Source organism: Triticum urartu, chromosome 2A (assembly GCF_056163025.1).
Source record: "Triticum urartu cultivar PI428250 chromosome 2A, HENAU_Tu73, whole genome shotgun sequence".
Lineage (NCBI taxonomy): Eukaryota > Viridiplantae > Streptophyta > Magnoliopsida > Poales > Poaceae > Triticum > Triticum urartu.
Window position 1 is genome coordinate 400488334 of NC_141874.1, and position 72089 is coordinate 400560422.

Below are 72089 nucleotides of genomic sequence, written 5' to 3' on the forward strand. Positions count from 1 at the left end.
ATAACATTGGTCTTTTATGACCCAGTAAGTTGATGTCATTCCTAGCACACTTGACCGAAGGGCCTAGTGTTATAGTTTCCTTTTTAACAAGGTTAACCATTTTTCCATGAGGAAATTGAATGCCTTGTTTAATAAGTTTATCCTGATGGATCCTTTGTGTATCCAAAGTCTGACCTTTGCTTGAAGACCATGTCAATACTATCTCGAAGCTTGTCTATGGTACACCGATTTTCAACAAGAACATTGAATCCCAATGCCAAATGTTTCTTGCTCAATTATCCAAACACTATTGTATGGGTAATGTCATGAAATTTCTTCCCCCTTTTCTAAAGGGTTTTCTACATATATGCTGTCGTGGATATCATGCTCTGTTTGTCCTTGGGAATGATATACCCTTGAAATATGTGTATAATCACATTTTCCTTTCCATTGTTTTGTTTAACCTTCTTGAGGTTTATATGATCTAAGCAGTAATAAGTCACTGCTTTTGTAAGCACCTCGGTGTACAACTCTGTCAGTAAGAACCTGTTACTATTGTTGATGACATTCCGGTATCCACCGATGGACGAGAACTTTGCCTAATGGTCCGCCTCATTCAACGAGCAGGAAAATGGTTCTCTTCGTCCCTCGCCCTTGGTACTGAAGTTGTTGCCGACAGAACTAACATGCTATCCTCTGACATGCCTTGCTTACATGATCGTGCAAGACGTCACCGCCCTTCCTACTTTTAACCCACATGGTGGGTCCATAACCCATAGTTCCACAGGATCGAAACCTGACTCTCCTGTACATCCCTGCTTCAAAGTTATCCCTTATGCTTGGCTTCGTAGGTAATTCGCGAGCCACCTTCCTACTGCTCTATTCTGGTATCAGACGCAATGCTTACTCTCGCCGCTCTGAACCCCTTTCTCACTCTGGTTTAGACTTTGAGCAGCTATCTATCCGCTTGGACCCTTTCATTGTACCTTCGTATCGTACTCTCGATGTATTTTATATGTTCAACTCGAGAGATAATCTTATGCTCATTCATGGTTAACCCCAGATTGTTTCCCTCGTAAGCATGCTGTCGTAGCCGAGCTGCCCCTTACCTATTCATAAGTACGTTGGAGTTCCCGAAGAAAAGGATGATGACTCCCTCATGATGACCTGAAGCAGAGGAATGAAGGCATCGATGTAATGGATCAACCTCTCCGAGAAGAGCAACCAAGACCGAGAAGACTCGATAGAATTTCGTAGCCACATCTTTCCCTTACTCCCCTCTTAAATCTCGGGACGAGATTTCTTATAGTGGAGGAGAATTGTGACGCCCGGGTAATTAAGCTACAGTGATCCTCTGCTAATGATGCCACGTCACCTTGTTTATAGTTGCTAATCTCGAGTTAGTTCGAAACTGATTCAAATTCAAATTCAAAAAAATAGGCAAACAATAAAAGTTTTCAAATATTAAAACTAAAATGTTCGGAGTGAACCAAATATTGCATAGATAATTATGGTGGAAAAACCACACATTTATAAAATGTTTAAATACTATGAGATGAATAAAACAGTAGCAAAAATGATTATTTAAATACCTTTTATAATTAATAAAATGTCAAACTAAGTTATTTGGGGTCTAGACTTTTTGTGACTATGGACTAAGTTGTAATACTAATTTAGATACTAAGTGTATATTTTACTAAAATAGAATGCAACTAAAATAAAGCAGGAAAGAATAAATAAAAGGAAAAGAGATAAAACAAAGCAAAACAAAAAGCCCCCCCCAGCGCTGGGCCTTAGCCTAGCTGGCCATCCAATCGGACCGGCCCACCTAAACCCTCCATAACCCCCCACCGAAGGAAACCCTAGCCTCTCCCCTCCCCGATCCCTTCCCACTTCCCATCGCCCCCTGGATCTGGACGGCGCCCCTCCCGTCGCCTTGCATGATCTCCCCCTCCACTCCTCCCGCACGACCCCCCACTCCTCGCTCTCTTTTCCCCCTCGATCTGGATCGAGACCGGGGGGCTCGCCCTTTGCTCGGTGCTGAAGCCTCTCGCCGGTGCCGCCCAAAGACCACCCGACGACCGCGCCGCCTGTCGTCGTTGGCCGCCGCCACCCAGAGTGCTTCCCCGCCGGCTTGCTTCCCTCAACGCACGCCATCCCCATCCCCCCACCTCGCGCCCCGTTGCCTTGTACCCTGCGGCCCCGATGTGAGCGCCTCCCCAAGCCCCCCTTCTTTCTCCTCCTTCCCCTGTCGCCGCGCACACCGTCCCGACGCCGCGCGCCCCGCTGCTCGCCCGCCGCCCCGCACGACCACCTGCTGCTCGCATGCAGCTTTGCTCCGGCTGCCTCGCGTCCCCGCGCTCGCCCGCGCGCACACCTTTGTGCCCACGGCCGCGCGCCTCGCCAAACGCACTCGCCGGCAACCCCTTCCCGTGTCGCGCCCCGCCTCGAGCCGCACCTTGGTCGTCCCGCTCCGTCGTCGCCGCATAGCCCCGCGACCCTCTTTGCTCTCCCCGTTCCCGGCCGCGCTGCTCGGCTGCGCCCGTTGCCGCTGCTCGTCGGCGCCGCTGAGTTTCCCCACCACGGCTCGCGCCCCCCGCCGGCGCCCTTCGCCTCCACCGCGTCGCGGCCAGCTCCACCCTACCCCCTGCTAGCCGTGGCCACGCACTGCGTGCCGAGGCCGCCATCGCACTTGTCGTTCCGCTCCGGCCGCTGTGGCCTGGGTCTCCCCTGACCAGCGCCGTGGCCGCCGGCGCCCTACTGCGCTGGGTCGTGGCCTCCGCCCGTTAACGGGCGTCCCTGCGCCCGAATCGCCCGCGCCCATTTGGCCCCTGTGCCTATGACAAACGGGGCCCACGCCCTTGAACGTTTGAAAAAAATTAATTAAAAAAATAAAATTACAATAAATAAATGAAAATGTTAACTAACTAACTAACTAATTAATTAATTAAGTAATTAACTAAATTAATCATGTTTAATTAAACTAATTAGATTATTAACCTAATTAACTCTGTTTAATTAAACTGCTAACTGAACAGTCTATGACGTGAGGGACCCACACTTCAGTTTGACCCAGTCAACACTACTGACGTCATACTGACGCCATGATGACGTCAGCAAACACTGTTCTGGATAATGTTGTTTTAAATAATTAAATAAATCCTAAAAATGATTTAAATCTTTTAAAATTAATATAAAATAATCCGTAGCTCGGATGAAAAAACTTTGTACATGAAAGTTGCTCAGAACGACGAGACGAATCCGGATACGCAACACGTTCGTCCGCCACGCATCCCTAGCATAGCAAACACGCAACTTTCCCCCTCCGGTTCATCTGTCCAAAAACGTGAAACACCGGGGATATTTTCCCGGATGTTTCCCCCCTTCACCGGTACCACCTCATACCGCGTTAGGGCACACCTAGCTTTACGCTTTGTCATGTCATGCATCGTCATGCATTTGTTTGCATTCTATTTATTGTTTCTCCCCCCTCTTCTCTCGCTAGACACCGAGACCGACGCCGCTGCTACCTAGTACGACTATGGTGTTGACGACCCCTCTCTCTTGCCAGAGCAACCAGGCAAGCCCCCCCTTGATCACCAGATATCGCCTACTCTCCTCTATACCGCTTGCATTAGAGTAGTGTAGCATGTTACTGCTTTCCGCTAATCCTATCCTGATGCATAGCTTGTCCTTGCTACTACTGTTGTTACCTTTACCTGCAATCCTAATGCTTAGTATAGGATGCTAGTTTATCATCAGTGGCCCTACATTCTTGTCCGTCTGCCATGCTATACTATCGGGCCGTGATCACTCGGGAGGTGATCACGGGTATTTACTTATACTTAAATACATGCTATACCGGTGGTGATTAAAGTCGGGTCGGCTCGTAGGAGTACCTGCGAGTGATTCCGATGTTGGGGGCTGAAGGGGCAGGTGGCTCCATCCCGGTAGAGGTGGGCCTGAGTTCCCGAAGGCCCCTGGCGGTTACTTTGTGGCGGAGCGACAGGGCAGGTTGAGACCAGCTAGGAGAGAGGTGGGCCTGGCCCTGGTCGGCGTCTGTGGTTATTTCAGAATAACACGCTTAACGAGATCTTGGTATTTGATCTGAGTCTGGCTACTGGCCTATACGCACTAACCATCTACGCGGGAACAGTTATGGGCTCTCGACATCGTGGTATCAGCCGAAGCCTTCGTGACGTCAGCGACTGAGCGGCGCGCGCCGGGTTGGACCGCGTAACGCAACTTCCTTTGTAATGGAGGTTTCTAGGTCTGCTCACCGGTCGCGTACGCAACGTGCAGGTGTGCAATGGGCGATGGGCCCAGACCCCTGCGCCATAGGATTTAGACCGACTTGCTGACCTCTCTGTTGTGCCTAGGTAGGGCTGCGACGTGTTGATCTTCCGAGGCCGGGCATGACCCAGGAAAGTGTGTCCGGCCAAATGGGATCGAGCGTGTTGGGTTATGTGGTGCACCCCTGCAGGGAAGTTAATCTATTCGAATAGCCGTGATCTTCGGTAACAGGACGACTTGGAGTTGTACCTTGACCTTATGACAACTAGAACTGGATACTTAATAAAACACACCCTTCCAAGTGCCAGATACAACCGGTGATCGCTCTCTCACAGGGCGACGAGGGGAGGATCATCGGTTAGGATTATGCTACACGATGCTACTTGGTGAACTTACCATCTACTCTCTTCTACATGCTGCAAGATGGAGGTGGCCAGAAGCGTAGACTTCGATAGGACTAGCTATCCCCCTCTTATTTCGGCTTTCTGCAGTTCCGTCCACATATGATACCCTTATTCCATTTGATACCAATGCATACATATGTAGTGTAGCTCCTTGCTTGCGAGTACTTTGGATGAGTACTCATGGTTGCTTTTCTTCCCCTTTTCCCCTTTCCTATATCCGATTGCTGCAACCAGACGTTGGAGTCCAGGAGCCAGACGCCACCGTTGATGATGACTACTACTACTCGGGAGGTGCCTACTACTACGTGCAGCCCGCTGACGGCGACCAGGAGTAGTTTAGGAGGATCCCAGGCAGGAGGCCTACACCTCTTTCGATCTGTATCCCAGTTTGTGCTAGCCTTCTTAAGGCAAACTTGTTTAACTTATGTCTGTACTCAGATATTGTTGCTTCCGCTGACTCGTCTATGATCGAGCTCTTGTATTCGAGCCCTCGAGGCCCCTGGCTTGTAATATGATGCTTGTATGACTTATTTTATTTGTAGAGTTGTGTTGTGATATCTTCCCATGAGTCCCTGATCTTGATCGTACACGTTTGCGTGTATGATTAGTGTACGGTCAAATCGGGGGCGTCACAGCCGCGCGGCTACCGTCCCGCTGCCGCTCGTCTTCCCGTCCATGAGCCGAGCACCCGTCGCCTTGCCACCGGCTGAGCGCTGGACGTCGAAGCCCGTCTTCACGGCCGTGAACCATGCATCCGCCACCCTGCAGCCGATTGAGGAGGAGACGAGGGAGAGGAGAAGGAGCGGCCGACGGTGGGAGGTAGCATCGGGGGAAGGAGGTGAAAGCGCCTCATGAGGGGCCGTTCCATGTGATTCCTCCGATTTGGAGGAACGTGTGCGTTCGGCATATTGACGGTATATTCGATTCGGGAGGACGAATTGGTTCTGGTACAGGCCCAGGGGAGAAATGAACCCGTTCCAGTCCGGCCCGTGATCGAAAGCAAACAAACCCTTAGTGAATTAAAGGATTCAATGGTGTGTTTGTCTAGGTTTCCTAAAACAACTTTCCATGAAAACATGTTCTCGCCTGCTTCGAAGGGGACCAATAGTATTTATTTACTATAATGCAATTTCGGAGCTCTCCCGTAACCTCGCTTCCCTTTCGGTTCCCACGGGTGCCTTGATCAACCCCTCAACGCATGTTTACACTTGCTATCTCACCCACCCAAAATAGTGTCGTGTCGGGCTAAGGCATCATCGACCCTCTTTTCCATCATAGCAGCTTCCCTTCAATAGCCATCTCACACACACTTATGTTTGATTCATAGCCCAAACAAACAAAGCCTTTATTCCCTTTTTGGGTATACCTAAAATTAGGGGAAATAACACACTAAGGACCCATTTGGAACATAGGAAATCAAAATAAAGAAGAAAAATTGAGATGTCATGTATCCTTAGTTCTTAAATGAACCAAAAGAACATAAAAACTACAATTTTGTCTTCTAAATGTTACAAAGGGGAAATCGAGGCATTGTAGGCACAGAGATAAGAAATATATATAAGGTTCATGTAATAGACGATTCCCCTTTGTGCCTACAACCTTATATATCCTTAGTTCCTATGCAATAGACAACTCTATTGGAATCTCATATGAACATATAACGTGATATAGTTTGTTTCTGATGGTGTCAGATAAATGTCCCTATAAGATTTATATTGTTCAATTTCCCCCCTTTGTTCCAATCAAGGCCTGAGAATCCAAAATTATCAACCATTGTTGCCGGTGTTCTTAGACCGACACTACCATCGAGTGATGACAAATTTTGTTCGGAGGGGAGTGAGAGTAGGATGGTAGCACATGAGATAAGTAGTTTACTCAGGTTTGAGCCCTACTTGGAGAGCTAACACCCTAGTCCTACCTATGGTGGTTACATGACTCGAGTGCTCGTTGACGATCAAGAAGATCGTTGGAGAGATGTGTTTCTTGGATTACAAGTTCCTAGTCGCGACGACAACTGTAGAAGAAGGGGCTAGGTGGAAACTCTGGCGTTGGATGGCTACATAATCTATTTGGTACTTAGGTCTCTCCTAAGAGGGCCCTAACTCGCCTTGTATACTCGTTCGAACTAGGGTTACATGGCTCAGATCGTACTAGAGGATGGTGAAGGAAATATGCCCTAGAGGCAATAATAAAGTTATTATTTATTTCCTTATATCATGATAAATGTTTATTATACATGCTAGAATTGTATTAACCGGAAACATAATACATGTGTGAATACATAGACAAACAGAGTGTCACTAGTATGCCTCTACTTGACTAGCTCGTTAATCAAAGATGGTTATGTTTCCTAACCATGGACAAAGAGTTGTTATTTGATTAACGGGATCACATCATTAGATGAATGATCTGATTGACATGACCCATTCCATTAGCTTAGCACCCGATCATTTAGTATGTTGCTATTGCTTTCTTCATGACTTATACATCTTCCTATGACTATGAGATTATGCAACTCCCGTTTGCCAGAGGAACACTTTATGTGCTACCAAACGTCACAACATAAATGGGTGATTATAAAGGTGCTCTACAGGTGTCTCCAAAGGTACATGTTGGGTTGGCGTATTTCGAGATTAGGATTTGTCACTCCGAATGTCGGAGAGGTATCTCTGGGCCCTCTCGGTAATGCACATCACATAAGCCTTGCAAGCATTACAACTAATGAGTTAATTGCAAGATGATGTATTACGAAACGAGTAAAGAGACTTGCCGGTAACGAGATTGAACTAGGTATTGAGATACCGACGATCGAATCTCGGGCAAGTAACATACCGATGACAAAGGGAACAACGTATGTTGTTATGCGGTCTGACCGATAAAGATCCTCGTAGAATATGTGGGAGCCAATATGAGCATCCAGGTTCCGCTATTGGTTATTGACCGGAGACGTGTCTCGGTCATGTCTACATTGTTCTCGAACCCGTAGGGTCCGCATGCTTAAGGTTTCGATGACAATTATATTATGAGTTTATGAGTTTTGATGTACCTAAGTTAGTTCGGAGTCCCGGATATGATCACGAACATAACGAGGAGTCTCAAAATGGTCGAGACATAAAGATTGATATATTGGACGGCTATATTCGGACACCGGAAGTGTTCCGGGGAAGTTTCGGATAAAACCGGAGCACCGGGGGGTTACCGGAACCCCCCGGGGGGTTAATGGGCCTCATGGGCCTAAAGTGGAGAAGAGGAGGGGCTGCCAGGGCAGGCCGCGCGCCCCCTCTCCCCCTAGTCCGAATTGGACAAGGAGGAAGGGGCGGCGCCCCCCCTTTTTCACGTATGTTGTTATGCGGTCTGACCGACAAAGATCTTCGTAGAATATGTGGGAGCCAATATGAGCATCCAGGTTCCGCTATTGGTTATTGACCGGAGACGTGTCTCGGTCATGTCTACATTGTTCTCGAACCCGTAGGGTCCGCACGCTTAAGGTTTCAATGACAGTTATATTATGAGTTTATGAGTTTTGATGTACCGAAGTTAGTTCGGAGTCCCGGATATGATCACGGACATAACGAGGAGTCTCGAAATGGTCGAGACATAAAGATTGATATATTGGACGGCTATATTCGGACACCGGAAGTGTTCCGAGGAAGTTTCGGATAAAATCGGAGCACCGGGGGGTTACCGGAACCCCCCGGGGGGTTAATGGGCCTCATGGGCCTCTAGTGGAGAAGAGGAGGGGCTGCCAGGGCAGGCCGTGCGCCCCCTCTCCCCCTAGTCCGAATTGGACAAGGAGGGAGGGGCGGCGCCCCCCTTTCCTTCCTCTCCTCTCTCCCTTCCTTCCCCCTCTCCTACTTGGACAAGGAAAGGGAGGGGAGTCCTACTCCCGGTAGGAGTAGGACTCCTCCTGCGCGCCTCCTACTAGGGTCGGCCGCACCCCCCCTTGGATCCTTTATATACGGAGGCAAGGGGCACCCCTAGACAGACAAGTTGATCCACGTGATCATATTCTTAGCCGTGTGCGGTGCCCCCTTCCACCATAGTCCTCGATAATATTGTAGTGGTGCTTACGCGAAGCCCTGCGACGACAGTACATCAAGATCGTCACCACGCCGTCGTGCTGACGGAACTCTTCCCCGACACTTTGCTGGATCGGAGTCCGGGGATCGTCATCGAGCTGAACGTGTGCTAGAACTCGGAGGTGCCATAGTTTCGGTGCTTGATCGGTCAGGCCGTGGAGACGTACGACTACATCAACCAAGTTAACGCTTCCGTTGTCGATCTACAAGGGTACGTAGATCACACTCTCCCCCTCTCGTTGCTATGCATCACCATGATCTTGCGTGTGCGTAGGAATTTTTTTGAAATTACTACGAAACCCAACAGTGGCATCCGAGCCTAGGTTTTATATGTTGATGTTATATGCACGAGTAGAACACAAGTGAGTTGTGGGCGATATAAGTCATACTGCTTACCAGCATGTCATACTTTGGTTCGACGGTATTGTTGGACGAAGCAGCCCGGACCGACATTACGCGTACGCTTACGCGAGACCGGTTCTCCCGACGTGCTTTGCACATAGGTGGCTTGCAGGTGACAGTTTCTCCAACTTTAGTTGAACCGAGTGTGGCTACGCCCGGTCCTTGTGAAGGTTAAAACAGCACCAACTTGACAAACTATCGTTGTGGTTTTGATGCGTAGGTAAGATTGGTTCTTGCTTAAGCCCGTAGCAGCCACGTAAAACTTGCAACAACAAAGTAGAGGACGTCTAACTTGTTTTTGCAGGGCATGTTGTGATGTGATATGGTCAAGACATGATGCTAAATTTTATTGTATGAGATGATCATGTTTTGTAACCGAGTTATCGGCAACTGGCAGGAGCCATATGGTTGTCGCTTTATTGTATGCAATGCAATCGCGCTGTAATGCTTTACTTTATCACTAAGCGGTAGCGATAGTCATGGAAGCATAAGATTGGCGAGACGACAACGATGCTACGATGGAGATCAAGGTGTCGCGCCGGTGACGATGGTGATCACGACGGTGCTTCGAAGATGGAGATCACAAGCACAAGATGATGATGGCCATATCATATCACTTATATTGATTGCATGTGATGTTTATCTTTTATGCATCTTATCTTGCTTTTATTGACGGTAGCATTATAAGATGATCTCTCACTAATTATCAAGAAGTGTTCTCCCTGAGTATGCACCGTTGCGAAAGTTCTTCGTGCTGAGACACCACGTGATGATCGGGTGTGATAGGCTCTACGTTCAAATACAACGGGTGCAAAACAGTTGCACACGCGGAATACTCAGGTTATACTTGACGAGCCAAGCATATACAGATATGGCCTCGGAACACGGAGACCGAAAGGTCGAGCGTGAATCATATAGTAGATATGATCAACATAGTGATGTTCACCAATGAAACTACTCCATCTCACGTGATGATCGGACATGGATTAGTTGATTTGGATCACGTAATCACTTAGAGGATTAGAGGGATGTCTATCTAAGTGGGAGTTATTTAAGTAAATTAATTGAACTTAAATTTATCATGAAACTTAGTACCTGATAGTATCTTGCTTGTTTATGCTTGATTGTAGATAGATGGCCCGTGCCGTTGTTCCATTGAATTTTAATGCGTTCCTTGAGAAAGCAAAGTTGAAAGATGATGGTAGCAATTACACGGACTGGGTCCGTAACTTGGGGATTATCCTCATTGCTGCACAGAAGAATTACGTCCTGGAAGCACCGCTGGGTGCTAGGCCTGCTGCTGGAGCAACACCAGATGTTATGAACGTCTGGCAGAGCAAAGCTGATGACTACTCGATAGTTCAGTGTGCCATGCTTTACGGCTTAGAATCGGGACTTCAACGACGTTTTGAATGTCATGGAGCATATGAGATGTTCCAGGAGTTGAAGTTAATATTTCAAGCAAATGCCCGGATTGAGAGATATGAAGTCTCCAATAAGTTCTATAGCTGCAAGATGGAGGAGAACAGTTCTGTCAGTGAGCATATACTCAAAATGTCTGGGTATAATAATCACTTGATTCAATTGGGAGTTAATCTTCCAGATGATTGCGTCATTGACAGAATTCTCCAATCACTGCCACCAAGCTACAAGAGCTTCGTGATGAACTATAATATGCAAGGGATGAATAAGACTATTCCCGAGCTCTTCGCAATGCTGAAAGCTGCGGAGGTAGAAATCAAGAAGGAGCATCAAGTGTTGATGGTCAACAAGACCACTAGTTTCAAGAAAAAGGGCAAAGGGAAGAAGAAGGGGGACTTCAAAAAGAACAGCAAGCAAGTTGCTACTCAAGAGAAGAAACCCAAACCTGGACCTAAGCCTGAAACTGAGTGCTTCTACTGCAAGCAGACTGGTCACTGGAAGCGGAACTGCCCCAAGTATTTGGCGGATAAGAAGGATGGCAAGGTGAACAAAGGTATATGTGATATACATGTTATTGATGTGTACCTTACTAATGCTCGCAGTAGCACCTGGATATTTGATACTGGTTCTGTTGCTAATATTCGCAACTCGAAACAGGGACTACGGATTAAGCGAAGATTGGCTAAGGACGAGGTGACGATGCACGTGGGAAACGGTTCCAAAGTCAATGTGATCGCAGTCGGCACGCTACCTCTACATCTACCTTCGGGATTAATATTAGACCTAACTAATTGTTATTTGGTGCCAGCATTAAGCATAAACATTATATCTGGATCTTGTTTTATGCGAGACGGTTATTCATTTAAATCTGAGAATAATGGTTGTTCTATTTATATGAGTAATATCTTTTATGGTCATGCACCCTTAAAGAGTGGTCTATTTTTATTGAATCTCGATAGTAGTAACACACATATTCATAGTGTTGAAGCCAAAAGATGCAGAGTTGATAATGATAGTGCAACTTATATGTGGCACTGCCGTTTAGGTCATATCGGTGTAAAGCGCATGAAGAAACTCCATACTGATGGACTTTTGGAACCACTTGATTATGAATCACTTGGTACTTGCGAACCGTGCCTCATGGGCAAGATGACTAAAACACCGTTCTCCGGTACTATGAAGAGAGCAACAGATTTGTTGGAAATCATACATATAGATGTATGTGGTCCGATGAATATTGAGGCTCGTGGTGGATATCGTTATTTTCTCACCTTCACATATGACTTAAGCAGATATGGGTATATCTACTTAATGAAACACAAGTCTGAAACATTTGAAAAGTTCAAAGAATTTCAGAGTGAAGTAGAAAATCATCGTAACAAGAAAATAAAATTCCTATGATCTGATCGTGGAGGAGAATATTTGAGTTACGAGTTTGGTGTACATTTGAAAAATTGTGGAATAGTTTCGCAACTCACGCCACCCGGAACACCACAGCGTAATGGTGTGTCCGAACGTCGTAATCGTACTTTACTAGATATGGTGCGATCTATGATGTCTCTTACTGATTTACCGCTATCGTTTTGGGGATACGCTCTAGAGACGGCCGCATTCACGTTAAATAGGGCACCATCAAAATCCGTTGAGACGACGCCTTATGAACTGTGGTTTGGCAAGAAACCAAAGTTGTCGTTTCTGAAAGTTTGGGGCTGCGATGCTTATGTGAAAAAGCTTCAACCTGATAAGCTCGAACCCAAATCGAAGAAATGTGTCTTCATAGGATATCCAAAGGAGACTATTGGGTACACCTTCTATCATAGATCCGAAGGCAAGACTTTTGTTGCTAAATTCAGAAACTTTCTGGAGAAGGAGTTTCTCTCGAAAGAAGTGAGTGGGAGGAAAGTAGAACTTGACGAGGTAACTGCACCTGCTCCCTTATTGGAAAGTAGTGCATCACAGAAAACTGTTTCAGTGACACCTACACCAGTTAGTGAGGAAGCTAATGATGATAATCATGAAACTTCAGAACAAGATACTACTAAACCTCGTAGATCAACCAGAGTGAGATTCGCACCAAAGTGGTATGGTAATCCTGTTCTGGAAGTCATGCTACTAGATCATGATGAACCTACGAACTATGAAGAAGCGATGGTGAGCCTAGATTCCGCAAAATGGCTTGAAGCCATGAAATCTGAGATGGGATCCGTGTATGAGAACAAAGTATGGACTTTGGTTGACTTGCCCGATGATCGGCAAGCAATTGAGAATAAATGGATCTTCAAGAAGAAGACTGACGCTGGCGGTAATATTACTGTCTACAAAGCTCGACTTGTCGCAAAAGGTTTTCGGCAAGTTTAAGGGATTGACTATGATGAGACCTTCTCACCCGTAGCGATGCTTAAGTCTGTCCGAATCATGTTAGCAATTGCCGCATTTTATGATTATGAAATTTGGCAGATGGATGTCAAAACTGCATTCCTGAATGGATTTCTGGAAGAAGAGTTGTATATGTGGCAACCAGAAGGTTTTGTTGATCCAAAGGGAGCTAACAAAGTGTGCAAGCTCCAGCGATCCATTTATGGACTGGTGCAAGCCTCTCGGAGTTGGAATAAATGCTTTGATAGTGTGATCAAAGCATTTGGTTTTATACAGACTTTCGGAGAAGCCTGTATTTCCAAGAAAGTGAGTGGGAGCTCTGTAGCATTTCTGATATTATATGTGGATGACATATTACTGATTGGAAATGATATAGAATTTCTGGATAGCATAAAGGGATACTTGAATAAGAGTTTTTCAATGAAAGACCTCGGTGAAGCTGCTTACATATTAGGCATTAAGATCTATAGAGATAGATCAAGACGCTTAATTGGACTTTCACAAAGCACATACCTTGACAAAGTTTTGAAGAAGTTCAAAATGGATCAAGCAAAGAAAGGGTTCTTGCCTGTGTTACAAGGTGTGAAGTTGAGTAAGACTCAATGCCCGACCACTGCAGAAGATAGAGAGAAAATGAAAGATGTTCCCTATGCTTCAGCCATAGGCTCTATCATGTATGCAATGCTGGGTACCAGACCTGATGTGTGCCTTGCTATAAGTCTAGCAGGGAGGTACCAAAGTGATCCAGGAGTGGATCACTGGACAGCGGTCAAGAACATCCTGAAATACCTGAAAAGGACTAAGGATATGTTTCTCATATATGGAGGTGACAAAGAGCTCATCGTAAAAGGTTACGTTGATGCAAGCTTTGACACTGATCCGGATGATTCTAAATCGCAAACCGGATACGTGTTTACATTAAACGGTGGAGCTGTCAGTTGGTGCAGTTCTAAACAAAGCGTTGTAGCGGGATCTACATGTGAAGCGGAGTACATAGCTGCTTCGGAAGCAGCAAATGAAGGAGTCTGGATGAAGGAGTTCATATCCGATCTAGGTGTCATACCTAGTGCATCGGGTCCAATGAAAATCTTTTGTGACAATACTGGTGCAATTGCCTTGGCAAAGGAATCCAGATTTCACAAGAGAACCAAGCACATCAAGAGACGCTTCAATTCCATCCGGGATCTAGTCCAGGTGGGAGACATAGAGATTTGCAAGATACATACAGATCTGAATGTTGCAGACCCGTTGACTAAGCCTCTTCCACGAGCAAAACATGATCAACACCAAAGCTCCATGGGTGTTAGAATCATTACTGTGTAATCTAGATTATTGACTCTAGTGCAAGTGGGAGACTGAAGGAAATATGCCCTAGAGGCAATAATAAAGTTATTATTTATTTCCTTATATCATGATAAATGTTTATTATTCATGCTAGAATTGTATTAACCGGAAACATAATACATGTGTGAATACATAGACAAACAGAGTGTCACTAGTATGCCTCTACTTGACTAGCTCGTTAATCAAAGATGGTTATGTTTCCTAACCATGAACAAAGAGTTGTTATTTGATTAACGGGATCACATCATTAGGTGAATGATCTGATTGACATGACCCATTCCATTAGCTTAGCACTCGATCGTTTAGTATGTTGCTATTGCTTTCTTCATGACTTATACATGTTCCTATGACTATGAGATTATGCAACTCCCGTTTGCCGGAGGAACACTTTGTGTGCTACCAAACGTCACAACGTAAATGGGTGATTATAAAGGTGCTCTACAGGTGTCTCCAAAGGTACATGTTGGGTTGGCGTATTTCGAGATTAGGATTTGTCACTCCAATTATCGGAGAGGTATCTCTGGGCCCTCTCGGTAATGCACATCACATAAGCCTTGCAAGCATTGCAACTAATGAGTTAGTTGCGAGATGATGTATTACGGAACGAGTAAAGAGACTTGCCGGTAACGAGATTGAACTAGGTATTGAGATACCGACGATCGAATCTCGGGCAAGTAACATACCGATGACAAAGGGAACAACGTATGTTGTTATGCGGTCTGACCGATAAAGATCTTCGTAGAATATGTAGGAGCCAATATGAGCATCCAAGTTCCGCTATTGGTTATTGACCGGAGACGTGTCTCGGTCATGTCTACATTGTTCTCGAACCCGTAGGGTCCGCACGCTTAAGGTTTCGATGACAGTTATATTATGAGTTTATGAGTTTTGATGTACCTAAGTTAGTTCGGAGTCCCGGATGTGATCACAGACATGACGAGGAGTCTCGAAATGGTCGAGACATAAAGATTGATATATTGAACGGCTATATTCGGACACCAGAAGTGTTCCGGGTGATTTCGGAGAAAACCGGAGAGCCGGAGGGTTACCGGAACCCCCCGGGAGAAGTAATGGGCCATATGGGCCTTAGTGGAAAGAGAGAGGGGCAGCCAAAGGTGGGCTGCGCGCCTCCTCCCCCCTGGTCCGAATTGGACTAGGAGAGGGGGGGCGGCGGCCCCCTTTCCCTCTCCCTCCCCACTTCCTTCCCCCTCCTAGTAGGAGTCCTACTCCTACTAGGAGGAGGACTCCTCCTTGGCGCGCCTATAGGGCCGGCCGGCCTTCTCCCCTTGCTCCTTTATATACGGGGGTAGGGGGCACCCCTAGACACACAAGTTGATCCACGTGATCATATTCTTAGCCGTGTGCGGTGCCCCCTTCCACCATAGTCCTCGATAATATTGTAGCGGTGCTTAGGTGAAGCCCTCCGATGATAGTACATCAAGATCGTCACCACGCCGTCGTGCTGACGGAACTCTTCCCCGACACTTTGCTGGATCGGAGTCCGGGGATCGTCATCGAGCTGAACGTGTGCTAGAACTCGGAGGTGCCGTAGTTTCGGTGCTTGATCGGTCGGGCCGTGGAGACGTACGACTACATCAACCAAGTTAACGCTTCCGTTGTCGATCTACAAGGGTACGTAGATCACACTCTCCCCCTCTCGTTGCTATGCATCACCATGATCTTGCGTGTGCGTAGGAATTTTTTTGAAATTACTACGAAACCCAACAAAACATGATCAGCACCAAGGCTCCATGGGTGTTAGAATCATTACTGTGTAATCTAGATTATTGACTCTAGTGCAAGTGGGAGACTGAAGGAAATATGCCCTAGAGGCAATAATAAAGTTAATATTTTTTTCCTTATATCATGATAAATGTTTATTATTCATGCTAGAATTGTATTAACCGGAAACATAATACATGTGTGAATACATAGACAAACAGAGTGTCACTAGTATGCCTCTACTTGACTAGCTCGTTAATCAAAGATGGTTATGTTTCCTAACCATGGACAAAGAGTTGTTATTTGATTAACGGGATCACATCATTAGATGAATGATCTGATTGACATGACCCATTCCATTAGCTTAGCACCCGATCGTTTAGTATGTTGCTATTGTTTTCTTCATGACTTATACATGTTCCTATGACTATGAGATTATGCAACTCCCGTTTGCCGGAGGAACACTTTGTGTGCTACCAAACATCACAACGTAAATGGGTGATTATAAAGGTGCTCTACATGTGTCTCCAAAGGTACATGTTGGGTTGGCGTATTTCGAGATTAGGATTTGTCACTCCGAATGTCGGAGAGGTATCTCTGGGCCCTCTCGGTAATGCACATCACATAAGCCTTGCAAGTATTACAACTAATGAGTTGGTTGCAAGATGATGTATTACGAAACGAGTAAAGAGACTTGCCGATAACGAGATTGAACTAGGTATTGAGATACCGACGATCGAATCTCGGGCAAGTAACATACCGATGACAAAGGGAACAACGTATGTTGTTATGCGGTCTGACCGATAAAGATCTTCGTAGAATATGTGGGAGCCAATATGAGCATCCAGGTTCCGCTATTGGTTATTGACCGGAGACGTGCCTCGGTCATGTCTACATTGTTCTCGAACCCGTAGGGTCCGCACGCTTAAGGTTTCGATGACAGTTATATTATGAGTTTATGAGTTTTGATGTACCGAAGTTAGTTCGGAGTCCCGGATATGATCATGAACATAACGAGGAGTCTCGAAATGGTCGAGACATAAAGATTGATATATTGGACGGCTATATTCGGACACCGGAAGTGTTTCGAGGAAGTTTCGGATAAAACCGGAGCACCGGGGGGTTACCGGAACCCCCCGGGGGGTTAATGGGCCTCATGGGCCTAAAGTGGAGAAGAGGAGGGGCTGCCAGGGCAGGCCGCGCGCCCCCTCTCCCCCTAGTCCGAATTGGACAAGGAGGGAGGGGCGGCGCCCCCCCTTTCCTTCCTCTCCTCTCTCCCTTCCTTCCCCCTCTCCTACTTGGACAAGGAAAGGGAGGGGAGTCCTACTCCCGGTAGGAGTAGGACTCCTCCTGCGCGCCTCCTACTAGGGCCGGCCGCACCCCCCCTTGGATCCTTTATATACGGAGGCAAGGGGCACCCCTAGACAGACAAGTTGATCCATGTGATCATATTCTTAGCCGTGTGCGGTGCCCCCTTCCACCATAGTCCTCGATAATATTGTAGCGGTGCTTAGGCGAAGCCCTGCGACGGTAGTACATCAAGATCGTCACCACGCCGTCGTGCTGATGGAACTCTTCCCCGACACTTTGCTGGATCGGAGTCCGGGGATCGTCATCGAGCTGAACGTGTGCTAAAACTCGGAGATGACGTAGTTTCGGTGCTTGATCGGTCGGGCCGTGAAGACGTACGACTACATCAACCGCGTTGTGCTAACGCTTCCGCTGTCGGTCTACAAGGGTACGTAGATCACACTCTCCCCTCTCGTTGCTATGCATCACCATGATCTTGCGTGTGCGTAGGAATTTTTTTGAAATTACTACGTTCCCCAACAGATGGCTCGTGCCACTTGGTCTAGCCGGACCATGTCATGCATCGGTGGACCTCCATGTCTTTGCGTTCCAAGTAGGGGCGACATCTAGCTGGCACCCATACCCGAGTGGTTGAATCGAGATACTCGAAGACAATGTAGCCAACCTATTACTTGGTTCATGGCATCTGAGTGTCATAGCCTCGCCAGTCGCTCCCGAGTGTCACTTATCTTACCTAACGAGATGCGAGTAGGAATTGTTGAATTCCCTGAAAGATAGAGAAGGCAAAAAGCATAGCGGCTCCAACCTCGCACGAGTAAGAGCATTATGGCAGTTGAGCTACTATTGAGTAAGAGCATTGTGGCGGTTGAGCCACTATCGAGTAAGATTCAGTGGTATCTACTTCTTCCCAGCCCCCGGGGGGGTGGGGGTGGGGGGGGCTAATGGTCTGTTGTAGAGCATACCATGAATTTCAGCGGAGTCTTGAGTGGCGCATGTCAGACCAAACAGGGCGGTCCCAACCAACATCATGGAGGAACAACATCACATATCTTTTTGGAACCAAGTATTAGGTCTCGGTGCCTGACACCTCTTGTTAGGGGTTCAACTTGTGCCCCATGGAGGGCCATGACCGCCCTTCATTCAGGCTTGGCTCGAGCAGCCAGGGACCATGGAGGTCAGCTACATGTACCGATGTACTCATGGTTGATGGCGCCCGAGTCCTGAAGGTTTTAGTTCTCGCCTAGTGCCCATAGGGGGTTCGCCTATCGGGTGCCATTGTCACACCCGAGTTTTGCATGGTTTCACAGAACACCCAAATGCTTCTATGGCACGTTAGGGTTCCTGCCGCTCCAACATCTCGAATTGGTTGGGCGGGAGGACCGAAAAGGTGCATCCCTTGGTCTCGCCTCGATCTTTGAGGTGGGGTCGTCAATCCATTGTCTTCCTAACAGTCTTCGAGAGGTCATGCATGTCCGGGGGGGGGGGGGGGTCGGCGCTGATGCATGGCACCCGATAGGATGTGACGCTTGGGGTTTTTTCTCGCACCCCTATGTAAAATTGGGGAAGGGCTGTGAAAAGGTGTGTCCTTGTACCCGCAAATTCACCCGCACCACGCCCCCTCATAGTACCGCGCTCCGGCCGAACTCGTCGTGCTCCGGGCTCACATCATGGTCGTCGTCGCTCGCTTGATCTTCCTGTCCAGCGACCGCCGCCACTCGTTCTGCCCACCGCCGTTGGCCCGGCTCTAGGTCTGCGCTCCACCCACCTCTTCTTGACGCCATGGGTTGCCCTCCGACGCAATGCGTGGTGCGAAGGAGTATTAGGCGGCAATGGCGCAACGTCGATGGAGTCCATCTTGACAGCCGAGCAACTGCAATCTATCAGTGATGTTAGTGATTGTGAAAAAAATGATAATAACAACAGAAGAAGTGGTAGGATTTAAAAGTCTATTATGCCCTTTGTCCTAAAGAATGGTGCGTATTAGATTTTTATTCACAGAAAAATCTTGTAAATTTTGATCAAGCTTATAGATTTCTTAGAATGCAAAATCAATATTATTAGATTCATTATAAAATATATTTTCATATGATACATATTTGATATTGTAGACATAGATAATTTTCTCAATAAATTTGGTTAAAGTTCGTGAGATTGACTTTCAATACACGTGGGTTGGCAAGTTTCGGTGCAAACTGAAATTGTGTAGAACCAAAGAAGCGAACCGATCGTCTTTGCCATCTGCCGTCTGCCGTCTCCTTCCAACCCCCGGTTCTTTCCCCTTTGCCATCTGCCGTCTGAAGTCTCGAGCGCACCCTGTTCCTACTCCGCTCCGCCGAGACCTCGCCGCCGGCGACTCGGGATCTAACCCCTACACCTACACCTACACCACAACGCACTGAAGAACAAGGCGCAGTAACAGCAGAAATGGTGCTGATCCCTCTCATCCGGGATTACATCGACCGCATGCTCCAGGACATCTCCGGCATGAAGGTCCTCATCCTCGACCCCCAAACCGTACGTACGCGGCCCCCGAAACCCTAGCCCTGGCAGGCCTCTGCTCCTCCCCATTTTTCTCACCAGATCCGCGGGCTCGTTCCAGGTGGGGATGGTTAGCGTAGTGTACAGCCAGTCGGATCTCCTGCGGAAAGAGGTGTTCCTCGTGGAGACGGTCGACGACGCCTCCAGCTCCAGGGCGTCCATGGCGCACCTAAAGGCCGTCTACTTCCTCCGCCCGTCCTCTGACAACGTCCAGAAGCTTCGCCGCCACCTCTCCGCGCCACGATTTGCCGAGTGCCACCTCTGTGCGTTCTTGATCCCCATTTGCTATATTCAACCCGTGAACTTGCTACATTCCTATCAGTTCACGTCTTTTCTGTGTGTTTTACTTTGAGAAGATCAGAAGAGTTGATTGCGATGGGGATGCAAACAATTTGGTAGACAACCCCAACAAAAAGAAAACCAGCACATGAAGTTTGGGGCAAACAAGATACTAAAGCAACTACTCAAGACTACTTGCTCTTTTCTGGAAACATTTTGCCCACCCTACTGTCTTAAGAAGTTTTTAAAGTTATGGGTAACTAGAAATAATAAAATTAATCAAATACAATGTAGCAGTTTGGGTGATAGCGTCGTACCTTGTAGCGGGGTCTGAAAGAGGGATGAATGCTTGGCTTGTCGCAGCAGAGTTTTGCTGATTTTGTTCATTTATTGTTTGTTTCCTTGCAGTCTTCTCCAATATATTGAAGATTCCACAGATTCAGGTGCTTGCCGATTCTGATGAGCAGGAGGTTGTGCAGCAAATTCAGGTTTATGTCGTTTATGATTGTAATACACATTGGAATGAAGTGTTTGAGAGTTGAAAGGGAGGATGAAGTTGGTATATGAATGCTGTTTTGTTTTGCAGGAGTTCTATGCTGACTTTTGTGCCATCGATCCTTTCCATTTCACTCTGAATATACACAATAACCACATCTACATGCTTCCAACGGTGGTTGATCCTCCTGGCATGCAAAGCTTCTGCGATCGAGCTGTTGACGGCATCGCTTCTGTCTTCCTGGCTCTGAAGCGTCGCCCTGTTATTAGATACCAAAGGACATCAGATGTCGCAAAAAGGATTGCACAAGAAACTACGGTGGGTCCACTGTCAATATTAATATTACTACATGGAGACCATGAAAAAAAAACCATCAACTTAGGATTTCAGCACATGTCAATATTAAATATTACTACATGAAGCATTGTAGAGAAATCTTTTTACATGCTTATCCCAATGATTGAAACTGTTGAAAGATCACTGTCAACTATTATATTTTTGTTACTCTAGCACATCTTCAGTTGTTAACTCACTAGAAAACAGAAACACTTAACCTTTATACAGTAGTGATGAACTGATGATGCCTCATGCCTACACTGACATATGGTTCTTTTCATACTCTCTTGATTATTCTGTTCATATCTGCTTTCTGTGCTGTGATCCACATCACTTATGCCCGTCCGATTGTACTTCCATTGTTTGATCTTGAAGGCACAGTTACATATAGCCTCTAATTCCTCCCAAGCGATATGTTCATCTCTGCACACACTGCCAGCTAGTCCTAGGTGGATTTTTGTGCAGTTCTTACTGAAAGCTTGAATTTCTTTTATACCTTTTCATTATTTATTAATGATCTTAAGTCACACAACGTGAATCTGGGCTTTTATTGTTAGAGCATGTTAGAATGGTTTAGTTATTCTGCACTTTGTCTTCAGTGAGCTGGAGGATTATGATCAATGAAATTTGTATCGATTGTAAGTTTGTCTCCGATATGTATTCTCCGAGACTGCTTAGAATTGTTGAACCAACAATGAGATTACGAAGGGAGTTAGTATGGCTCTGACCTGTTGAACCAACAATGAGATAATGAGAATACAACCAAAAAGTTGTAGTTAAATTTTATTCATGTACTCCCTCCGTTCCTAAATATAAGTCTTTTGGGAGATTCCAATATGAACTACATACGGAGCAAAATGAATGAATCTACACTCTAAAACATGTCTATATACATCTGTATGTAGTCCATATTGAAATCTCTAAAAAGACTTATATTTAGGAACAGAGGGAGTAAAAGGGTGGAGTGGTACGAGTATAAGGGCAGTAGTTTTCATGTGGCATTTATCCAATTGAGTGCCTCTGGGTGGCATTATGTTACAATCATTGGTCAATTATGCATGTTTTAGAGAATTTTCATGATAAATTTCACATTCTACAAACGTGAGTAGGAAGAAGTGCAATTTATAGAAGTAGAGGAACATTGAAAATATTTTCTGCGCCAAAAAATGTACACAATTCTGTATCATAATTATGCCTTACTTCTGTTTTAAGGATTTTGTGATGCCATTGTGACTTCTGTTTGGAATACTTGTTGCTGAAGCACTTACAATTTGGAATGTGCAGAGGTTGATGTATGAGCAGGAAAGTGGCCTGTTTGATTTTAGACGAACTGAAAACTCTTCCTTACTATTGGTGATTGACAGAAGGGATGATCCTGTTACTCCGTTACTTAATCAGTGGACATATCAGGTACTCTAAAAGATTATAATCTGTGGCTGTTTTGTATGTACTTTTCTGTTGATTTGTTTACACATTTGAATTCATAGGCGATGGTCCATGAGCTTATTGGAATTGAGAACAACAAAGTTGATCTTAAGGAGTTCGCTAATGTACCTAAAGATCAGCAGGTTGAGAAGTGTTGAATTCTTCTTTTCATACTGTGTTAAAACACTGCATGAACTTTCTTTAAATATGATTGATGTGAAATATGCTCATATAGGAGGTGGTTCTATCAGCAGTACAAGACGACTTTTTTAGAGTGAACATGTTCGAGAATTTTGGAGACCTTGGTATGAATGTCAAAAGAATGGTAGATGACTTTCAACATCTTTCAAAAAGCAGCCAGAATTTTCAGAGTATAGGTAAGTGATATGGATTTTTGCTTTTGTTGTTTCCCATGAAAGAAATGGATCACGGAGAAATTGTGTCTATTTACCTAGTTTTTTTCATTTCATTTTTAATTTCACACCTTATACTTAAATATTGTCTTCTTATCCCCAACTAGTTAGTTACTAGTAGTCCGTGTCAGTTTAGGCTATGTTTCTATTATGCGATGCATCCCTTATATATAAAGTGGCGTAGGCTGCAGCTTAAAGAAGATTAGGCTCCATGTACAGCAGCAACCCAGGTTGCCAGAGTTCGCCACCACAGCCGTCCAGAAGCCCAAGTAACCTCACCCTCGCCCTGAAATCCAGCACGAGTACTACCTTCGAAATCTTGGATGTGACAATACGGTTTGTCACTTTGCACAATACGGTTTGTTGGTTTATAGTCTGAAATACATATATACGGTGGCGCTATTCTATGCGAGCGCGCATAATTGTGCATCGTGCGCTCCGGCCGGTGCTAATTAGGCGGGCGGGCGCGCGTCGCACGCCGAGGGGCCTGCTATCTGCTGCTGCTAATTGGGTTGAGGGTAACGGCCTATGTAGAAAAAAGTAACACATTTAATTTTATTACCATGTGTCGCCCGCGTACCGGGATTCTGTTGTCACTGTTTATTGGCAGCAACGGGGATGTAGAGATGGTAATGGATGTGATTCAAGAGACGTTAGTGGACGCGCTACAGTCATTATTTATTGGCGGTAATGGGATGGTGGGGATGGTAATGGATGAAGATTGTTTACTAGGCAATGATTCCTAGATGGTTTGTATGTAAACGTAGTAAAGCCTTGCTAACAAGTAGTAACGAATTACCAACGGAATGGAAGGTAATGGATGGTACTGAAAAAGTAATTACCAATGAGGCGCACAACTAGTAAACGAATTACTAAACTATGATGGAGTAGATGGTAATGAAAAAATAATTACCAACGAGGCGCAAAGGTAGTAACAAATTACTACACTATGATAGAGTCGATGGTAATAAAAAAAATAATCACCCACCAAGCGCACAAGTAGTAACTAATTACTACGCTATAATGGAGTCGATGGTAATAGTTGGTAGTGAAAAGATAATTACCAACGAGGCACACAAGTAGTAACGAATTACAGCACTATGATGGATTCGATGGTAATGAAAAAAATAGTTACTAATGAGGCCCATGGTAAACCTAGTAAAACCAGGCCTATATGCAGTGTGGTGATAGTAACTCGTTACTAGTGTTTTTCCGCGGAGGAACGTGGGCCTGCTTAAGCATGTGGACGCGCCACTGGTAAGGTCGTTACGAGAGATTCTAGTGCGCGCTTAGGAATTAGAGCATCCACTGGTTCGGTCGATGGGCGGCCTGAGTGTAGGCTAGGTTATAATGCGCGCACGCTGAGTTTAGCACGTATATATATCTGTGTCTGTGTGTGTGTGTTTTGTGCTTTGTTTTAAACTCTGAATGCCTGATATGCTAATGGTTGTAGATGATATGGCAAAGTTTGTGAGCAACTATCCTGAATATCGAAAGACACATGGAAATGTGACAAAACATGTTGCTTTGGTGAGCGAGATGAGCAGAATGGTGGAGGAAAGGAAGCTTATGCAAGTTTCGCAGACGGAACAAGAGCTAGCATGTGCAAGTGGACAAGCTGCAGCCTTCGAGGTATTCATTTGATGCCCGGAAACTATTTCACGCCTTTCAGGGTAACCTGGTCTTGGTATAGCTTGATTTTACAGCAACTCCCTCTGTCCCGTAATATAAGAGTGTTTTTTACACTATAGTGTCACAAACATTGTTATATTATGGGGCGGAGGGAGTAGTTATCAAAGTGTAAAGCTGCTTCTATGTTTGTGATGTAAGACCGCTAACTTTTACATCTCAAATATTGCTTTGTTATTGAACACCCCCCCCCCCCCCCCCCCCCCCCCTATATATGTATATATCGTTTTGAACCCATTCTACTCTTGTTGTTGCTTTGACCACTTTCATTAGCCATGTAAGTCGAATTGTGCCTCCCCTTAGAAGCAGCTTAAGGAGTTGATTCAAGCTATACCTATTCTTGGAACTGCTGACCTATCTGTTGACTTGCTCATTAAGATAGAAATACATTATGTATGACAAGGCTCATTTGTCTGATCAGTTTGATGCTAGTTGAATTAATGTGAGTAGGGTTTACTCCACGGAGAAACTGACCAGTTGATTATTTTTGCCAACCATTGACCAGTTGCTTTTTTGCAGGCTGTTACTTCCTTACTTAACAATGAAAGTGTATCTGATATTGATCGTTTGCGACTTGTAATGCTCTATGCTTTGCGGTATGAAAAAGAGAGTCCAGTTCAGCTGATGCAGCTTTTCAACAAATTGGCTTCTCGCTCTGCTAAATACAAGTCGGGGGTATGTGAACTGTACTAGTTCTTGTGGTAGAACATTTCTCCTTGTTTTCTTCTATTGCACATGTTGCTTTATTTCTTTTTCAGTTAATGGTCTTTCTAGTTCTTTTTTTTCGAGAAAACGCAAAAGCTTTGCGTTTCTTTTCATTGAAAAGGAGAGATTCAGTTACAATCATCCGAGGATGTGCGGATTACAGCCGGTTAATTAGTGCACATCCCAGGTTTGGGGCAGCACAAGTCGGAGGCCAGGTGCCCCAGCTGCTGCCCATGAGCGGGCCTCGTCCTTAATGCTATCTAGGAGTGTGTTGAGGGAAGGCATCGCATTGTCAAAGACGCAGCTGTTTCGGTGCTTCCAGACCATCCATGGTACGAGCAACGCAACAGATTTCAGGGCCTTGCGCAGGGTCGGCGGCGTGTCTTCGTTGGCCTGTCTCCACCAGTCCGTAAGCGATGGCTCCTGCGAGGGGATCGGGGCCGGGATGCGTAGCCAGGCCAGGGTCTCGTGCCATGCCTGACGGGCGAGGGGGCATTCCAGCATGAGGTGTCGCGCCGTTTCTGGCTGCTGGTCACATAGGAGGCAGCGGGGGTGATGCTGGAGGCCATGGCGAGCCAGCCTCTCAGCCGTCCAGCATCGGTCCTGGTTGGCCAACCAGTGGAAGAACTTGACTCGCGGCGGCGCCCAGCATTTCCAGATCAGCTTCCATGAGTGGCAGGCCGTTGCTCCATGGAAGGTCGCCGTGTAACAGGACTGCGCAGAGTAGTTGCCGCTCGCCGTCCAACGCCAGATCAATTTGTCCGGTGCGGTGGAAAGCTCGGTGCGCTGCATGATCTGCCAGAGTTGCAGATACTGACCAATCTCGTGGAGACCGGGGTTTCCTTGGATGTCTCTTGCCCAAGAGTTACCATTGAGCCCATACGCCACAGTTCTCGTTGTCCGTCGTCGCTTGGGTATGCAGCCGTAGAGATTAGGCATGAGCTCACGCACGGATTGGCCGCCGATCCACCGGTCCTCCTAGAGCAGGGCGGACAGCCCATTCCCGAGGATCGTGAACGTGGAAGCCCAGAACAGGGCTCGTTCCATGGGCGAAAATTGGAGGTCGAGCCCTTGCCATGCTCGCTCCGGGTCCGTTCTGGAGAACCATAGCCAACGTAGTCTCAGGGCGAGGCTGGCATGCTCGAGGTCTCGCACGCCAAGGCCCCCGAGCTCGATGGGGCGGCACACTCTGCTCCAGTTCACATGGCAGTGTCCACCATTGGCAGCGGCACGTCCAGCCCAGAGGAAGCTGCGCTGGATCTTCTCGATCTGCTTGAGGGTTTTTTTGGGGGGCGCGAATGCGAGCAGTTGGTGCACTGGGATGGCACACAAGACCGACTTGACCAACGCGAGGCGCCCGGTTTTGGTCATCAGCCAGGCCTTCCAAGTCGGCAGGCACGCGCCGACCGCATCCACCATGGGCTGCAGCTGGGCGGCAGATGGGCGGCGTGTGGACATGGGTATGCCGAGGTAGGTGATCGGGAGGTTCGCCACCGGGCAGCCGAGGTGCGCGATCATCTCCGTGGCCACTTGGTCGCCGTGCAGGATGGTGGTGGAGCTTTTGGTGAAGTTCACCTTCAGGCCGGAAGCCCTGCCGAACAAGGCGAGGATTTCCCTGATCGCAGTGGTGTCCTCCGCCGTGGCATGACAGAAGACCATGACATCATCGGCATAGAGGGAGATCGCCGGGATGTGACGCCGGGATGTGACGCCGTGGGTGTAGAGGCTGCAGGATGCCCAGGCTGTGTGCGCGTCGTAGGAGGCGTCCCAGGGTGTCGACGGCGAGTACGAAAAGCTGCAGGGACAGTCGCCCTGCCGGAGCCCTTATGGGGGGGGGGCTCGCCGTTCAGGAGAATGCGCGTGCTAGCAGGGGACAGGAGGATGGCCGTCCACTCCAAGAATCTGTTCCCGAATCCATACCGCCGCAGCACCTCAAAGAGGAAAGGCCATGATAGGGAGTCGAAGGCGTGCGTGAGGTCGAGCTTGAGCATGACTCTCGGAGCTCCCAGTTGGTGCAGCAGCTTGAGTGATTGCTTGACAAGGACGTAGTTGTCGTGCAGGCTCCTTCCCGAGATGAAAGCATTTTGGTTGCGACTAACCAAGTGGTCCAGTTTGGCCCCGAGGCGGATTGAGAGCACTTGGCGAAGATTTTGGCCACGAGGTGTATCAGGCAGATCGTCCGGTAGTCGCGTAGCCCATGAGCGTCGGCGTTCTTGGGAAGCAGCGTCAGCAATGCCTGGTTGAGCTTGTAGAACCCCCTTCCTCGCAGGTCATATAGTTGCTGGAACACATCGAGGAAATCCTGCCTGATGATGGTCCAGCACGCGCGTAGGAATTCTGCTGTGAACCCGTCGGGACCCGGCGCCTTGCGAGCGGGGAGACTTTTGACAGCCTCCCAGATCTCCTCCGCGCTGAATGGCGCGTCGAGGTCCGCAAGGTCAGTCGGCTCAATGAGCTGAGACAGGTCCAGGGCGTGCTCTCTGGTGGTTGCCGTACCAAGCAAGGCCTCAAAGTGAGCAAAGGCTGCCTTCGCCATGTCAGTGTGGTCCGTGAGCACTCTGCCGTCCGCGATCAGGCTGTATATGTGGTTCTTCTGCCGACGGAACGAGCACTGTCGGTGGAAGAAACCGGTGCTAGCGTCGCCGTCTTTGAGGTTGGCGATGCGGGAGCGCTGCCGGGCGATCGTGCGCTCCATGGAAGCGAGCCCAAGATAGGATATCTTGAGCTGCTTACGGAGCCAAGCCTCCGGTGGCGAGAGGTTGCGTGATTCCTGGGCGTGGTCGAAACGCGAGATGAGTTCCCGTGAGATCGCAAGTTTGTCCTTGGTATTGCCCGTGGACCTGGAGCTCCAGCTGGTAAGGCGCGCCGCCGTCGCTGGGAGCCGTAGCATGAGCCGGTGGAAGGGATCGGCGTGGTGTGTAGAGCCCCATGCCGTGGTCACCCATCCAGGCGAAGCCAGTACTCCTCAAAGTGAAACCGTCTGTGCGAGTTAGGCGTGGGTGAGCAGTCCAGCAGCAACGGGGCGTGGTCTGACACCACAGCCGCGAGGCATCGGAGGTGGCATCCGCTGTGCGCGTCCTCCCAATCAGCGGTGCAGAGCACACGGTCGAGCTGCACGAGAGTCGGCGGTGATTGCTCGCTGGACCATGTATAGCGCCGCCCGTTGAGGTAGATCTCTTTGAGCGCGAGGTCATTGGTGAGACGGCGAAATTTGCCCATCATACGCCGGTTGATGTTGCCTGTGCTTTTGTCGTCGTCGCGGAGGATGAGATTGAAGTCGCCGCAAACCATCCATGGTTCAGGGCACGCGGCTCGGATCTCGCGAAGCTCCTGCAAGAAGGCGACCTTGTCGGCATCTTCCTGGGGTCCGTATACCACCGTAAGCCACCAAGGTGTGCCTGTGACCGTGGTCACCTTAGCGGTAATCGCATTGGTGGTGAACATTGGGTCCGTGATGGTCACGGCCCTGCTCTTCCACTCCAGCAAGATGCCGCCCCGCGTGCCATCGGCTGGGAGGTACGTGTAGTCATCGAACTCGGAACCAAGCGCATCCAAGACAATAGCCGAGTAGATCAACTCCATTTTCGTTTCTTGAATGCATACAATGGAGGCCCCGGTGGTGTCCAGCAGCGACCGGATAGCATGTCGCCGAGCCCGCGCGTTCATGCCGCGCACATTCCAGATAGCGATCTTAAGGCCGTGATCCATGGGAACGGGATCGACGGGTAGACGCGCGTATACTGGACTAGCCTTCGCATGCAACGTCGACGCCGCCGGTCGCAGCCGATGCCATGCAGACTGGGATCTCACGGTCAACCAGTGTGGCAATGGCCTTGAGGACCGTCAGGGGTAGCGGTGCCGCGAACATGCCGTCGTAGGCTTTCATCTCAGCGGCAGTGATCTTCTGATCGATCCCTATGATCCCAAGGGTGCGCAGGATTTGCACGTGGGCGCGCCGCTCCGCCGTGGAAGGGGCGCTCGGTTGGCAGGTCATAACTGCAGATCGTCCACGACGAGGGGCGAAGTTGAGGGGTCGGCGTGGTTTCTTTCCCGGGGCCGGCAGGGCGGCGTTGAGGTGTTTCGTGGTGGTGGCCAGAAACTCTCCAAGGGTCCAGGGCCGTGGTGTGCTGCGGCCCCGGGATTGCCGCAGCGTAATTGGAGGCGATGCGAAGCGGCTCGGCGTGCGGCCACTTGGGCCTTGGTTTGTCGTGGCCCCAGCGTTTGGAGATAGCTGGTCTTCGGTGGGCAGCAGTGGGGGAGGTGTAGGCGTGGGCCGCTGCAGAATCACCATCGGGCCTGCTGGGCTGCGGGGAGGCGGCCCATCAGCATGGGCGGGAGGTTTGGCGCCGAGGGGGGGCGTTTCCCCGCCCGAGGCAGCGCGTGTGGGGTTGGTGGCGGCGGACTGGTCAGCGGAATCCAGCCCCACCTCTGGCTCGGGTGGGGCGGTATCTCCACTTTGTCCCGACCGGGTCTCTGGCGGTGCAGATCCCTCCTGCGAGGCGACAGGCGCGCAACTGCCAGGGGCCAGATGAATTGCACTTTAATACATCATTGAACCATTTCTTCTATTTCTCTCCCTGCGTCCCATAATATAGGATGTTACTAGAACCGATATATCGGTTGTAATAAACCTTATATTATGGGACGCAGGGAGTACCTTCTTGCTGGCCAATGGACTGAAAGTGCTGATCCATTGTTTGCCCTGGCTACAGCCAATATGATATTGATTGTTTTCTGAATTCTAAATACCAAAGTTGAAGCAGCACAAGGTTGTGGAGGAGCAACTCCACCTTGCTGGTACAAAGTGTTGAAGGAACTACTTCAACGTGATGTGCTCGATATCACTCTAGAGGCGTTAGGCCGATATGGCTGCATGAGTGCAATACTAAAACTCCTAGAATACAAGATCTAAGATCTTAAGATAAGAACATGAAGCTCTTTTAAGTGTAATTGGTACATAGTTTGAGTTACAAACCTAGAGGTGAGGGCTTCTATGTATAGGCTTTGTGAAGCCTTCACATCTCAGCTTCTACTCCTATGTTTTTAAAGCGTCCCTAAGGCGACGCCTAGGCGTCGAAGCGCTCCCCCTCCGCTTTGGAAAATCGACCGCTTTGGGCGCCTAGGTGTCCAAAGCGCCCGCCTAGGCGTCGCCTAGGCGCCAAAGCGCCCCCCCTCCCTAAGGCGGTAAGGCGTCGCCTTAAAAACATAGTTCTACTCATAGCTAGAAGACTCTAGAAAATACTAACTCCGTCCCAAAATGTCTCAAGTTTAGTACTTATTTTGGGACGGAGGGAGTATATTACTTAAAGGTCAAGACATCTCAGCTTCTACTCATAGCTAGAAGACTCTAGAAAATATTACTTAAAGGTCAAGACATCTCAGCTTCTACTCATAGATAGAAGACTCCACTCGGAGGGAGTATTACTTAAAGGTTAAGAAAACAAATACAACAACATATGACTGAAGGACCAACTTATCTAGAATGGAGTAGAAATATGTAGAAGTCAATTTGATTTCTGTTTTTTTCTCTCTCTCTCTACTGTTCCTTACAATTATCCCATAGTTCTTTGGAACTTGGCCTTGAGTGCTTGTTCTGGATGGTAGAGAGTCAAGTCTGCAACATTGAGTGTGTTGGATATACCCATCTTGCTTGGAAGATATATCACATAAGCATTATCATTTATCTTATTTAAAATAAGGAATGGGCCATACTTTCTTTGTCCAAGTTTCCCATTGAACACCTAAAGGTAGCCTTTCTTTTCTGAGATGTACTATCATCTTATCACCTTCATAGGAGTAGGATTTCATCCTCCTTTTGCAGCCAGCTAACTGTATGTACTTCTGATTTTGTGCTTCCAAAACACTGCAAATTTCTTTGAATAATCTATTGTAGTTACCAGCAAAGTACAATGCTGATTTTGAGTCCCCCCTTGATGGTAGCTTCACCAGTTCCACCACATGTGTTGGAACTTTAAAGAGAAAATAACTCCTGCTTGGAGTTATTGGAGAACTCAGCAAAAGATAAAGAAAAATCCCATTGTTCCTTTCTTTCCGCACATATGCAACAGACCATATTACCCAAAAACTTCTGCGACATTTCTGTTTGTGGATGTACAGTACTAGAAGATTTTAATTCAGTGTTGAATTGCGTCCACCAAGTGAGCCAAAATGCAGCAAGAAACTTTCTATCACGATCTGAGACGATTGACCTTGGAAAACCATGAAGTCTGAACAGTGAACACTTCACGGAAGAGTAGTTTTGTTACATGATGAGCATCCGTTGTCTTGTGGCATGGAATTAAATGAACCATTTTAGAGATCTGTTGGCCACCACAAACAGATCAATCCCTCGTCCTGTTCTTGGCAAGCCCAGGACGAAGTCCATACTCCATAGAGATGTCCTCCCATGGAGCAACAGGAACATGCAAAGGCATGTATAACCATGTGTTTTGGACCTAGCCTTTGCAAGTTTCACATATGGGGCACCTTTGGACAAACTCTCCAGCACCTCCTTTTAGTTGTGACCAAAAGTAACGAGCCTCCAGGTTAGCTAATAGTATCGTCGCGTCTAACATGGCCACTAAGATAACTTAAATGGAGCTTTCTGATCAGCTTGTCACATAGGGTGTGTTTGGTAGCTGTTCTCATCCTAGCATGGCCGTTCCCCTTTGAGACATGCTGAGTACATGCAACTGCTGATGTTTGGTTGCTCTGTATGTGCTGAGACATGCTGAGTTGAGACTTTGTTTGGTAGCTTGCATCTGGTTAGATATGCTGGGCTGAGACTCTGTTTGGTGGCCTGTATTTGAGGTAGATGTGGTTACTTCCTCTTAAGGTTGTAAGGATACCACAATAGTTACAAACACATGATAAAGAAAAATTGTGTGCACAATTAAATGGAGTTTTTGGCGCCAATACAACATTCAACCAATATTTCAACTATATGTAAATATGAAAAAAAAACACATTCAACACTTAACTAATAATAGGCATTACAAAAAGGATAGAATAACACAACATAGGATCAATTGTATTAGCGCATCTGAAAATAAGTCTGCCATGTCTGAAATTGATCAAATCTCTGAAATTTATACATATACATACTACTTTACTAGATGTGCTCTATCTCTGAAATTAGCACATCTATGAAACTTGTGTAATAGTGCCATAGTGTCCTACGACTTTGTACAAAATTGTGCTCTGCACAATGGCCGGAAATTCGAGCTAGTACGCACACAGCAAGCACAGACGGCTGGATCCATGCACATATGGCGCCGACGAGCTTGGATGGCGGCGAGCAGACGAGGCGTCGACCTAGGGCAGCGGTGACCTGGGACGGAGGCAGCAACCAGGGCCGGCGAGGGAGAACTTGGATGGGGGTGGCGGCGATGGTCACGGGGCGGCAACCAGGGATCCGGCGAGTGCGCTTTGGTTGGCCATTGTTGCGGGAGAGGGAGAGAGAGTCGAGAGAGTAGCGGCGGTCATGGGGGAATTTTCCGTTTCGGGAGGTAACCCTAGCTAGTGGTGGGTCGTGGGGAGATTTTTTCGGAGCCCCGAGGGAGCATGGCTGAGGAGCTAACGTCCATCTAGGTGTTTGCAAGTGAGCATGGCTGAGGGCCCTTTTTACCATGAGTTGGACATAGCTGAGGAGAGCTCATAAACCCTACCAAACAGTGAAAAGTGGGTTGGATAGGGAATTTTTAAGCTCATGCACCCCCATGCATCCTACCAAACACACCCATAGTCAGCGGCGGACCTAGCCCACTGGGCCAGGGTGGGCCAGCAGTGCTACTGTACTACATTTATTTTTTTCTTTTATTTTTTGCTTTTCTCCTATGGTATAAAAGCTGTTTCCAAATCTCAGGGTGGGCCTACCTCCGCCACTGCCCATAGTGAACTTCTTGGGATGCACAGACGATCATTCTTGAAGAGATAGTCATCTTGCACCAAATAATCTTCACCTGATGGCTGGCCCCTAATGTGGGGGGAGACTTATATAGGATCGGATCTTTAGGTGAGATCGTAGGATCAACACCAAAATTTCATATTTAGACAATCCGAAAAATTCTGATATTTTTTGACAACATACCTGCGAGGTATGTTTACAACTCTAAAAAAATCAGCTCCAAACTTGATCTACAGTAAGAGATTCAAAAAAGACAAATGTAACTATGAATAGTGTCAGGCTGGAGTGAACAGTATTTGACACTATTCACAATTTCACATCCGATTTTGTCTTTTTTGGTTCTCTAAGCGTAGTTCGAATTAGAAGCTAAATTTTTTAGAGAATGTACATCAAACATGGATGTGTGTCTACAAAAAAATTCAGAATTTTTGAACATGTTTTGAGTCCTCAAAAAGATTGATCTCACCTAAAGGCAGATCCTATACAAGTCTTCAGTGGAGGTCCAAGTCGGAGCAGAGAAGGGCGGCGATGGAGGGTGTGAGGGGAGCTGGCGGGAGGGGTGGCCGCAGAGGCGTTAGCAGCTGCGGGAGGGGCGACACTGGTGGAGCCTCTCACGTGTGGCTAGATAAGGTCTAACATGGACAGAATATTCAAACTGCAAAAGCTGAGGGTTGATGTATTGCACCCAAGACCTCTACAATATTAAGTTTCATGTACCGAGTAGAACCTAAAGTCCAACTGATGGAGAAGGTTGGGCAATCCACATATATACTTTAACAGTTTTAGCGATAAGTTCTTATATTTTATATCTTCATTTCACCGTATGAACTCCATTATACAGCAGATCTCTAGAATCGATGGTACACATGGTTCTTCACATTCTAGGAAATATAATTTCTGTAAATCAGACTACGCAATATTCCTTGAAGTGACTTAAACATGATGTTAATTAGGCTTGAATACTATAAATTACCTTTTTACTCATGTTTAATAAACATAATTAATGGGATCTTCATCAGTTGTTTGTTTTGTTATTTATACTACAGGCAAAAGATGGAAGTAGTCAGTTGTATTTTTATTGGAGGTTTGGGTAAGTCTAATCTGTGTTACTACTTCTCTATGCAGCTTGTTCAATTCCTGCTTAAGCAGGCTGGTGTTGACAAAAGAACAGGTGACTTGTACGGGAACCGTGACCTATTAAATATTGCTCGCAACATGGCTCGTGGACTTAAGGTTGACACAAAAGTTTGTCCCCACAGTTATGTTACATTTCCATAGCTTGTTCCTTATGCGCTTATTGGTTGCAGGGCGTTGAGAACGTATACACCCAACACCAGCCTCTGATCTTCCAAACAATGGAAGGAATTGTCAAGGGGCGATTACGGGATGCTGACTATCCACTTGTTGGCAACCATTTCCAGCAGGGCAGGTTGGTCAAACATGTGCCGTGTTAAGTGTCTGCGAAACTACTTTCTGTAATTCACTAACTTGGTTTATTGATGGACGTGTACAGTCCGTCCTTGAGCACATCCTACAAAATAAAGCTAAATCATTGACAGGGTACACTTTTGCTTTTGTTTAGTTTTCAAAATGCAACGGGCTAATTTAAAGTGATGGCATCCCCACAGGCCTCAAGATGTTGTGATATTCATCGTTGGTGGGACAACTTATGAGGAAGCAAGATCAGTAGCCCTTTATAATGCAGCAAATCCTGGAGTCCGTTTCTTCCTTGGAGGTTCCGTGGTTCTAAATTCGAAGAGGTATGCACTGTTAACCATCAATCTCCTTGCAATGCTCCATAGTGTGATAACTCTATTTGGTGTTAGATATTTCCTTATTTTATTTTTACTTGTAGTGGAATATTTGGATTACAATTTTTGCAGTTGGTTTCCATTAAATTAGATTTAGATGAGAGGGATCATGGCTTGATGATGTTACCGATGACTTTGCAGATTTCTTGAAAACCTGGGGGAGGCACAAAGAATATCAAAGTCTAGCACTCTATTATGAGCATGCTGTTGTCCCCTCCTGCTCGAGGCTTGCGAGAATGTGATAATTGATAGTTTCACTGCATATATTCAGAGAGAATGCAATTTGTGGTAATTTTTGTAATGTATAGCTTTAGCTGTTAGTGCAATACCACAGCGTATCTATAGAGGGCTCAGCTTCTGTACATTTCACATTTGTTGTGATAACTTTTTACTACCCAGTTGACACGGTCAAGTGAAAAAAAGTGGCTATACCGAAACCTTTCTTGTCTATTTTGATGGAGTACCACACTGTTGTTGCGGATCCTGGAGATAAGTGTGTTTAATCCCCTAAATTATTAGGTTTGGGACACATTCCCTCCGGCCCTTGTTTAGGGTGGTTGTAATGAGAGTATCATAAGTGATATCATGCATGTCAATTAGATTTTTTGAATGACGTGGCACAATTAAATGAGGAAAGAAAGGATATGGTATCATGATACAATTAATAAGGCAACCTAAGATACTAAGGGCCGGTTTTTTTGCTGGCTTTTTTGGGCTTCCAAAGTAAGCTGCCTCCTACCTAGCTTATTTTAGAAGCCCTACTAAAATTTTCTTTTTAGAAGCTTATTAGTTAAGTCTTAACTACTAGGCTTTTAAAAAACTAAATTTGGTTGGGCTTTTAGAATAAGCTGAAACCAGCTTATTCTAGAAGCTAGCAAAAGAATTGGCCCTAACTTATGATACTATGCATTACGGATATAGTATTATATTCTAGAAGCTAGCAAAAGAATTGGCCCTAACTTATGATCTCTTCATTACAACCAGCCTTAGGGGAGATACACATCAGGTTGAATTATTATGTTTAGTTTGGGCTTGACCAATGTTGTGTGCTCCGTGGTTGTGTTGGTGTTAGGGCAATTAGAACGTTGTACATCAAAACGCTCCTAAATATCTGAGCGTTGTCAGGCTCTCCCTCCCTCCCCTGTATCTGATCATTCCAGTGGACTGTAGCTCCTCCGGCAACAGCCGCAACCCTTGGATCTCATGTGAGCGGTCTGGATGAAGACTCGCTCCTAAATATTTGAGCGTTGTTAGGCTCTCTCTGTATCTAATCATTCCAGTGGACTGTAGCTCCTCCGGCAACAGCAGCAACCCTTGGATCTCCTGTGAGCGGTCTGGATGAAGACCCAAAGCGATACACTGCCAACTTTAACTGACTAGCTAGAAGACGGACGATCGGCGTCCGACGGCTGATATTCAACCAGTGACTTGAGCCACCTTTCATTGGTCTTCCCCTTTGCTGTCCAAGCACCTTTTATTTTTAGTAGCTTTTCCTATATTGATAAGCTTGGGATCCCTCCCAGAGAGGCATCGATGTAATCCGGGTTGTAAACCCTAGCTGTCACTGGAGTGATTGGCCTCTACTTTCCTGTTCTTGTAAGAACCCTAGCTAAATTCCTCCAAAATTGAAGTGAGACCCCTCTGAATTTCCTAATGTTCATGTTCGTCAGTGAGCAAGAGTCTGACAATTGGTATCTAGAGCCATCAGTCCTCGGCGACGGGTTAGATCGTGGCATGGGAAGTTCGGTTCGTTGGTGAAATCCTTCCCTTGTTCCGGTTCGGGAGGTGGTGAGCACTAGGCGGCGTAGGCGTCGGTAGACTATTCGAGTGAAGGAAAGGCACGGGCGTGGTTACCAAAGAACTCTTTGCCAGTAAAATCCCACACATCCTTCCTCTCCGGTGCACTATGGCGGCGGGCGTTGGCGGTGGTGGTAGGATCTGGTAGTGCGGGTGTGGTTGCCACGGGTTGGTTGTAAAATTTAGCCCCCCCTCCCAGATCTGGGTATGTTGGGTGAAAGTACTCTGCTTTCCCTACACACCTCTCATCCGTGGCTTCACCATCGGATTCGGCAGACACAGATGCCCTGGAACTCAAGTCCTTGCATCTGGATGTCTGTCAACTCCAACAACACCGCATTGCTGATAGTGACATGCATGAGTTCATTGAATTTACCCACTCAATAAATCAGAATTTTGCAGATCTGCAGAGCAGTTTCTCCAAGATCCAATCAAGTTTTGATCGATTTTTTGCAAACCAACCCAATTTTGGCAAACGTTCAACAAATGAGATACTACTCGTCACACCTGAAGATTACACATAGCTAGGGAAATTGGGGTTTCTCCTAGACAAGGCAACATCAACTAAACCTTGCATAAAAACCTAGGAGTGGTTACTACGGTGGTACATGACCAAGCTGCTAAAGAGCAACCAACAGATATCCCACAGAAAAACCCTTACAGACATCCTCACTATGGACAGCTTGCTAACACAACTCAACAAGTTCAGAAACTAGAAAATCCAGTGTACTTGTTTGAAGAAGAAGCAGCTGAGCCAAACAACAAGAACTCTAGACAAGAAGCACTAGCCCTCATGAGCATAAAAGAGGCACTGTCTGTGTTAAACCAGCTAAGCTGAACATACCTGAATTTGTAAGCCAAACAATAAGAACTCTAGACACGAAGCACTAGCCCTCATGAGCATAAAAGAGGCATTGTCTGTGTTAAACCAGCTAAGCTCAACATATCTGAATTTGCGAGTGGAGACACTAAACGTTGGATACAAACGATTGAACAGTACTTTGACACTGCCAGGACACCCCTGGAGCAAAGTACTGAATTTGTTGTCTCATATATGAAAGGAACTGCAGTTCAATGGTGAAGAGGGACTGGTTTCAGTGCTCAAACTCTTCCTTAGCACAGATTTTGTAAATACCTAGGTGACAGATTTGCTGAAAGCTCTATTTGTGACAATGTCAAGAATTTTCATGCCTTGGTGCAAACTGGGACAGTGGGCCAATATATTAAGCAATTTGAGTGATCACTCAATTTAATGAGAAGAGACAATCCAAGCTTACCTGATGATTATTACACAAACAGTTTCATTGTTGGTTTATCTGACTACACTCAAGCTCACCAGTGGTGCAACAAGCCCAAAGATCTACAAGATGCTATGTGGACGGCAAGAAGACTGGAACAAGTGCTAATATGAAGAAGCCTCCTTTCACTCCTTTCTTTGTCAGGAGGCAAGTAAATTTTGACATGACAAAAGCTCATGCGGTTCAAACGCCAACACTGCCCTCTAACCAGGCCCTCATACAACAAGCTAGGCAAAAAGGCATATGTTTTAGGTGTAAAGAGCCTTGGGAACCAGCTCCGAGAAGTGTGGAAGCTTAGTCAGAGAAAGAATAAATAGCATAAAACTACTACTTTACAGGCTAAGGTTCCAAAAAACTACCAAAAATTATTTTTTCTCTGATAACTATCAAGTCAAGGGTCGGCTATTTCAAAAAACTCTAATCGTCCAGTGCTTTAATATTGATCGTTATTATGACAGTTGGGGCTCGCATGTAAGCAAACTGATTGCCTAGCCGTTTGTTTGACTGTTAACTGACATGTGGGAACCACATGTCAGTGTCTCTTTGTCATAATTTAAAAAAATTTCAAAAAAGCGATCAGGTCCCTGTAAAATTTGAAAAAAGCAATCAGGTCCCTGCAGACTTAAATAAAAAGCAATCAGGTCCCTCCCCTGCTCAAGCCCGAGAGGAGCTGCGCCGCCGCAGCCGTCGGCGTGCAGTAAGGGCCGCCGCGGAGCTCCTTTCGGCCGCTGCCTCCTCTGCCGGCAAGTTGCGCCTGGAGCCGCCGTGAAGTCCTAGCCGCGCGACCTCTCTCTCCCCTCCCTCTTCCTGGGCGCGGCGGCCCGAGCCCGAGCCCCTGGCCATGGCGCTCGGCCGCGGCAGCGCGTGCTCCTGAGCGCATCGACCTGAAACCTGGCAATGGAGCGCGGCAGCCCTTGCTCCTGGACGCGGCAGCCCTTGCTGCTTACTCCTGGGCGCGGCCCCATGGTGCAGCCCTTGCTCGCCTTGCTCCATGGCGCGGCTCGCGGCAGCCCTTGCTCCTGGGTGCGGCGTGTGGTGGAGGTCGCCGTCGGTGAGAGCTCGGGCAAGGAGGAGAGAAGAGAGATGCAGGAGGAGAGAAGAAAAAGTAGGAGGAAGAAGAAACCTCTTACATGTGGGTCCTATAATAAATTAACGGTCAAACAAAACGGTCAACAAACGGATTGTTTAGGAGCTGGTCCGACCTGTCATAAACCGGTTTAAAATGTTAGCAACGAGGAATTTGGGTGTTTTGAAACAGCCGACCCCTGAGTTGGTAGTTATCAGCGGAAAAGAAATATTTGGTAGTTTTTTGAAACCCTAACCTGTAAAGTAGTAGTTTTATGCTATTTACTCGTCAGAGAAACCAGGTGCAAGCTCTACAAGCTCAAGCAGAAGAACAACCTAGAATTGTCTACATGATTGAGAGTGAAGAGGACCTTACTGAATTTTAAGCACTACAAGGAGAAGAGGAACTCAAAATCTGTATGCATACTATGATGGGCATTGCATCCACTCCAAATAATTCACTATCAACATAAAAATAGGCTCTCAAATTGCTACTGCCATGATTGATAGTGGCAGCACATCCACTTTTCTGTCTCTAGACCTAGCTGACATAATCTCTTGTCCCACAGTAGCAACAAAAAAAATGAAGGTGCAAGTTGCTAATGGTGGAACCCTATGGACACAATTTATATGCAAATCCTGCCCATACACAATTCAGGGCCACTCCTTTTCTGATGATTCAGAATTCTGCAACTTGAGAGCTATGCCATAATCCTTGGAACTGATTGGCTTAAGAAGTACAACCCTGTGGAAATGAACTTTATTTTACGACCATGAGAATCACTGATATTACTGGGAAACACATCACCTTTCAAGATGAAACAATGCCCTCCAGTATACGAATGACTGAAACTTTTAACTTCACAAGATTAGTGGACCAACCACGGTGGTGTACTGCTGCTGGTTTCTCCCGTGTCTGAGAAAAACAGTGACAAACCATGACAGTGCCCTCTTGAAATTGAATAAATTCCGAAGGAAATGAGGAATTGTTCAAGGAACCTTCAACTGCACCTCCTGCCAGGTTCCGTGATCGTGCAATTCCTTTACTGTGTGATGCAAAAATCATTAACCAAAGGGCATATATAATTCCTCGCCACCAGAAAGATGTCATGGAAGAACTAATCAAGCAGATGTTGTAGAGACACATCATACAACACAGTTCTAGTCCTTACTCCTCACCAGCTATTCTTGTTAAGAAAAACGATGGGACACAGAGGCTCTAGAATGATTTTAAGAGATTGAATGCCATGACAATTAAGAATAAGTACCCTGTTCGTATCATTGAAGACCTCTTAGATGAATTATATGGGGCCAAATACTTTTCCTAGATAGACTTAAGGAGTGGATATCACCAAATCAGGATGAGACCTGAAGACATTCCTAAGACAACATTTTCAACTTACATGGGCCACTATGAATATCTTGTTATGCCCTTTGGGCTAACAAATGCACCAGCAACATGATTCCTATATGTGTGATCTAACATCATAACTATGCGCTTTTCTATCAATTGCCCTGTATGATATGTCTTCGAGAGAGAAGTCTCTAATGAAAACTATGGTTTCCGTGTCTACTTTTATCATATATTAAAAATAAACAATACCTTGCTGCAATTTTATACCTTTTATTTTACTTTTTTTTATCTATCTATTACTATCAGAATTAATCCTTGCAAGCAACGAGTTCAAGGGGATTGAAAACCCTCTTGCTCGCGTTGGGTGCAAGTATTTGCTTTTGTGTGTGTAGGTGTTGTTGAAGGGAATTTGCTTGGTTCTCCTGTTGGTTCGATAACCTGGTTCTCAATAAGGGAAATACTTATCTCTACTGTGTTGCATCTCCCCTCTTCGAAGAAAATCCCAACGCAATTTAGAAGTACCAGCTACCTGAAGATGGCCAGGGGTCCCCTACCTCTCCAACCGCCCGCGTGCGTCACCTACCTTCTCGTCGTGGTCTTCCTTTGCCGTTGTGTGAGTGCAGTGCGTGGGTGGCCATCATGCCCGAGCGGGGCATTGGCGGACAAACATAGAAAATTCGGTGACTAGTGTTAGATTGCCGGCTCTCCTATTACTGTCTAGACGTCAGGATGTGTCCCTGGATGTATTGGATGTAGTAACATCTTACATTAGGGGACGGAGGGAGTACTTTGTGACAATATAGCTAAAAATCCATGTCCCAGTTAAGTCTCAACAACCGATTCAAGAACTCTGTAACAAGTACCGAGCTGTTCTACACAAATCCCAGCAAATTATTCACCATCTCACAAGAAAAATGCATCGCCACTATTGAGCATAACAACATACTGAACATGAATCGCAGTATACAGCTAAAATGTCATACATGTGTCTGGACTGGAGAAGCGTAGTAACATCTGGCGCAATTCCTTGGCCCTGCTTTCAGTCATTAAACGGAAGAACGTTATATTCACCGTCTTTAGTGCTGTTGACCAGCCGAATAACCGTTCCACCAGAGCTACTTCCCATTCGGTTCCTCTCAGCCCTCTGATTTCTACATCTTGGAGGTAATCCAGCACAAGCTCCTCAGATCTCCAGTTTAGTGGCTGATCACATATGCAACCTAGTGGACATGTTTGTACCTGAAATAGGAGTGTATCAGGTTAGTAGCGACTTATTATGCAAAAGGACAAAAAATCAGAAATGTTTTCAGACTGCCTGAGCTCTTCAAGATACGCCACCAACAAAACATACATCAAAACTTTCTGTAAATAAACACAAGAACATGAATGCCTAAATTGCCTTTACAGAAAATAAGCATCGAAGCTTTAGTAGAACACATAGTATGTCCCAACTCCTAGCTCTTAACTGTGTTATGGAGTGACTGGTTCATATCTTGCCTTAAACCCGAGATTGGGCCTGTCATGCAATAACTCACTTAAACATCCACAGCCACGCATTTCCAACAGTCTGCCATCTTTATCGTATCGCTCCAGCAGCGCTGGCGAAGCCCAACCCAGAGGTGACGGTATGAAACAGAGGTGTTATCACACCAACTAGCATAACAGAAGTGGCAGATCAGTAAGAACTACCACGTGGTGTTACAACCAACACAGAGGGCAGCATCCAAAAGGCAGTGCTGATTCCCATTGGCAGCAACTCGTATGGTAAATATACCTTTGTGCCCTATAAGGTAGGATTGATTGACGGAGTCAAGAGATGGAGATCTTGGTTTAGCAGCGGCTGCCTGTCCTTTTCTTTCGTGAAAGGTATGATCTAGAGTGTGATTCTGATCCTGTGATTGGGTGCTTGGCGTAGAATGAGTGGAGCATACTAGGAATGCCGAATGCTCACTCAGTGAGGGAGCTCTGTTGGAGAAGAGTGGGACTAGAAAGAGGGAATACCCATGTCAGGCCATGTAAGGCCAATAGGCAATGCAACCTACAAGACCCTCAGTGCAACAACTGGGCCAGCTCAAGACGGTGACTTCAATATGTGCGAACTAGGAGAAAGTCCAACAGTGCACAAAACAACTTGTGCAGTTGTATGATTGTATTTGCATGGCAGTATAGAGCTTAAGGAACGAACCAGAAGAAGTGCTGGCCGGTGCTAATCCATGCATTGCATACATAAGGCAACCAAATCTGAGTTTTAATTCTCCTGCACCATGTCAGTTTGAAGACAAACCACAACCCCACGAGTTTCCCTTGGGCTGGACGTACACGGCATCACGGTTGGCAGGTGGCCAACCGGTGATGCGAGGTGGGTGTGGCGCTGTGATGTGTGTGGCGACGACGATGGTGGCGAGCAGAGCCGGGACACGGCTTGTCCTTCTGATGTCGAAGGTCTGGTGCGCCAATGGGTGTGCCTATGATGGTTTCTGGCTTTGACAGAGAAGTCGGAGCTGCGGGCGACGGGGCCACTGCGGCAACGATGACTCCATGAGGGCGGTTTTCAGTGGACGGTGCTCTCCGGATGTTGCGCTAGACTAGGTCGATGCGAGGCTTGCAACTTTCTCCTGTGAAACTCGTCAGAAAAATCGAAGCTGCCATGTCATCGACGCTTCGGTCGACTGTTTGGCGTTTGTGGCCAGGTCGTCCGCGAGTGCCCCATGTGGGGTTTGTAATCTTGGTTTTCACCCGGTTTTCCTCTAATTAACCGGGCAACTCTCTTCTTCTTAATCAATGAAAAAGGCAAATCTTTTGCCTCGTTTCAAAAAAAAAAAATACAAGCTTCAGTGGGAACGGGCTCAGCTCTCCATCTTCATGGCAGACCACAACAGGAAGACGGAAACATTACGCTTCATTGATGTGGGGCCACCTTCGGCAGAAACCATGTCCTCCAGACCACCACCAGAGCAGCTCGAGGATGGCTGCTTGTCAAGGGGACCGTAGTTGTTATGTGCACAATAGAGATCGTTTAGAACCTTTTGAATTGTTACTTGGGAGTCAAGTACTCAAGTAAGCCCTCCCAGATAAGGGACACCACATCCACACGTACTCCCTCCGTCCGAAAAAGCTTGTCCCAAACTTGTCCCTCAAATGGATGTATCTAGCACTGACTTGGTGCTAGATACATCCATTTTTTCGGACAGAGGGAGTATCAATTATCAATCAAGAAATAAAGACACTTTTATCAATTGGCTGTATCCCACATTCGTGCTCCTACTCCCCTATCCCCTACGCCATGCCACTGGATCATCTTCATTTCAGCTGTCACCTTATCTGTCTCCATGGGAGTATCATTACTAAATTTGGGCACTATCAGATCAAGTTAAGGCATGCCATGAAATGCAAATGCATGCTTTTCTGACTTCCTTAGAAATCACGTATGAGATAAACAATTAAGGAAAGCTTTACCTCCAAACAGGTATGAGGATTTAATGTTAGGATCAGCCTTCTCACACCGGTACATATCCTGAGAACATGGAATAAGCTGGCTCCACAGGCATGTCCATGTGCTATTACACTAATGCTCAATAATGAAATGACTGGGAGCATTGTCATATCCTCCATCAAGTATTGCCTGTTACTTAGGTCCTGCAGATTTCTAAGATGTCACAAAAAAAAGGTTGTACATTGGAATATATAATAGTTGTAAAAGAAGTAGAACACATGGTCTTGTAAAGCACATGGGAAAAGGTTGTTATAAGCTAACAAGTTCACTTTGGATTTCTATTATACAAAACCTGGGCATTGTAAGCCCAGCTCTAAAAAAACAAAAACAAAACTCAATGCTGATTTTCTATATCAAGTCTAAACATTTTTGGCACGGTGGGAGGCATTCAAGGTGTAACCTTGATAGATGTCTTAACTGTTCATGACGCTATCCATTCTCTAGCTAGATTACATGATAAAGGGGTAGTGTTCAAGCTGGATTATGAGAAAGCTTTTGACACTGTCAATTTAGATTTCCTAGATGAGTTGCTCAAAATTAGGGGGTTTGGTTGCAAATGGTTAGGTTGGATCCATAAGTAGCCGTGTTAGTGTAAATTTTCTATTCACGGATGGTCGCGGACATGCGGACGCCGTCTGCTTGCATCCCTATCCATAAGATTACCCACAAAGGATGTGTTAAACTGAACTATGCCGATAGTGATATCTTTCTTACTGGTAAGAGTCTTAGGCAGGGGGGTTCCCTTTCCCCTCTGCTCTTTAATCTAGTTGTACTGAGGATGCTATCTAGAGCTGCTACTACTGGGCTGATCAGAGGGCTTTGCTAGTCTGTGTGTCCTGGGGGTGTGATTAGCCTCCAATATCCAGATGATACTATCATGTTTGTAGATATAGACCCTGTCTTAGCAACCAATTTGAAATGGGTTCTAATCTGTTTTGAACAGGTCTCAGGGATGAAAATTAACTATGACAAGAGTGAAATGATTCCCCTGAATATGGAACCTCATGAGATAGATAGTTTAGTTGGTATCTTTGGGTGCCCTGTTAGTGCTTCCCAATCAAGTGCCTAGGCGCCTTTGCATTTCGATAAGCTGTCAAGGGAAGACCTTCAACCCATTATTGACAAGATCCTTAAGAGGATAGCTGGCTGAAGACGGAAGCTTTTATCCTATAAAGGGAGAATTATTTTGATCAGAACTTGTTTAGCTAGCATCCCTGTGTACCTTCTCTCATTCTTAAAGTTCCCTAAATGGGCTTATTGATACGATCAATCCCAAATGGCTAACTGCCTATGGAATGACTTTGAAGGCCATAAGAAGATCCACTTAGCCCACTGGCAACTAGTATGTATGAAACAGGAATTTGGAGGTTTAGGTATACCTAACCTGCATAACCTTAACATCTGCCATTTAGGATCTTGGATTAAGAGGTATATGGCTGGTGAGGGAAAGATTTGGAGAAGCATAGTTGATACCTGGTTTCTTCCCCTAACATTATCTGTAGTGACTTTGTGGGAGCCTCTACTTTCTTGAAGGGGGTCATGTGGGCTGCAAAAGCAGTTAAGTCTGGTTCTAGGTGGGCAGTAGGTGATGGTAAGAATATTAGGTTCTGGGAAGATGCCTGGTTTGGGTCTTCTCCATTAACTGTTCAATACTGGGACCTTTACTGCATTTGTAGAGAGCAGTGCAATACCATACAGCAAGTGTGGGATGGTCATTCTATCAAGCTCTCATTTAGGAGGGTATTTAATGATAAGCTGATGAATCCGTGGTTTGAACTAGATTGTCAAAAGTTATTGTCTTTACAGATGACTGTGACTCTAATTTGGCAATATGAAAGATCTAGGCAGTATTCTTCTAGTAGTTCTTTGTATTCCACCACTAAGTATTGAACAGTGAAGAACAACGAAGATTCAGTGAGCTCTGACTCAGCAAGATACACAAGTGAAAATTTTGCACCAGCTATTCTGGAATGCCATCATCATCTAGATGATTATGTACCACCCCGAACACAAGTGAGAATTTTGCACCAGCTATTGTCAAATGCCACAATCACCCAAATGACATGTTCGTTTCCTTACAAAACCTATGTTTTCTTCCTTATCTATTGACTTTTTAGCATGTTACAAGTGACTGCATAACTCCAAATAAGAGAAGGATGAACTCACCCGCTGATAGTTCAGTGTAAGTCTCAAACTGTTGATGACCTTAAAGTGTCGCAAGAGCCTCATCAAATCGCGATTGTGTTCAATGCCACTTGGTCCATATACAACATAAAAGCTTGTGCCCAGCCATTGAAGACGTCTCATCCTGCCAAACTGAACAGAGACTGGATCATAAGCATCACCCCACTCAAGCGACGCCAGCCGAGGGGTTGAGATGGTGGCAACCGGTTGACTTGGATTAGGGGCATTAGCAAAGCTGTAGAAGACAGTTAACTCTTTGAGTGCCGGCGCCACAACAGTGAGGCGCTGCAGGCCACGCAATTTCCTGAGCTTTATTGTCATTAGAGACTCCGAATGTATGGTGAAATTGTCCAGGCCCCGGGCATCGCAGAGAGTGAGTTCTCGCAAGGCCGGGCACCGCGGAGAGGAGAGGGCGTCCCCGAGCTGGCACGGACCGTGTAGCCGGAAGTGAACAAGGCAGAGACTGGTGAGCCGGGTGAATACCCCTGTAGGCGGCGCCGCGAGGCCGAGAAACCCCAGGTGGAGCGAGAGCAAGGTGGCGTTCTTGAAGCAGGGCAGCTCAAAGGCCCCTCTTTCTCCGGCCTCGTCCCGCCCACCATTCTGCTGCACCTTGTTGTCGAAGAACAGATCGCCGGAGAGGCGGCGTGAAGCAATTGGGAGCCAGGCCGCCATGGATTCGGCAGGGGCGTCCTGGACGAAGACAACGAGGTGATGGAGGGTCGGCGCTTCATGGGCGGCGAGGGCGGGGGCTATAAGGTGGGGGGCGGTGTATCCGGGGAAGTAGACGTGCGGGAGAAGGGCCCAGAGGCGGCGCCAGCGGCGGGAGAGGAGACTGGTTCGGGCGGCGGTGGGGGAATCGCGGAGCGTGTGAAGGATGTGGAGAACCAAGTCATCGGGCAGCGCGCTGAGGAGGTCGTCGGTGCCGCCGCCGGCGGCGGCGGAGAGCCTGGTTCGCTTGGCGGCGGTTTTGCCGTCGCCGTGCTCCATGGAGGAGGGATCTGTCTCACATGTCTCGCTGTACTCTTGTGAGTTGGGAGTATGGACGGCTATCAGGATCTGCTAACTGGACAGTGGTTAGAACAGCAGATTCAGAAGAAAAAATGGAAAGTGGTGGACTCCCGTACATGATTATCAGGATCTGCTAGGGTTTATACTGATCGAAAGAGATCAATATTTTTGAAGATACAAAACATTGTTCAAAAATTCTGAGAAAAACTGGAGACACACATCCATGTTTGATTTACAAGCTCAAAAAGTATCAGCTCCTAATTCAACTACACTGAGAACCAAAAAAGATAAAATCAGATGTGAATGGTGTCAAATACTATTCACCCAAAGGTGTCACTATTCATAGTTGGATTTGTTTTTTCGAATCTCTAACTGAGATCGAGTTTCGAGCTAAGTTTTTTTTAGCTGTAGACATACCTTGCAGGTTGTTATAATTTTTTTTAAATTTTTTTTTGGATTGTCTAAATATGAAAGTTTGATGTTGATCTTACGATCTCATGTAAAAGGCTAATACTATAATAGTCTCGCCCAGTTACTCCAAGATAAATGTCTCTTCTTATCGGGATCCCAGGTTATTATATTTTAACATTATGAAAAAAAAGCAAAACATAAGATTAAAAATAAAAAAGGCTATGAAGCTCTTGTCGGAATTTAAACAGGGACACATGTAGACCATCTTTGGTTGTTGGATGTGCGATTGAGAGTTGCAGTCACCGTAACAGCTCGACGAAGCGATATGTTGTCGTTAGAAGCAGATCTGATGGCAGGAACGAGTCCGAGATGATGAGAACAATAAATTTGTTACGTTTCTTCAGTTAAACATAGCTAAGTGACCAATTCGTCAAACATCACCAGGAATGGGGCATGACAATGCCCCCTTCTTGAGCTCAGACTTCCCCACTCGGCTGATATCCTGGAAAAGCCTTGTGAATGAAGTAGAATCTTCCCAAATGGCATGTTCTTCTAATAAGTTCTTCCATTTGATCAACCATTGCACTATAGAAATGTCGATGTTACCTTGAACTAAGCGGGTATGTTCTTCCATGACCAACATCTTGGACTCGGCGGCGATGTTATCCTCCCGGGGGCGTCATCGTGGAGCTTGGGTGTCATTGGCCATGGAGTGGCATCATCTTCAACTTCTCATGTGCTCATACTCGGCTTCCTCACTATTTTGTATTGTTTGATCATTGCATTTTAACTATAAAACGAGGTGAAAGGTTGTTTCAAAATGTTACCCTAAACCCTAGGAATGAGCTTGCGTTGTAGTAAGGCTTCAAGTTCGATAAGAATTGTTCCATCAAACTTGAGCAATGGTAAGGAACTACTGCAGGCCCCAAGTGCTACTTGAGCTAACAAACATGGAATGTATCATGTAATTTGCACCCTTGTGGTGGCAGTAACTTGTAAGAGACTGCTCCCACTTTAGAAAGAACTCTGAAAGGACCATAGTATTTGGTGTGCAACTTTAAGTATTTTGTAATACTCACAGAAGTATACATGTGATGGTCTGCAAGTGCACATGACGATGCAGCAATTTCATAGTAAGAAAGGTTTGTTGATCCCGCAGGGAGCGAAAAGGAAGACATTACTATCCCCGCAACTGCATTGTCAGTTACGCAATTACGCTTACACCCAAACTAGAGTTTGAAAATATTTCAGTAAAGTCGGTTGCTAGGAAAGCGATAAAATGCGACAATTAAACTAGTACTAGAACGAACGAAAATTAAATATTAAACTAAACAGAGAAAATAAACAACAGAGAAATATATGATGTTTTAGATGAAAACGTTGGTATCTAGGTACATCCCCATTAGGCTTTGGCGCTGATTGGGGTTAAGCTTTTTGACTATTAGCGCATACGGCTAAGTCTATACCTTGCATTATGGGATATAACAATCGATTAATGGCGGACGGCCCCCTGCATGACATTGTCCGTCAAGCAGCGTTACATTAAGATAACTCAATCATCCTACTGCTCGTCTCATACCAGTGGCGGATAATGAAAAGACATTAATTTCACAATGACCGGACCGAAAGCAATAAGTTCTATCGACAACCATGATCCCTAGAATAATTGTGTTTCCCTCAAGATATAAACGCATGTCTCCTAAAGATCTCTTGATTTGCACAACTATCTATTAAATTCATGTGTGACCTAGGGAGTTGAACGCCTCAAACTACACCGATGGATCGGACATCTCCAGTCACTAAATTACTGTAAGCATAAATAATAACATGAAAAGGACACACATAAATAGATAACGCATATCAAATAACTGCTTACTAGCCGACCGACACATAGCCAACAATTAATAAAATAACATGGAATTGAAGAACCGGTGGTTGAGGTTCATCGAATTGAAGCAACCACCTGGCTTGTGCGGATCTTTTATACGGTTGGCACTATATCGTACATGTCACCATATAAAGTCATTTTTGCAAAAGTAACACACAAAAAAGCAACATATGTTGCTATGAAGAATTATTGGTAAAGGAGCTTTGAAGGTAAATAACAAAAAGTAGAAGGCAAATGATCGGTTAGAAAGTACTCCGTCAATCTCAGACGTCGAATATAAGCAAAATGGGAGTATTTTTGCCCTGTTACGAGTGGTTGTATGACCGGGAGTGGTCGTACCCTACGCCATTTTACGGTCTATAAATTCATCGCCAGTGTCGTCCTCCGGTACGAGCGCACGCCATCCTGGAAAAGTGTATTTTTTATTAGTCGGTTCCAACTTTGGGTACGAGCAACGGTACGAGTATAAGCGCTCGTACCGAGCACCGTCGATCGTCCTGGAGAGATGCTCCTGTGAGGCTGCCAGATGGTACGTGATATGTCTCAAATGTATCTATAATTTATGAAGTATTTATGCTGTTATGTTATCATTCTTGGGTGTTTTACAATCATTTTATAGCAACTTTATATATATTTTGGAACTAACCTATTGACCCAACGCCTAGTGCCCGTTACTGTTTTTTGCTTGTTTTTTACATCACAGGAAATCAATATTAAACGGAGTCCAAACACCGCGAAACTTTTTGGAGAATTTTTTATAGACCAGAACACCCAGGATGGGCCAGAGCAGCACCTGGGGATGCCCCAAGGGGGGCACAATCCACCAGGGTGTGCCTGGGGGCCCAGGCGCGCCCAGGTGGGTTGTGCCCACCTCAGTGGCCTCCCGCACCCCCTCTTTACCCTATAAATTCAAAAATATTCCGAAAACTCTCGGGGTTAACCTAGATCAGAAGTTCCGGCGCCGCAAGGCTCTGTAGCCACCGAAAACCAATCTAGACCCGTTCCGGCACTCTGCCGGAGGGGGAAAATCATCACCGGTGGCCATCTTCATCATCCCGACGGCCAACATGATGAGGAGGGAGTAGTCCACCCTCGGGGCTGAGGGTTTGTACATGTAGCTATGTGTTTAATCTCTCTCTCTCTCTCTCTCTCTCTCTCTCTCTCGTGTTCTTGAGATGTCATGATCTTGATGTATCGCGGGCTTTGTTAATATAGTCGGATCATATGGTGTATTTCCCTCTCTATATTGTTATGATGAATTGAGTTTTTTCCTTTGAGATTTCATTGTTATCAGATTGAATACTTTTATGGATTTGAGAACACTTGATATGAAGGAAATATGCCCTAGAGGCAATAATAAAGTTATTATTTATTTCCTTATATCATGATAAATGTTTATTATTCATGCTAGAATTGTATTAACCGGAAACATAATACATGTGTGAATACATAGACAAACAGAGTGTCACTAGTATGCCTCTACTTGACTAGCTCGTTGATCAAAGATGGTTATGTTTCCTAACCATAAACATGAGTTGTCATTTGATTAACGGGATCACATCATTAGGAGAATGATGTGATTGACTTGACCCATTCCGTTAGCTTAGCACTTGATCGTTTAGTTTGTTGCTATTGCTTTCTTCATGACTTATACATGTTCCTATGACTATGAGATTATGCAACTCCCGTTTATCGGAGGAACACTTTGTGTGCCACCAAACGTCACAACATAACTAGGTGATTATAAAGGTGCTCTACAGGTGTCTCCGAAGGTACTTGTTGGGTTGGCGTATTTCGAGATTAGGATTTGTCACTCCGATTGTCGGAGAGGTATCTCTGGGCCCACTCGGTAATGCACATCACTATAAGCCTTGCAAGCATTGCAACTAATGAGTTAGTTGTGGGATGATGTATTATGGAACGAGTAAAGAGACTTGCCGGTAACGAGATTGAACTAGGTATTGATATACCGACGATCGAATCTCGGTCAAGTAACATACCGATGACAAAGGGAACAACGTATGTTGTTATGCGATCTGACCGATAAAGATCTTCGTAGAATATGTAGGAGCCAATATGGGCATCCAGGTCCCGCTATTGGTTATTGACCAGAGAGGTGTCTCGGTCATGTCTACATAGTTCTCGAACCCGTAGGGTCCGCACGCTTAACGTTCGTTGACGATATAGTACTATATGAGTTATGTATGTTGGTGACCGAATGTTGTTCGGAGTCCAGGATGAGATCACGGACATGACGAGGAACTCCGGAATGGTCCGGAGATAAAGTTTGATATATGGGATTATAGTGTTTGGTCATCGGAAGGGTTCCGGAATTCACCGGAAGGGGTTCCGGATGTTTCCCGAAATGTTTGGGTACGAGAACACTTTATTTGGGCCAAAGGGGAAAGCCCACAAGGTTTTTGGAAAGCGCAAAAGGAAGTTTTGCGGAGTCCAGGGGCCAGACGCCAGGGTCCCTGGCGTCTGGGTCCTGACGCTGGGAACCCTGGCGTCTGGCCCTGGAGTCCGAGAAGGACTCTTGCCTTTCAGGTGAAACCGACTTTGTGGAGGCTTTTACTCCAAGTTTCGACCCCAAGACTCAACATATAAATAGAGGGGCAGGGCTAGCACCCAAGACACATCAAGAAACACCAAGCCGTGTGCCGGCAACCCCGTCCCCTCTAGTTTATCCTCCGTCCTAGTTTTCGTAGTGCTTAGGCGAAGCCCTGCGGAGATTGTTCTTCACCAACACCATCACCAGGCCGTCGTGCTGCCGGAACTCATCTACTACTTCGCCCTGTTGCTGGATCGAGAAGGCGAGGACGTCACCGAGCCGAACGTGTGCAAAACTCGGAGGTGCCGTGCTTTCGGTACTTGGATCGGTCGGATCATGAAGACGTACGACTACATCAACCGCGTTGATATAACGCTTCCGCGAACGGTCTACGAGGGTACGTAGACAACACTCTCCCCTCTCGTTGCTATGCATCACCATGATCTTGCATGTGTGTAGGAATTTTTTTGAAATTACTACGTTCCCTAACATGATATATGTCTTGCAATTGAATACTCGTGGTGACAATGGGGTATCGTATTGATTCACTTGATATATGTTTTGAAACTCAACTCACCGATTCCCGAGGTGACATTGGGGTAACCTATGCATAGGGGTTGATGCACGTTCTTGTCTTTGTTTCTCCGGTAGAAATCTTGGGGCACTCTTTGAAGTTCTTTGTGTTGGATTGAATATTATGAATCTAAATTTGCTTTGGTGTTATTTTAGTACGAACTCTTGGTTAGATCGATCAGAAAGAATAGCTCCGTGTTATTTTAGTACTGTAGGATCGAAAGTATGTCTAGAGGGGGGGTGATTAGACTACTTGACCAAATAAAAATCTAGCCTTTTCCCAATTTTAGTTCTTGGTAGATTTTAGCTATCTTAGAACAAGTCAAGCAATCTCCACACAATACAAGCAAGCATGCAAAAGAGTATATGAGCAGCGGAAAGTAAAGCATGCAACTTGCAAGAATGTAAAGGGAAGGGTTTGGAGGATTCAAACGCAATTGGAGACACGGATGTTTTTGTCGTGGTTCCGATAGGTGGTGCTATCGTACATCCACATTGATGGAGACTTCAACCCACGGAGGGTAACGGTTGCGCGAGTCCACGGAGGGCTCCACCCATGAAGGGTCCATGAAGAAGCAACCTTGTCTATTCCATCATGGCCGTCGCCCATGAAGGACTTGCCTCACTAGCGGTAGATCTTCACGAAGTAGGCGATCTCCTTGCCCTTACAAACTCCTTGGTTCAACTCCACAATCTTGTCGGAGGCTCCCAAGTGACACCTAGCCAATCTAGGAGACACCACTCTCCAAGAAGTAACAAATGGTGTGTTGATGATGAACTCCTTGCTCTTGTGCTTCAAATGATAGTCTCCCCAACACTCAACTCTCTCTCACAGGATTTGAATTTGGTGGAAAGAAGATTTGAGTGGAAAGCAACTTGGGGAAGGCTAGAGAACAAGATTCATATGGTTGGAATGGAATATCTTGACCTCAACACAAGTGTAGGTGGTTCTCTCTCAGAAAATGTGTATTGGAAGTGTAGGTATGTTCTGATGGCTTTCTCCATGAATGAAGAGTGGTGGAGGGGTATATATAGCCTCCACATAGAATCTAACCGTTACACACAATTTGCCAAACTCGGTGGGACCGAATGGTTAAATTCGGTCGGACCGATTCAACAAACCTAGTGACCGTTAGGATTTTCGGTGGGACTGAGATGCAACTCGGTAGGACCGATATGGTTAGGGTTAGGGCATATCGTAATCTCGGTGTGACCGATTACACAAACTCGGTGGGACCGATTTTGGTAATAAGCTAACCAGAGAGTTGGTCAGGTAAACTCGGTGGGACCAATTCGCTCATCTCGGTGAGACCGAAATGTTACAAAAGGGAAACAGAGAGTTTACATTGCAATCTCGGTGGGACCGATCGCTCATCTCGGTAAGACCGAAACGTTACGAAGGGAAATAGAGAGATTACAATCCCATCTTGGTGAGACCGAGATCCCTATCGGTGAAACTGAATTGCTAGGGTTTGTGGCAGTGGCTATGACATTTGAAACTTGGTGGCGCCGGATAGATAGAATCGGTGGGGCCGAGTTTGACTTTTGGTTTAGGTCATATGTGGATGTGGGAAGGTAGTTGAGGGTTTTGGAGCATATCACTAAGCACTTTGAGCAAGCAAGCCATGAAGCAACACCTCATCCCTCCTTGATAGTATTGGCTTTTCCTATAGACTCAATGTGATCTTGGATCACTAAAATATAAAATGTAGAGTCTTGATCTTGAAGCTTGAGCCAAACTTTTTGTACTTAGAATTTTGAGGGACCCACTTTCCTCATCCGTGCCATGCCATTCATTGAGCTTTTTCTGAGATATTAATCTTGGAATAATGTTAGCTCAATGAGCTATATGTTGTTAGGAATTACCAAAACCACCCAGGGATAGTTGGACTTTCAATCTCCCCCTTTTTGGTAATTGATGACAACATATAGATCAAAGCTTCGACAAATGATAATAAGAGTGAAAGATATTGTCGCTTTGAGATGTATGTGAAAAGCAAGATCTCCCCCTAAATTTGTGCATATCTTAAGATTTGCTTTGGACTGCAAATGCACAATGAGTTAGGATCATGGGTTACTCTTCCATGTCACATACATCTTGGTGGAGCACTCAAAATGATAAGAATTAAATACATGCACTCATCACCAAGCAAAGTGAATGATCATATAAGGATAAGTAAGATAATATCATCTAACAAGCATAAGTGTAGCTTATGATCAACCACATGATCATCAATGTCTCACAGATAATGACATAGTATCTCAAGCAATCAAAAGACAAACAAAGTTCAACCACCAAAGCAAGAGAGAATAAAAAGCAATGCTCTCTCTCGAAGCCTATGATCTATACATTTTTCTCCCCCTTTGGCAATAAGTTACCAAAAAGTTCATAGAAAATGCATAGCACTAGAACGTCTCTCAGGCTTGGTCTTCAGGTGGTGGTGTCTGGAGAACGCCAAGGACGAAGGCTTCAGTCGAAGTAGACGGAGCTGATAGGGTAGGTGCTGGAGCTGGTGGCACTGAAGCTGTAGCTGGTGCAGATGAAGTGGCTCTAGTGTCTGGTACAGGCACTGCAGCAGATCTCTGAGCTCGAGGCACTCTGGCAAATGCATCAGTGGTTGTCTTGCCCTTCCTTTCCTACATGTCATCCTGTAGCTGCTCCACAACAGACTGAATCTCAGTTACTTTGACATCTAAATCATAGAATTTTTGTTCCACGATTCTTTCCAGGCTCTCCTGGTTTTGAGTTAGGGTGGCCAACCCCTTCTCAATCCTCAGAGATGATGCTATCAAGTAACCAAGCTGGTCCTGCTTGCTTTTTAAAAAGTACTCAGATGCCTCCTCTTGAGTTGGCATCTTGGCAACCTTCTCCATCTTTGCCTTCTCCTTCTTTGCTTGTGCTTGCACTGAGGAGGGTTCATCTTCATTCATCACAACTTGGTTGTCCTCGAAGTTAGGATAGATAGGCAAGTGTTCCTTATCCAACAAGTATGTGCCTGTGCCCATCTTTGAGTTTATGAACTCCTGGATCTGTGGGGCATATCCACAACTTCTTTTCTGGTCAGCTGCTGTCCTCTTGATAGTCTCAACTATAAGGCTCATGACCTTGAACTTCTGTGGCACATCAAATATATGTAGCAAGTTAATTGCATGCCCTCTGATCATGTTGTGGTCACCTGACTTGGCAAAAGAGTGTGCCTTAGGATCCAGTTGATCGTTGGCAGTCCTAACAGAAGAAAATGGACTGACCCAAGAGCATCTTCAGGAATCTCCTTGTACATCTGTGACATAGAATTGTGGTCCATCTTTTTCTTGGCATAAACATCCAAGTCATCTTCACTTTCCTTTGGGGCATTGATCAGATTGGCCCATTCCTCAATAGTTGATTAGTACCTTGTACCTTCAGACATCCATACTATCCTTCCATCTGGATACAAGTGTGCTGTGGAGTAGAATTGCATTATGAGCTCCTCATTCCACTTTGTGAGCTTCTTCCCAACAAAGTCTGCAACTCCACAAGCACGGAAGCTGTCAAACACACCAGGATAGTGTTCCTCATTTTCCTTCATGTAGGTCCAGTTGACCCACCTCATATCACACACTATAGGCTTCTTGTCCAGCAGCACTGTCTCATAGAAATCCTGCTGTTCCTTTGTGTGGAACCTGTAATCAACAGCAGTTCTTCTTCTTGTAGCATATGGATCTGTCTCTCTCCATTTCCTCAGTCCTGAGTCTCTCCTGATCTTCATGTTCTCAGCCACAGGATGAGCATCATTGTGGTCTGGAATTTTTGGCTTCAATTTTCTCAGAACATGCTCTTCATCTTCTTCTTCAGCAACAGTCTCAGGCACTGGGGCCTTGTTCTTCTCAGCAGCTGGTATGTTTCTGGTATTTCTCTTTGGTGCAGTCTTGGGCTTGGAGGCAGCTTTGGGTGCTTCTTTGGGCTTTGATGATGCAGCCCCTGTACTGATAGCATCACCCATAAGCTTCTGTGCCTTGGGTGCTGGTGCAGCAACCTCTTCTTCCTCTTCTTCTTCCATCATGGAAGCCTTTCCAATCACTCTGGCCATGGTCTTCTTGACCCTTTCCTTCCTTTTCTTTCCTTCTGCAACAGGCTCTTTGGGTTGAGATTCCAAAGATGCTTGAGAGGATGCTCTGGCCTTAGACATTGATTGTCTTCCTGCTGGCCTTTTGATCTTCATTCCTGGCTTAACTGCAGCTGAGCTGTACTCATTCTTAACCACTTTCTTCTTTGATGTGGCCTCATCCTCAGTGGCCACATAGTCTTCATCCTCAGACTCTGAAGTTTTCTTCTTGCTTGCTCTAGTGGCAGCCTTTGGCAAATTGCTTGGGGTGCTCTGTAACGCCCTCGTTGCGGCTATATCTCCTACGTGTCGAAGCACGACTTAGAGACATAACCACATTGAAAGCAATGTCGCAAGTAAGGTAATCTTCACAACAACCCATGTAAATAGATAATAAGGGGAAAGGTACATAGTTGGCTTACACTCGCCACGTCACACAAGTACATAAATAACATTACAATCATCCAATACACTCATGGTCCGACTACGGCACCAAAATAAAAGATCAACCCCAACATGCGACACGGTCCCGATCGCCCCAACTGGGCACCACTACTGATCATCAGGGAAAGACATATAGTAACGGCGCGAGTCTTTGTCGAACTCCCACTTGAGCTCAAGCGCATCATCTGGAACGGAGTCATCGGGCCCTACATCTGGTTTGGAAGTAATCTGTGAGCCGCGGGGACTCAGCAATCTCGCACCCTCGCGACCAAGACTATTTAAGCTTATAGGAAAGGCAAGGTAATATGTGGAGCTGCAGCAAGTGACTAGCATATGTGGTGGCTAACCTGTTCGCAAAAGAGAGCGAGAAGAGGAGGCAAAGCACGAACGAAGAACTAGAGAACAACCTACGACAAACATTACTCCAACACCGTGTTCACTTCCCGGACTCCGCCGAGAAGAGACCATCACGGTTACACACGCGGTTGATTCATTTTAATTAAGTTAAAGTTCAAGTTATCTACAACCGGACATTAACAAATTCCCATCTGCCCATAACCGTGGGCACGGCTTTCGAAAGTTCAAATCCCTGCAGGGGAGTCCCAACTTAGCCCATCACAAGCTCTCACGGTCAACGAAGGATAAACCTTCTCCCGAGACATTCCGATTAGACTCGGTATCTCGGTTCTACAAGACAACTTCGACAATGGTAAAACTAAACCAGCAACACCGCCCGAATATGCCGACAAATCCCGATAGGAGCTACACATATCTCGTTCTCAGGGCACACCGGATTGTCCAAGGTACGGGTAGGCCAGCCCAGAGTTGCCCCTGGTGGCCACCGGTAGCTGACAGGTTGGACCAACACTCAGAGGAGCACTGGCCCAGGGGTTTAAATAAAGATGACCCTTGAGTCCGTGGAACCCAAGGGAAAAAGAGGCTAGGTGGCGAATGGTAAAACCAAAGTTGGGCATTGCTGGAAGAGTTTTATTCAAGGCGAACTGTCAAGGGGTTCCCATTATCACCCAACCGCGTAAGGAACGCAAAATCCGGGAACATAACACTGATATGACAGAAACTAGGGCGGCAAGAGTGGAACAAAACACTAGGCAAAAGGCCGAGCCTTCCACCATTTACCAAGTATATAGATGCATTAATATAACAAGATAATATAGTAATATCCCAACAAATAAACAATGTTCCAACAAGGAACGATCTCCAATCTTCACCTGCAACTAGCAACGCTATAAGAGGGGCTGAGCAAAGCGGTAACATAGCCATTCAACGGTTTGCTAGGACATGGTGGGTTAGAGGTTTGACATGGCAATTTGGGAGGCATGATAAGCAAGTTGTAGGCATAGCATAGGCATAGCAAAAGAGCGAGCATCTAGCAAGCAAAGATAGAAGTGATTTCGAGGGTATGATCATCTTGCCTGCAAAGTTGTCAAAGTTGACTGGATCCTCGGAAGCAAACTCAATCGGCTCCTCGTTAACGAACTCGTCTCCCGGATCTACCCAAACAAGACAAACGAGCAAAAAGAATACAATCAACCACGTGCAAAGCTCAAACAACATGATGCAAACATGGTATGCTATGCGGGATGCAATATGTGATGCATATGCAAGATTTGGCAAGGAATGATTGAACCTGGCCTCCACTTGGAAATCCAAGAGTGCCACTGGAAAGGTGAGGTGATTTCAGTTGAAATCGATATAAAGATCACCGGAATCGGATGCAAGGTTTGGAAATGGCAAGCAAAATAAATATGGCACCGGTCTGCGATAAACAGCAAGTAACCATCTAAATGCATCAAGATAATTATGCTACAACACTCAAACATGGCGACAAAATACATGGCAGGGATCCACTCATAATGCTTGACAAAATATGAATACTGAGCTACGGCCAATTCATCCATTAACAGGTTCAAACAAGCATGGCAAAAGTGCAAATGGTAAACAGGTTTCAGACTTAGTGAAATTAACACAAGCCTGGAATTTCAGATCAGGTAGCACACTTTGGAGCACGAAAACTATATGCTACAGGAACTTAACATGGCAAAGCAAGGCATGGTATGAAGCTACTCAAAGCACTTAACAAAAGTCCCTTAGTGACCTTGAGCCAAAAGGGATCATAAAATACAATTGCAAGCATGTGAACATGGCAAAAACATAAACAGATTACAGACTTAGTGAAAAACTGGAGCATGCAAATATGTTAAGAGTAGGCATGTTTACGAGCTCGATGCACTCACTACAGAGCATGGCATGACAAATTAAGCATACACCCATCAAGAATACATATTATAGAAGCTATACATGGCAAGAACAACAACATAGCATGCACGGATCAACAACAACATCCTCGGCAAAATCGCTAACAAGTAAACAATCTGTCAGGATTCACGAAATAGCAAAAGTAGAGCTCGATTGACTCAAGCTAGGGTGCTCTATAATTGCAAACAAAGATATGGATGGATATAGCATCACAATATTAACAAATCATCCTTACTGATCATCCTCAAAAGAGGCACGGATCACTAGGAAACAACATGAACATATGGCATATTGATAAGAACAGATCAAGGACTTAGAGAAATTCTAAGTCCCTGAAATCAGCATTAACGAATGCACTACTTTGCAAGCTTGTGCTAGTCACCACACATATCACAAAAATACATGGTAAGCACCTCTGTAAAGATGGCAAAGTATATAACAAAACTCATGTAGAGCTCAGGAGCATATCATGCACACATTAATCATGGCAAAAATGACAAATAGCTATTTGGTGCAGCAGATCTGACAATTAACACAAATAGCTCTCTTCCAATAGCATTTTGGGCATCAAGATGCGCTCAAATGAAAATTCTGCAATGAGATGAAATGATGTGCTCTCTGAGGCGAACATTTTGATATGCTACACGCCCAAAACGGAGTTACAGATGCGGAGTTACGACATGAGCAAGAATGCAAAAATAACTAGGGTTTCAGGGAGAAAGTCAACCGAGTCTAGATCTCAGATCCAGATCGCATGGAAACCGAGGCCGCCGGAGTTACTGTAGCTCGCCGGACATGAAGCAGTGGCCGGACTTGGCGTGGCACACGCCGGCGCGGGAGGAAGGCGGCGGGGGCGGCGGACGTCGGTGGTGAGGCTGCGACGGTGGGGGCGGCGAGGTGCGGCTCCGGCCTGCGAGGAGCGCGGCGGCCGCCGGCGATGGCGCGGGGCGGCACAGTGACCGGACTTGAGGGAGAGGACGGCGGTGGCTCGGGCTCGCGGGAGGAGGGAGTCGGGCGCGGCGCGCCGATCTGGGCCGCGGGGGTCTCCCGCGGGCTCGGGCAGGCCGGCGGCGATGTGGGCGCGGCTGCCCACGTGGCGGCTCGCGGTTGGTCCGGGCGAAGCAGGCAGACATGTCCGGCGCGTCCGGACGTTGTCCGGCGTGCGGAGAGGAAGGGGATCTAGGGTTTGGGGAAGAAGACCCGAAAATTTCGGGAGAGGATCTATATATAGGCATAGGGGGAGCTAGGAGAGTCCAAATGAGGTGCGGTTTTCGCCCACGCGATCGTGATCGAACGCTCTAGATGATGGAGAGAGTTTTGGTGGGTTTTGGGCCAAATTGGAAGGGTGTTGGGCTGCAACACACACGAGGCCTTCTCGGTCCCTCGGTTAACTGCTGGAGTATCAAACGAAGTCCAAACGGTACGAAACTTGACAGGCGGTCTTCCGGTAGTAAACCAAGGCTGCTTGGCAAGTCCCGGTCCAATCCGGAAATGTTTAACCCCCACACACAAAAAGAAGGTAGAAAGGACCACCGGAGGAGATAGGTGCGCCGGAATGCAAAACGGACAACGAGGAAAATGCTCGGATGCATGAGACGAACACGTATGCAAATGCAATGCCCATGATGACATGGTATGAGATGCATGACAACGGCAACAACACACGGAGACAAAAACCCGAACCCGATAAAATAAAATAACTTAGCATCGAAAACGGCAAGAGTTGGAGTACATATAAGGTAAATTACATCCGGGGTGTTACAACACTCCACCACTACGAAAGGATCTCGTCCCGAGATCTAGGACTGGAAGAATGCCGGGTACTCAGAACGGAGGTGATCCTCGCGTTCCCAGGTGGCTTCACGGTCGGAATGGTGTGACCACTTGACTTTGAGGAATTTGATTGACTTATTGTGAGTCTTGCGTTCAGTCTCTTCAAGAATAGCAACGGGGTGCTCACGATAAGAGAGATCTGCTTGGAGATCAATGTCTTCGAAGTTGACAGTGTGGTCAGGGGTCTTGAAGCACTTGCGGAGCCGAGAGACATGGAACACGTCGTGCACATTTGCAAAGTTTGAAGGAAGCTCGAGTTGATAGGCGAGATCGCCTCTCTTGCTGACGATCTTGAAAGGACCCACGTATCTAGAGGCAAGCTTCCCTTTGATACCGAAGCGACGAGTACCTTTCATTGGAGAGACGTGGAGGTAAACATGATCTCCGATCTCGAAAGCCAAATCACGATGCTTACTGTCATAGTAGCTCTTCTGTCGCGATTGCGCTGCTTTGAGGTTATCACGAATGACTTTGCACATTTCCTCTGCCTCTGTGATCAAGTCATTTCCAAGAAGTTGACGTTCACCGGTTTCTGACCAGTTAAGAGGAGTACGACACTTCCTGCCATAGAGAATTTCAAATGGGGCCTTGCCCAAACTTGCTTGAAAACTGTTGTTGTAGGAGAATTCGGCATATGGAAGACAATCTTCCCATTTCATACCGAAAGAGATAACGCAAGCCCTGAGCATATCTTCGAGAATCTGATTGACACGCTCGACTTGACCGCTAGTTTGAGGATGGAAAGCTGTGCTGAAGCGGATGTTGGTGCCCATGGCCTTCTGAAAAGAATCCCAAAACTTGGAGGTAAAGATGCTGCCACGGTCTGAAGAGATCACCTGTGGAATACCGTGCAGAGAGACAATCCGAGAGGTATACAGCTCCGCCAATTGAGCTGCAGTGATAGACTCTTTGATAGGCAGAAAGTGAGCCACTTTAGTGAGTTTGTCGATGACAACGAATATAGCATCATTGCCATGCTTGGACTTTGGAAACCCAGTCACGAAGTCCATCTCAATGTGGTCAAACTTCCATTCTAGAATGGCAAGAGGTTGAAGGAGACCAGCTGGTCTTTGGTGTTCTGCCTTCACTCTTCTGCAGACATCACACTCATTCACGAACTGAGCAATCTCGCTCTTCATTCGAGTCCACCAATAAGCCTGCTTGAGGTCCTGATACATCTTCGTACTCCCAGGGTGGATGGAGAGGAGAGAATTGTGCGCCTCATTCATGATAACTTTACGAAGGTCACCTTTGGGCACAACAATACGATCCTCGAAGAAGAGAGTGTCCTTGTCATCAAGGCGGTAGTACTTGTACTTGCGTTGACTCTTGGCAATCCCAATCTTCACCTTCTTCACCATAGCATCAAGAAGTTGAGCCTCGCGAATCTGATCTTCCAAAGTAGGAGAGACTTGAAGGTTGGCGAGGAAACCTTGAGGAACAACTTGCAGATTGAGTTTGTGGAAAGCTTCACAAAGCTCGGGTTGGTAAGGCTTGAGAATCAGACTGTTGCAGTAAGCCTTCCTGCTCAAAGCGTCAGCAATCACATTGGCCTTTCCTAGAGTATACTCGATACTCGGATTATACTCTTGAATCATTTCGACCCAACGAGTCTACCTGAGTTTGAGATTAGGCTGAGTGAAGATGTACTTGAGACTCTTGTGGTCAGTGAAGATGTCCACTTTTCTTCCCAATAAGAGATGTCTCCAAGTCAAAAGAGCATGCACAACTGCCGCCAACTCGAGGTCATGAGTGGGGTAGTTCTTCTCGTTGGGCTTCAACTAGCGAGAGGTATAAGCCACAACTTTCTACTCTTGCATCAACAATGCACCAAGACCTTGAAGAGAGGCATCGCAGAAGACCTCGAACGGTTTGGATTCATCAGGAGGAGTCAGAACTGGAGCAGTGACCAATTTCTCTTTCAAAGTGTTGAAAGCGATGTCACATTCCGGAGGCCAAACGTACTTGACGTGCTTCTAGAGAAGGTTTGAAAGAGGCTTCGCGATCTTTGAAAAGTTCTCAACGAACCTTCGACAGTAGCTTGCGAGACCAAGGAAGCTACGGAGTTGCTTCATGTTCTGAGGTGGTTCCCAATTCACAATTGCAGACACCTTCTCAGGATTCACCGCTATGCCCTTGGCAGAGATGATATGCCCAATATATAGAACCTCATCGAGCCAAAACTCGCACTTTGAGAACTTGGCGTAGAACTGATGTTCCCTGAGCTTATCGAGCACCAAACGCAAGTGCTTGGCATGATCTTCCTTGTTCTTCGAAAAGACCAGAATGTCATCGAGATAGACCAAGACAAAGTCATTTGTGTAGGCGTTGAAGATGAAGTTCATCATGCGAGAGATAGTCGGAGGAGCGTTGACGAGGCCAAAAGACATGACAATGTATTCATATGAACCATAGCTTGTTTTGAAAGCTGTCTTGGGAATATCTTGCTCACGGATTCGAATCTGGTGATAACCCATACGAAGATCAAGCTTGGAGAATACTTGGGCACCTCTGAGTTGTTCGAATAGCTCATTGATGTTGGGAAGTGGGTACTTGTTCTTGATAGTCTTCTTGTTCAATGGACGGTAGTCAACACAAAGTCGGTCCGTTCCATCCTTCTTCTTCACAAAAAGTACTCCACAACCCCATGGAGAAGAACTAGGTCGGATTAGACCCATTCGTTCTTGAATATCGAGTTGCTTCTTCAGCTCCTTCAACTCTTCAGGTCCAAGCTTGTAAGGACGTTTGCAAACCGGTTCCGTGCCAGGCTCAAGATCGATGACGAATTCAACTGGCCGGTGCGGAGGCATTCCTGGAAGCTCTTCTGGAAAGACGTCTTGATACTCGCAAACGACTGGAATTTGCGAGATGGCATCTAGTTCACCCTTCTCATTGAGAGAAAACAGACGGATGGTATCATCACGAGCGGCAAAGACAATTACATCCTCAGACGAATGAGTCAATTGAATCTGCCTGGCAGCACAATCAAGCTGAGCCTTGTGCTTAGAAAGCCAATCCATTCCAAGAATAAGATCAATATCCGAGTCACCAAGAACCGTAGGAGAAGACAGAAACTTGTAGTCACCCAAAGTGATAGTAACATCCGGAACAATGGAGTTAGCACTCATGCGCCTACCGGGAGAGACAACTGCTATCGGTCTAGGCAAAACTTGCAAAGCCAACTCATGCTTAGATGCCAACGGTCTTGAGATGAAACAATGCGATGCACCAGTGTCAAAAAGAACTTTAGCTGGAATATCGTTAACAGGAAGGTTACCCATGATGACATCTGACGAGTCCTCTGCCTGAGCTGCATTCATCAAGTTGACCTTGCGTGCTTGGGGTTATGCTTGACCATAGCTGTACTTGCCGATCTCATAGGAGGAGGAGGAGGGAGGCACCTCTGATTGAAGCATTTGTTGGCATAGTGACCCTTCTGTTGACACTTGTTGCATGTGACCTCTGAAAGCGGACGGCGATACGGAGCACTCGATCTTGGAGCTTGAGACGAAATCTTGTTCTGAAAGCCAGGGTTGGGTGGGTGGGAAGATCCACTGCCACCTTTGCTCTTCTGCTGATACGGCTGACGGAACGGAGGAGGAGGAAGCCAATACTTCTGCTGCTTAGCCACTTGAGTAGAGGAATAAGGAGTAGCATCTCTAACTCGCTTCTTGGAAGCATCGCACTTCAGTTGAGCAGCCTCTTGCTTCAATGCCATGTTGTAAAACTCGTCGTACCTCATGGGCTCAAAGAGAACAAGAGCTAGCTGGATTTCTTCTCTGAGACCACCTCTGAACTGGTATATCATGCTCTTCTCGTCAGGGACGTCCTGCTTAGCAAAGCGAGCGAGCTTCTGAAACATCTTGTTGTAGTCATAGACAGACATAGAGCCTTGCTTCAGGTTGCGGAATTCCTCACGCTTGCTTTCAACCACGCTCTGAGGAATATGATGAGCTTTGAAGTCTTGACGGAATTCATCCCAGGTAATCACACGGCCTCCTCTGGAATCTTTGTACTGCTGAAACCATTCTGCAGCTTGGTCCTTGAGTTGGAAGGAAGCGAACTTGACAAAGTCCTCAGGCCTGACGTTAGTGCAGTCGAAATGCTTGCACAAGTCCACAAGCCAATCATTAGCGTCAGTTGCCTCAACGCAATTGCTGAAGGTCTTTGGCTGGTTAGCAAGGAACTGGTTGAGTGTAGCAAAGTGATTCTGATTATTGCCCTGGTTGCCTTGGTTCGCTTGGTTGCGCTCTTGAAGAATTTGCATGATCAGCGGCGTGTTTGCATTGGTAGCGGCCATCACAGCTTGCCATGCCTCCGGAGGTGGAGGTGGTGGTGGCGGATCAGGATTCGGAGTCGTGCGCGTTGGAGGAGCCATCCTGAAGAGGTTGACATCCATTAGCACACTGATAGACAAAAATTGAAGCTGAATCCAATGGGTAGAAATTGCAACATATAGTCTTCACATCCGAACAAAATGAATGAATGCATTCCAATTGAAATGGTCACACATCCATAAATTGAGAAGCCACTTAGAATTTAGGTAGAGGAATAAAATCACCAAGGTATGGAACAAGAACGAATACTCGGTAAGGATCACCCAATCTCAAACCAAATATCCGTGGAAGAAGAGCTAGAGCTACAAGAATTCCCACCTATGAAACTCCCAAACCTTTCCGGTTATGCAATCAGGTGTTGGGGATACAGGGGAAGCATACTATCTCACCTAAATCTAGCAAATCCTACATCCAGCTGTATCCATCCTTCAACACATAACCGAGAAAAACTTTGGAAATCGTCTACCTCAACCTTCGAAAAGCATCCGTTATACAAGTTATGGCAATACTCCCGAACTCCCACCCCAGTACTGGGTGGCGTCGAGGTTATCTCACCAACAACTGCATAAAAGAGATTTTCGATGTCGGCGAACTAAACTCAGGTATTCCAGAACTGCAACGATAAAATTGTGACGACAACACCTCGGAGCTCACTCCCCGGGACACTGCCACAACCCCTAAATGACAGGAGGCACCAAGAACAATGTTCTCGTCACAAATCGATCGGAACGATTCCAAGATACCCGCGTGATCCTAAATTTTTTTTAGTGAAATTTGAGAAGAGAAGAGTCAAAACTCTACGTCAGGATGCCTTACCAGAGCGATGAAGGGACTGGGAGTAAAAAGAATTCCTAAACTCTCCGATATATAATTCCTAAATGACTCAAAACATTTTTCTAGACTCAACTCGTCAGCTAATTCGATCAAGCAGTGGGGCTCCTAAGGTCGGGGAAGGCTCTGGTTACCAACTTGTAACGCCCTCGATGCGGCTATATCTCCTACGTGTCGAAGCACGACTTAGAGGCATAACCGCATTGAAAGCAATGTCGCAAGTAAGGTAATCTTCACAACAACCCATGTAAATAGATAATAAGGGGAAAGGTACATAGTTGGCTTACACTCGCCACGTCACACAAGTACATAAATAGCATTACAATCATCCAATACACTCATGGTCCGACTACGGCACCAAAATAAAAGATCAACCCCAACATGCGACACGGTCCCGATCGCCCCAACTGGGCACCACTACTGATCATCAGGGAAAGACACATAGTAACGGCGTGAGTCTTCATCGAACTCCCACTTGAGCTCAAGCGCATCATCTGGAACGGAGTCATCGGGCCCTGCATCTCGTTTGGAAGTAATCTGTGAGCCGCGGGGACTCAGCAATCTCGCACCCTCGCGACCAAGACTATTTAAGCTTATAGGAAAGGCAAGGTAATATGTGGAGCTGCAGCCAGCGACTAGCATATGTGGTGGCTAACCTGTTCTCAAAAGAGAGCGAGAAGAGGAGGCAAAGCATGAACGAAGAACTAGAGAACAACCTACGACAAACATTACTCCAACACCGTGTTCACTTCACGGACTCCGCCGAGAAGAGACCATCACGGTTACACACGTGGTTGATTCATTTTAATTAAGTTAAAGTTATCTACAACCAGATATTAACCAATTCCCATCTGCCCATAACCGCGGGCACGGCTTTCGAAAGTTCAAATCCCTGCAGGGGAGTCCCAACTTAGCCCATCACAAGCTCTCACGGTCAACGAAGGATAAACCTTCTCCCGAGACATTCCGATCAGACTCGGTATCCCGGTTCTACAAGACAACTTCGACAATGGTAAAACTAAACCAGCAACACCGCCCGAATGTGCCGACAAATACCGATAGGAGCTGCACATATCTCGTTCTCAAGGCACACCGGATTGTCCAAGGTACGGGTAGGCCAGCTCAGAGTTGCCCCTGGTGGCCACCGGTAGCTGACGGGTTGGACCAACACTCAGAGGAGCACTGGCCCGGGGGTTTAAATAAAGATGACCCTTGAGTTCGCGGAACCCAAGGGAAAAAGAGGCTAGGTGGCGAATGGTAAAACCAAAGTTGGGCATTGCTGGAAGATTTTTATTCAAGGCGAACTGTCAAGGGGTTCCCATTATCACCCAACCGCGTAAGGAACGCAAAATCTGGGAACATAACACCAATATGACGGAAACTAGGGCAGCAAGAGTGGAACAAAACACTAGGCAAAAGGTCGAGCCTTCCACCCTTTACCAAGCATATAGATGCATTAAGATAACAAGATAATATAGTGATATCCCAACAAATAAACAATGTTCCAACAAGGAACGATCTCCAATCTTCACCTGCAACTAGCAACGCTATAAGAGGGGCTGAGCAAAGCGGTAACATAGCCATTCAACGGTTTGCTAGGACATGGTGGGTTAGAGGTTTGACATGGCAATTTTGGAGGCATGATAAGCAAGTGGTAGGCATCGTAGCATAGGCATAGCAAAAGAGCGAGCATCTAGCAAGCAAAGATAGAAGTGATTTCGAGGGTATGATCATCTTGCCTGCAAAGTTGTCAGAGTTGACTGGATCCTCGGAAGCAAACTCAATGGGCTCCTTGTTAACGAACTCGTCTCCCGGCTCTACCCAAACAAGACAAACAAGCAAAAGGAATACAATCAACCACGTGCAAAGCTCAAACAACATGATGCAAACATGGTATGCTATGCGGGATGCGATATGTGATGCATATGCAAGATTTGGCAAGGAATGATTGAACCTGGCCTCCACTTGGAAATCCAAGAGTGCCATTGGAAAGGTGAGGTGATTTCGGTTGAAATCGATATAAAGATCACCAGAATCGGATGCACGGTTTGGAAATGGCAAGCAAAACAAATATGGCACCGGTCTACGATAAACAGCAAGTAGCCATCTAAATGCATCAAGATAATTATGCTACAGCACTCAAACATGGGACAAAATACATGGCAGGGATCCACTCATAATGCTTGACAAAAGATGAACACTGAGCTACGGCCAATTCATCCATTAACAGGTTCAAACAAGCATGGCAAAAGTGCAAATGGTAAACAGGTTTCAGACTTGGTGAAATTAACACAAGCCTGGAATTTCAGATCAGGTAGCACACTTTGGAGCACGAAAACTGTATGCTACAGGAACTTAACATTGCAAAGCAAGGCATGGTATGAAGCTACTCAAAGCACTTAACAAAAGCCCCTTAGTGACCTTGAGCCAAAAGGGATCAGAAAATACAATTGCAAGCATGTGAACATGGCAAAAACATAAACAGATTACAGTCTTGGTGAAAAACTGGAGCATGCAAATATGTTAACGAGTAGGCATGTTTACGAGCTCGATGCACTCACTACAGAGCATGGCATGAAAAACTAAGCATACACCCATCAAGAATACATATTATAGAAGCTAGACATGGCAAGAACAACAACATAGCATGCACGAATCAACAACAACATCCTCGGCAAAATCGCTAACAAGTAAACAATCTGTCAGGATTCACGAAATAGCAAAAGTAGAGCTCGATTGACTCAAGCTAGGTTGCTCTATAATTGCAAACAAAGATATGTATGGATATAGCACCACAATATTAACAAATCATCCTTGCTGATCATCCTCAAAAGAGGCACGGATCACTAGGAAACAACATGAACATATGGCATATTGATAAGAACAGATCAAGGACTTAGAGAAATTCTAAGTCCCTGAAATCAGCATTAACGAATGCACTACTTTGCAAGCTTGTCCTAGTCACCACACATATCACAAAAATACATGGTAAGCACCTATGTAAATATGGCAAAGTATATAACAAAACTCATGTAGAGCTCAGGAGCATATCATGCACACATTAATCATGGCAAAAATGACAAATAGCTATTTGGTGCAGCAGATCTGACAATTAACTCAAATAGCTCTCTTCCAACAGCATTTCGGGCATCAAGATGAGCTCAAATGAAAAGTACGCAATGAGATGAAATGATGTGCTCTCTGAGACGAACATTTTGATATGCTACACGCCCAAAACGGAGTTACGGATGCGGAGTTACGGCATGAGAAAGAATGCAAAAATAACTAGGGTTTCAGGGAGAAAGTCAACCGAGTCTAGATCTCAGATCCAGATCGCACGGAAACCGAGGCCGCTGGAGTTACTGTAGCTCACCGGACTTGACGCGGTGGCCGGACTTGGCGTGGCGCACGCCGGCGCGGGAGGAAGGCGGCGGGGGCGGCGGACGTCGGCGGCGAGGCTGCGGCGATGGGGGCGGTGAGGAGCGCGGCGGCCGCCGGCGATGGCGCGGGGCGGCGCGGTGACCGGACTTGAGGTAGAGGACGGCGGCGGCTTGGGCTCGCGGGAGGAGGAAGGAGCCGGGCGCGGCGCGCCGATCTGGGCTGCGGGGGCCTCCCACGGGCTCGGGCGGGCCGACGGCGATGTGGGCGCGCTGCCCACATGGCGGCTCGCGGTTGGTCCGGGTGAAGCAGGCGGACGTGTCCGGCGCGTCCGGACGTTGTCCGGCGCGCGGAGAGGAAGGGGATCTAGGGTTTGGGGAAGAAGACCCGAAAATTTCGGGAGAGGATCTATATATAGGCATAGGGGGAGCTAGGAGAGTCCAAATGAGGTGCGGTTTTCGGCCACGCGATCGTGATCGAACGCTCTAGATGATGGAGAGAGTTTTGGTGGGTTTTGGGCCAAATTGGAACGGTGTTGGGCTGCAACACATACGAGGCCTTCTTGGTCCCTCGGTTAACCGTTGGAGTATCAAACGAAGTCCAAACGGTACGAAACTTGACAGGCGGTCTACCGGTAGTAAACCAAGGCCGCTTGGCAAGTCTCGGTCCAATACGGAAATGTTTAACCCCCACACATGAATAGAAGGTAGAAAGGACCACCGAGGAGATAGGAGCGCCGAAATGCAAAACGGACAACGGGGAAAATGCTCGGATGCATGAGACGAACACGTATGCAAATGCAATGCACATGATGACATGATATGAGATGCATGACAACGGCAACAACACACAGAGACAAAAACCCGAACCCGATAAAATAAAATAACTTAGCGCCGGAAACGGCAAGAGTTGGAGTACATATAAGGTAAATTACATCCAGGGTGTTACAACACTCCACCACTACGAAAGGATCTTGTCCCGAGATCTAGGACTGGAAGAACGCCGGGTACTCAGAAGGAGGTGATCCTCATGTTCCCAGGTGGCTTCACGGTCGGAATGGTGGGGCCACTTGACTTTGAGGAATTTGATTGACTTGTTGCGAGTCTTGCGTTCAGTCTCTTCAAGAATAGCAATAAGGTGCTCACGATAAGAGAGATCTTCTTGGAGATCAATGTCTTCGAAGTTGACGGTGCGGTCAGGGGTCTTGAAGCACTTGCGGAGCTGAGAGACATGGAACACGTCGTGCACATTTGCAAAGTTTGAAGGAAGCTCGAGTTGATAGGCGAGATCGCCTCTCTTGCTGACGATCTTGAAAGGACCCACGTATCTAGGGGCAAGCTTCCCTTTGACACCGAAGCGATGAGTACCTTTCATTGGAGAGACGCGGAGGTAAACATGATCTCCGATCTCGAAAGCCAAATCACGATGCTTACTTTCATAGTAGCTCTTCTGTCGCGATTGCGCTGCTTTGAGGTTATCGCGAATGACTTTGCACATTTCCTCTGCCTCTGTGATCAAGTCATTTCCAAGAAGTTGACGTTCACCGGTTTCTGACCAGTTAAGAGGAGTACGACACTTCCTGCCATAGAGAATTTCGAATGGGGCCTTGCCCGAACTTGCTTGAAAACTATTGTTTTAGGAGAATTCGGCATATGGAAGACAATCTTCCCACTTCATACCGAAAGAGATAACGCAAGCCCTGAGCATATCTTCGAGAATCTGATTGACACGCTCGACTTGACCGCTAGTTTGAGGATGGAAAGCTGTGCTGAAGCGGATGTTGGTGCCCATGGCCTTCTGAAAAGAATCCCAAAACTTGGAGGTAAAGATGCTGCCACGGTCTGAAGAGATCACATGTGGAATATCGTGCAGAGAGACAATCCGAGAGGTATACAGCTCTGCCAATTGAGCTGCAGTGATAGACTCTTTGATAGGCAGAAAGTGAGCCACTTTAGTGAGTTTGTCGATGACAACGAATATAGCATCATTGCCACGCTTGGACTTTGGAAACCCAGTCACGAAGTCCATCTCAATGTGGTCAAACTTCCATTCTGGAATGGCAAGAGGTTGGAGGAGACCAGCTGGTCTTTGGTGTTCTGCCTTCACTCTTCTGCAGACATCACACTCATTCACGAACTGAGCAATCTCGCGCTTCATTCGAGTCCACCAATAAGCCTGCTTGAGGTCCTGATACATCTTCGTACTCCCAGGGTGGATGGAGAGGAGAGAATTGTGCACCTCATTCATGATAACTTTACGAAGGTCACCTTTGGGCACAACAATACGATCCTCGAAAAAGAGAGTGTCCTTGTCATCAAGGTGGTAGCACTTGTACTTGGGTTGACTCTTGGC

General features: G+C 46.4%; 2 protein-coding genes across 3 annotated transcripts; one reads left to right on the top strand and one right to left on the bottom strand.

Moving 5' to 3' along the window:
* The first annotated feature begins 19535 nt into the window (after positions 1–19535).
* Positions 19536–35380, top strand: VPS45 (vacuolar protein sorting 45). Of its 2 annotated transcripts, none has more exons than XM_048700830.2 (13): positions 19536–19846; positions 19932–20133; positions 20558–20619; positions 20736–20963; positions 22266–22391; positions 22469–22549; positions 22642–22783; positions 24273–24451; positions 25028–25183; positions 34245–34352; positions 34427–34548; positions 34748–34879; positions 35072–35380. In XM_048700830.2, exons 1-13 carry the CDS (start codon positions 19757–19759, stop codon positions 35127–35129), a joined length of 1686 nt encoding a protein of 561 aa, XP_048556787.2. In that variant the 5' UTR covers positions 19536–19756; the 3' UTR covers positions 35130–35380. The 2 variants fall into 2 exon arrangements, with proteins under 2 accessions (XP_048556787.2, XP_048556786.2); XM_048700829.2 differs by having other exon boundaries at positions 19540–19846; positions 20558–20637.
* Positions 35381–41242: 5862 nt separating this feature from the next.
* Positions 41243–47259, bottom strand: LOC125537505 (putative F-box/FBD/LRR-repeat protein At4g03220). The gene is made up of 3 exons (XM_048700828.2): positions 46104–47259; positions 43901–44080; positions 41243–41683 (listed from the first exon to the last, which is right to left on the bottom strand). The coding sequence occupies exons 1-3, from the start codon at positions 47106–47108 to the stop codon at positions 41414–41416; spliced, it is 1455 nt and encodes a 484-aa protein (XP_048556785.2). The 5' UTR covers positions 47109–47259; the 3' UTR covers positions 41243–41413.
* Positions 47260–72089: the final 24830 nt, after the last annotated feature.

Excerpts from the sequence above, each read along its gene's own strand:
- VPS45 (XM_048700829.2), top strand. The coding sequence starts at position 19,757 with ATGGTGCTGATCCCTCTCATCCGGGATTACATCGACCGCATGCTCCAG. Across the intron at positions 22,550-22,641 it reads ATGTACCTAAAGATCAGCAG|GAGGTGGTTCTATCAGCAGT; the intron begins GTTGAGAAGTGT and ends ATGCTCATATAG. Across the intron at positions 25,184-34,244 it reads CTGCTAAATACAAGTCGGGG|CTTGTTCAATTCCTGCTTAA; the intron begins GTATGTGAACTG and ends TTCTCTATGCAG.
- LOC125537505 (XM_048700828.2), bottom strand. The coding sequence starts at position 47,108 with ATGGAGCACGGCGACGGCAAAACCGCCGCCAAGCGAACCAGGCTCTCC. Across the intron at positions 44,081-46,103 it reads TTACACTGAACTATCAGCGG|GACCTAAGTAACAGGCAATA; the intron begins GTGAGTTCATCC and ends AGAAATCTGCAG. Across the intron at positions 41,684-43,900 it reads ATCCTCATACCTGTTTGGAG|GTACAAACATGTCCACTAGG; the intron begins GTAAAGCTTTCC and ends CTCCTATTTCAG.